We start from the raw sequence: 72,089 nt of genomic DNA, 5'->3' as shown, positions 1-72,089 counted from the left end.
CGAATACTTTTAATGCGTTTAACGCGCAACTTTCATCGAATAAACATATTCCTCTGGGGCGCGTTCTCTCTCGCGTCATTACCTACGGAAACGAAATTTTTCGATTCTTGCACCGCGCTGGGGGAACATGGCCTTTGAGCGTAGCGCTGCTAATTATTGGCCATTATTAATTAATACAGATCAGCCAGCGTTTGCTTCACATCAAAATACATCGTGGAAGAATATTACTTCCGCTTCTATTGAGATACTATTAGAGACCGTCGATCCTGGACAAATTTTCGTGACTATCAATGGGGCCCCGGAATAATTGCAGATAACATTACCGATAATTTATAAAAATTTACAATTATTAACATAAATATTTCGATAATTTATTTCTAAATTCGTGATTTTTTTATTGTATAAATGGTGTATAAATAAGTACGCATACTTTTAATGCTATAATATCTTATATATTGCAAAAAAATTACAATTTTTTCTTTGGAGTTATTATTTCTATTGATAATCAAATTCGGATGATAACATTAAAATCACAGTTTTAAATAAAAATTGAGTATCATTAAATTTGAAACATAATACATATCTATAAAACTAATAAATCATGAAATTAGTATCGTATTATTTCTTACCCTTAGGCTCGGTTGCGCCAACGTTACTTTGAGTTTAAACTTTCTTTGTCTGTGTTTTAAAGCGAAAGAGAGACAGAGATAGAGAGAGATTTAAGCCTAGCTTGTTTAAAATCAAAGTAACGTTGGTGCAATCGGGCCTTAATCACTTAAATTTTAACAGTCACGCGAACTTCCATAAGCGCCGACCGTCTTTAATAGTATCTCGTCGGTGTTTCTATCACAATCAAATATTCACGTACCAGAAATCATCTAAAAATTGCTCGCTTATTTTTGTTCATGATGACAAACAACGATCATTGCGACAAGCAGCCTGTTTCGCCCCATATAGCACAGAAGATTGCACCATATTGCTGCAATGTTGCAATATTGCAAATTGCAATGTAATATTTCAGAGATATTACAGAAATGTAAATTAACAATATGCCTGCAAGATGTCAGTAATATGCCTGCAAGATGTCAATAATATGCCTGTAATATTCCAGAAACATTGTTGACTATAATTCTTTAATTTTTATTATTATAATAATATAAAAATATAATAATTTTTTACAATATTTATGTAATACATTCTTTTAGTTTAACAGCCGTGATATAATAATTAATATCATCTATTTTTATATTCAATTTTATTTCAAATAAAAATTTATTAATATATTATTTGACGGTCATAATTATATTTGCTAAATTTTACGTTTATTTCAAAAGATGTCATATTGCTGGTATTATATTGAAGTTGCCAATACATGTACTTAATGTGTATTGACGCAGCTTTAAAATGTAGTACATGTCATTAGACTAAAGTGTAAACAATTACTATTTTTATCGCATTAATATCCATACTCTTTATCACTCAAATCAAAATCATTACTTCTAAATCATTTAAATCACTTTTCAACATGCTTATCAATGGAGCATGTTCTTTGCAAGCTTCTATAAGCAAATGACTTTTAGCTGCTTTTCTTTAGAAAAAAATAATGAATTAAAACTTCTCGCAAATGGCGTCGATTTTGAACACAATCAACACATTATCGGCTAAGACGAAGTAATTAAGCTACTGAAAACAATTTATCGAAACATTAATTATGTGATCGATGATGTATTTACGCCAGTGCTTCCAGATCAATAACAAAAGTTAGTTGAGAGTCGAGTGGAAGAGATACGCACGCAGAAATAAACTAGCGTCCGAACTTTATCGATAAATTTTATACCGTTATTTTTTAATCGATTTCAATTGATTCAGAATAGCTACAAATTAAAAAGAATCACTGCGAATAACTTAATCTATGATTACTCAGATAGCATAATTGATCCATTTGAACTCAAAAAGAATTCATTTTCTTGACGTCTTCATGGATTAGCGTAATTTATTCGAAATGTACTTAAAAAGAATTCCTTTCCGACAATTAACGAAGGACATCATAAAAGCCCAAGCAGCAAAATATGACGAAATAATCTCTATTTGACCTTCTATTAGGTCGAAAAGTTTTCTTGACCAAGCCTTATTTACCACGAATCGACATTGAATGACGATAAGTGGAGAAAAAAGTTGAAGTCGATCGAAATCAGATAATGCAGGCACTTCGCCATGTAAATCATAGTCAGATTTGATCAAATAAACCTAGCAGAAGATCTGTAATATCATGATAATTTTGACCTAATTCTGACTAACTTGTGCCCTTTCTTTTTTTAGCAATTCAGCTCGTCGAGATGTCTAGAGATGGCAGCGCTGCACATTTCTATATTAATTCTACTTAGATGGGTAACCATGCTACAATCATGACATGCTTGATAAGGTTCCAAGCCATAGAAATTCGAAATAAAATATTAACAGAGTCCCATTTCCGTTGGTTCTGAAGTTGAATATCGTGTGATATGATGACAAATATAAGTTTGAAAGAAAATTTTCTGTACAGATTTGTATTTTATTAAAACCAATTCCTTCGAAAATAAATAATTAAAACAATTATTAATTAATTGTTAATTATTTAACATTAATATATTCTACACTAAGTGCAATAAAAATATTTTTAGTAAAAGACAATAGGCTCAAATAATTTATAAAATTAACAATAAAACAAGGACTACGATCCAAGCTAGATCTTAATGCTGGATTAAATATAATACAAAAACATAAGTTTATTAAAACAAACATTTTGATCCTTATTGAGTCATTCTCAATGTTAAAATTAATACAATTTGAAATCAATGACTCATTTGAAAAAATAAACTTATATACATATGATGATTTAGTAAATGTATAATAATAAAATATAAATTCAACATCGTGTATGTACAATTTCGTTAGATAGATTTCGTTATGAACATTATTTAATATATAAACGTGAAATAGATGATGAATATTCGAATAATGTAGATACGTTACAGCGTATGGTAGTCATCAAATGGCTATCTTATAAAATGACATTAAAAACGTAGTCGCAACGGTTCTGAATTGCATTCTCAAACTGACAAATGAACCAACTCTAATATTGTCTTACACAAATTGACAAACAATTAAACAATAATAGTAATAAGGCTCGATAAATTTAAAAAACAGAAAGACAAAGGGCTACGAGCTTAACAATAAGATTGATCGTTATCAAATTAAAATTTGAAGTCGTTAATAAATAAATGTCAGTTAGTTAAAATATAAAACTTTAATTTGCCGGTAACAAACAAAACCAAACCAAACATTTCGATCCCTGTTGGATCATTATCAATGTAAATAAGAATAAATATTACATAGATAAAAGGAAACATTATTATACATAAATAAGATATATAAAAATTGAAATTCGCTCTTGATCGCAGTATTAATTAACAATATCGTTCAATACAAAATAAATGTTGTGATCAAAAGAATGTTGTGATCAATAACCATGTATTCCTTTCGATTGTGTATGTAGATTATTGACAAACATACTTGTTTCTGTTAAAAAGTACAAATATAATGAAAAATTGTAATAGGAATAAGTAATCAAATCTAATAAGAGAAATACAAACTAAGAAGCAGGGAATGAAAATAAAAGTAAAAAAGTAAAAAAATAATCTAATGAGAAATGTACAGAGTTATTAATACGAATTAAAATTGTGTCATGTACGTAGTATGTACGTCATAAATTATATATATTAAATTTAGAACAGCTAAATCAAATGAGAATAAATACCTTCTATTATGTGTCAATGTAATATAAACGTCGTCTATTCTTAGGCAATGCGATGAGATTGAAAATATAATTATTTCTCTAAGATGCTCAGAGACAATATAAAATACACTTATCAAGACAAGAAGGTTGAAGGTTGATAAATCAGAAAGGAAGGGGAACATAAGAGGGAGAAAATAAAATAGAGGGAAGAGAAAATGGAAAGAGGAGAAAAGAAAGAATGTAAAAAGAGAAAGAATATAGTTAAGAAGGAGAAAAAGATTGAATAATCTGTGAATAAGTTTCAGGTAACCAGTGGCATAGCAAGGGGAGTGCGGTTCGCTCCGGGTGCGGTCTTGACAAGGGCGCCAATCAGTATTACAAATTCTGAATTGATGGTACGCGATCAACAGGTCACTTGTCAAGTCCTCAGGCTGATTGATGGCGCTGATCGCGTACTGCCCATAAACTAACAACAGAGAGAGAAGCTAGAGTTCTAGATAATAGAGAGGCGAAGTGAGAAAATGGTCTGATTGGTTAGCTAAATCACGTGTTTAGCGCCATTTTCTTTTACACTACGATAGAGTTAGGTTGCGGTCAAAGTTTCACTATAAATGTTTTGAAGCGCGTTGACATCGCGTTGACTGTACTAAAGATTTTAGTTTTCAAGAGGAGCCTAATCTTACTTCGACGTTTTGACATATATATAATACAAATAATACTACATATATGTATTCTGATTGGTCTTAATTGGTGTTCCACGATGAAAGAAAGTGGCGGCGATAATCGATAATTTCGATTATCGACCGCATTTGACGCTTCTCTATTATTTAGAACTCTAAGAGAGGCTAGTATTATATTTATCGTACGACAAAGCATTTCAAGCCTATTGATTGGCTGCAGGAAAGAGAAGTTGTCAGATCTCTTTATCCCATGATCAATCAATGAACTTAAAATAGTCACGTTCAGGGGGTCAATTGTGGATCTTGAAATGAGGTGAAAATTACAAAAGTGAGCAAATTCACTAGTTATTGACCAATTAAGTTATGAATATTCTAGTAAATTTGCTCACTTTTGTAATTTTCATCTCATTTCGAGGTACACAATCGATCCCCAGCAGACTCAACTGTTGCGGAGCGGATCAGTGAGCGCTTGCTGCTATTGGATAATCTAAAAGAATACACAAAGAATACAATAGCAGCGAGCGCTCATGTTATACGCTCCGCAACAGTTGAGTTTGCTGAACGCGACCAATAAGTCTATGATGCTGCCAACGGTTTCATATTTGCAACACTGGTGCCAATTCAATAATAATACAAGCAAACATTTAGAATAGAAGATTTTTTTTGTTATGAAAGACAAAAAGGACAACAAATTATCTTGAACGAAAAATAAAAGAGAAGAAATTAAATCAATCAAATTGAAATCGTTAGCTGATATTCTGTATCATCATCAGTGTATTAGTGTTTAATGTTTTCTTGTCATTATTATCATTAAAAGGTTAAGGTAAGTATTTAAAACATTGATTCTTATTTATAAAAAAACAAAATATGTAATAAAATCAAGAATATCATTTTTCAAACGAATGTACAAGTATCGGCGTAAATGCCTTTATACATAAAGTTGCACCATTATTTCTTCAATAATAATATCATAACAATAAAGATGCAACTTTACAAAAGTATTTTTGCATACTGTTGAATTATTTTGCAATAAATAGTTTGAGTTAATGAAAATTATCAAAATTCTCTTTTGAATTATCTTTTGTCCAATTTTTTCAAGATAAATATATAAATTACAATTAAAATGAGTAAGAAACCTTCAGGCGTTGAATATAGAAAATGAAAATCAGACAGGATAAAGAAAACCAAAAGCAGGCTGGCTCTTTTTTAAAGTAAGTTTTGAAACAAGAGCCGATCTCTTTGAATGCCAATGAACGTATAAGTAATATAGATGATATTTGTACAATAACTGTTGAACAATCTGAATGTAATGAAAATAGAACAGTAATTGGAAATCAGGAGACTGAAATGCCGATAATAAATAAAATATTAGAAAATCATTACAAAAGTCATCAGGATTGTCAAGTTGCTGTACAAAAGAATGAACTAAATCCTTTTAGTTTAAATGACATAAGCTCGTGGCTAATACCTTTAGAGGCTGCATTAGTTACAGAACTGATTTCAAGAGGTCTAATTCAAAATAAGGAAGGACCTTTTGCTATAAAGATGAGAAATGGTGCAGGGATTAAAGGCCAGAAAAGGACAATGTCTACTGCGTGGTTCTATCGACAACTCGATAATGGAGAAAAAGTGCTTAGAACATGGATGATATACTCTGCGATTAATGAATCTTTATATTGTTTTTGCTGCCGGTTATTTGCTTCGATTTGAAACATGTATAAAACGCTTTTGTAAGAGGTGGCTTTCAACAATGGTGGAAACTCTATCCAAAGGTAAAGCAGCACGAAAATAATTCTATCCATGTTGCATCTTTTGAAAAATGAAAAGAAATGGAAATGAGGATTCGGAACAGACAAACTATTGATAGATCACTTCAAGATCAAATTAAGAAAGAAGATTTAGATTAAAGTTCTTGAACGAATCTTGGATGCAATCATGTTTCTAGCCAAGCAGAATTTACCTTTTCGTGGTCATCGAGAAAACGTCGATAACGTTAATTATAACAGTGGTAAATTCCTAGAACTAATAAAACTTATAGGAAAATGAAAATCCTGTCATGAAAGAACATCAGGTACGTATTCGTTCAATTCACCGAACACATTTGCCAATTTCCTATTTGTCATCACATATTCAGAATGAATTATTACTCTCCTTGCACGTTGTGTGAAAGATAAAATTTTAAGCGAAATAAGAAAGTGAAATGCTGATTGATGTTGAGATAATATGTGAGCAAATGGAAAATCCGTATTACAAAGCGCATACGACGAAAGAAAAAAATGGTAGGAAAGAAAGAAGACGATGCTGGCTTGTTACCGCAACAAGAGATACGCCGAGATATGTTAGAATCTATTGATCGTTTGAATTAGGAAATTACACAGCATTTCGAGCAACTCAATTTGTTAAACGAACGCTTTGGATTTTTGAGCTTGAAAGTATTTCTCGATGTATGTAACGATGAATACATAAAGCAAAAAATTAATGAGCTACGTATCATCTACAATAATACATAATTGATTCTGATGATCTCAAATCTGAAAGGCTGCGACAGCTTGTGAGCAGTTATCGTTCTGTCCAAAAGACAGACATATCAATAGATGAGTGGTCAGCAGAAACCTTCTTGGATAGTTCGATGGTTTTACAGAAATGTTATTCAATTTGACAGTGATTTTACAAATTTTTTTTTTTACCATAAGCGTGAATGTTGTCACTTGCGAAGCTTTTCAAAATTAAAGCTTATTAAAATCTATCTTCGTTCAACAATGAGTAAGGTGCGATTAAATAGATTTGCGTTGCTTTCTATTAAACGAGACCTAATAAAAGATATGGAGTTTACAAATGTTATCAAAGAATTTGCACCAAAGTTCGAAAGATTCGAATTTAAAATTTTGTTATTTTATTTTTAAATTTCGTTATTTTTTCATCGTTTATTAAAACAATTTTACTGTTTACTCCATTTTTTAGAAAGAGATTCTAATTTTTATCTACTTAAATGTTTATCTATAAAATCACTTCTATATTACGTAATTATTATTATATAAAGTGTTGTATTAAATGATTAATTTAATACAATTTAAATCATTTATAAATAATAAAATTTTATTGAAATTGTCTTATTAGTTTTTAAATTAAAAAAATAATAGTTTAACTAAAAAAATCACGGAACAAAAGGAACCGCTCCGGGTGCTGCCATCCCTTGTTACGCCACTGCAGGTAACAATTCAGTATCATTCTTTTTAATAAGATTTTGTTTCTGTCTTTTGATATAAATCATTTCAGACACTAATCTACATCACACAATTTTAATTCGTATTAATAACTCTAATGTATATTTCTCATAATATTACTTTTTTACTTTTGTTTTCATTCCTTGCTTCTTAGTTTATATTTCTCTTATTAGATTTAATTACTTGTTCCTATTACAATTTTACATTATATTTACTTTTTAACAGAAACAAGTATGTTTGTCTATAATCTACATACACAATCCAGAAGAATACATGGTTATCGATCACAACATTCTTATAACATTTATTTTGTATTGAACGATATTGTTAATTAATATTGTGATCGAGAGCGAATTTCAATTTTTATATATCTTATCTATGTAATATTTCCACTGTTATTCTTATTTACATCGATAATGATCCAACAGGGATCGAAATGTTTGGTTTTGTTTTGTTTGTTACCGGCAAATTAAAGTTTTATATTTTAACTAAATGACATGTTTATTTATTAACAGCTTCAAATTTTAATTTCATAACGATTAATCTTAAGTTCGTAGTCTTTCTGTTTTTTACAAACAATTGTATAAATAATAATTTACAAAAATAAATACAAGTCGCAAACTGTCAAAATTTCTCAACTCATATACCAAATTTCCATTATGATGATACGGTTATACAAATAAAATAAAAAGTGTGTGTCTAATGAGAAAACGGTAATAAAAAATACATGAATAAAATTAAAACTTGTATACAGGGTTGGTCATATTCGATGGAAAGATCTGGCAACACTGTAACTTTTGACAGAGATGTTAGATCGAGTAACGACGTTTCCCATGATTGAAAAAAAAACATCTTTCCGTCGAATATGGCCAACCCTGTATATAAAATGTCTTAAGATAAAAATTTATAAAAAGATTAAAATATAGGAACAAACGGTTAAAAATACAAATCGAACAATCAAAAGTAAAAAAAATATAATAAATAAGTACCTGTTAACTGATAGTGCAATATCTAAGAGTAACATTTAAATACGGAAAAATTGAGATATCTTAAGATCCAGAACTCATCTCATTAGTAAAGACAAATCTAATCTGATATCTTATGATAGTTAGAGATAAGAGAGTGAGAATAAGTAATAGCGAAAGAATAAAAGGAGAAGGTATCTAAGAGATATTAAAAAGGAGATAGCGACTGAAATATAGGAAGATAGAAACTGTTGGATAGAGATTCGGTAACGGTTTGTCTGTTTAAATCTTTTAACCTATTTTTTAATATGCATCATTTCAGATATTATTCGCTTATTATACGATGATTCAATATCTAATATTTTTACATCTTTCCAATCAAAATTATATTGAACTTAATGCGATGGTTTGAAATGACGAAAAAGATCTTGTTTTTTTGTTAATATCAGAAGAGTGCTCCTGCACTCTTGTATGTAACCATCTTTTCGTTTGGCCAATGTAACTCGCATCGCAATCCAGACATGAAATTTTATACATTATATCCTGATGTGATAAAGAATCCAAAACATCTTTACCCTCTAATGAATTTATTCAAAATATTAGGAACCATAAAGATTGATTTTAAGTTTATAGCTATTGGAAGAAAACTTTCAGAAATTGATCTTATGTAAGCAACTGTAAAATATTTGTCCTTAATATTCAATTTTTTAGTGAGAGGTAGGATTATTAATTATAATTATGTGAAAATGAAATTTTAATCTCATCGTAATAGAAAAAATGAAAGGAAGTGAGTAATCATTAACTAATAAAATGTGAACAGACTCAATTAAGTTTTTCTGATGGTAACGTGAATGAGACAAAAGAATTATTCTATCTATCATATCATACACTATTCTTTTTTTGTCACTTAGCTAAAGGTCTCTGGAATACTTTTCTTAATGATTTTATAAAGAAAAAGCGACAGATTGTATACAAAGGATTGTTAATCGAAGAAACAATCAATCTTAATGGATTATTTACTTTATGAACCTTCGGAAGCTCGTAAACTCTAGAAATCGTACTGTCAGTAGTTAAAAGTGAATGATAAGTGTGATCCTCGATATATTTATTTTTCTTCCATCTGGAAAGACGAATGCATAAATCATTAATCTGTTTTTTAATAGAATTTCTTTATCACTTGATACGTATTAATATCTGAAAATATCAAATCCATTTCTCGATTGTAAATCTCTCTATCCATGATCATCGTAACATTTCCTTTATCTGCTTTAGTGAAAATTAAATTAGGATATTTTCTGATAAACGCTTTGGTAACCTTGACCTAGTTAAAAAGTAATCTATCATTAGAATTAAACAAAAAATTATTATTGGAAAGTTTGTGTAAAATACAATAGGAATAGACTGGTTTCTAAACATAATTGACAATGTTATTCGGACAGCCTACAACATTGTTCTCAATATGCTTAATAAATTCTATTACAGTCCTATCTTTGTCATTAGATGTTAATGGTAAAGCGAACCGTTCCCCTACTATAGCAAACATTTTACTTTATGGGGAATCTCTGTATCACTTGAGTTGATGAACCATTTCTCAAATTTATCTAAAAGTGATTCACTAAATTCATTAGTTGATACACAAACATCGATAATCTCATCAGATACTTGAACAATCTCATTAGATAACGACACTATTCTAAACCTTGTATGTTCAGAAGAAGACTAAATAATTTGCGAATCATCCGTCGAAACCAAATAAGAATAGATAATTGGTTGAATTCGTGATTTAGTGATCTCATTCTTTTTATATACTAATAATCAATTAATTTTGTTCAATACTCTTTTTCTCTCATTCGACCAGAATAGACTAATTTTTCTTTTTTAAAAACCAAAAAAAGGAATTTTCTACATCCAAAGGTAACATGAATACAATGATTTAAAAAATTTCTTTTTTTATAAAATCTAAATGTGCATACGCATCTCTGAGTTCCAATCTCAAGACAGCCCTTACATTTTTACGCTGGATCATTGTCAGTCTTTTGCAAGAATTATCATTATATTATATAAAAATATATTGTCAAAAATTTTGCAAGAATTATCATTATATAAAAAAATATTGCTTAAACAGTGCATTTAAATGTGAAGGAACCAGATCATAATTTAGGCATTTCTTAATAAATAATATTCTAATTTTAATCGAAACATTTAATCTTAATAAATTATTGGGAGTACAAATTAGTTCGGTCCGTTTTCTAAAAGATTGCTCCGGCTGTTGTGAATGGTTCATAGAGACAGCTGATTTTGGCGTTTTCAGAGAGGTTAGACATCTGCTAATAATATTCAGTTTATATTACTTTGAATTTCATACAAAAACCTTGATTTTTACTGTGTTTGAAATGTCGAATTTTGTGTTAACCAAGCAGCATTTGTGGGAGGTTCTAATTTTCTGCTTTAATTGGAAGAAAAGTGCCCATCGAATGCTTGTCGAAGTTTATGGTGACACTGCTCCAACTGATAAATCATGTAGGAAATGATTTCGACGTTTCAAGGATGGAGATTTCAGCGTTGAAGACAAGCCTCGCCCTGGACAGCCAAAAAAATTCGAAGACAAAGAATTAGAGGCATTACTCGAAGAAGATCAGAGTCAAACGTAAGAGGAGCTTGCAGAATCATTGGGAGTAACTCAACAAGCCGTTTCTGCACGATTGAGAGCCATGAGAATAATTCAAAAACAAGGAAATTGGGTGCCTTATGAATTGAAACCGAGAGACGTTGAAAGGCGATTTTTCACTTGCGAACAGCTGATTCAAAGACAACAAAGAAAAGGTTTTTTGCATCGGATTGTGACTGGAGATGAGAAGTGGATATTCTACGACAAACCCAAGAAGAAAAAATACTACGCTAAGCCCGGTCAATCGTTGGCATTGACCTCAACATCAACACCAAAGCCGAACATTCATGGTTCGAAGATCATGCTTTGTATCTGGTGGGACCAAAAGAGTGTTGTTTACTATGAGCTGCTGAAACCTGGCGATTCTATTACGGGCGATCGGTATCGGCTACAATTGATTCGTTTGAGCCGTGCATGGCGAGAAAAACGGCCGGAATACGAGCAAAGACATGATAAAGTTATTTTTCTTCATGACAACGCTCGGCCTCATGTCGCAAAAGTAAAAAAATATTTGGAAACGCTCAAATGGGATATTTTACCGCACCCGCCGTATTCTCCGGACATTGCTCCTTCTGATTACTGGTTCCGAAGGATGCAGCACGGTGACTTCTTTCGCAGAAATCGCGATTCATTTTGTTTTGAAACAAATGTATTTTTGAAAAACGGACAACAAAAAAACGGACCGAACTAATTTGTACTCCCAAAAAACTTTCAACAAAAAACTTTTAACAAAAATTGAAAAAAATATCTATTTCGCGTTATTTTTGACGTAGATGTGCTTCCAGATAAAGATATTTTTATCTAGCATCTATGTTAAAAATAGCGTGAAATAGATGTTTTTTTAATTTTAAATGATTCCGAAAAATACAATATAATTTATTTTATAATGCATAATTTTGAAAAGCATTTGAATATATCATGGCGAACAGAACAGTTCTTGTAATGATGGCTGACTTAACATTTTCGTCTAAATTTTGATTTGTAGGTCAAATTTCGTTATTATGTAGATCAAATGCTTAACTTTAAGACAAATTTCCTTAATCAAGGCATTTTTACTTCCAAATCATTGATTTTGAGAGCGTCTTATTGATCAATAAGGCATTTTGACTAACAAGTTCAGTTTCCCTATTTATAAGTTAGATTGACTTTAAAGTCGAGATCTCTGAATCGATACATATTAAAATCGATACATAATCAAAATGTCAGGGATCACGCAACAGTACTTAGGGCCTCTTTTATTAATTTCTGGTTAAATTAATCGGCGATTAACTCGCAGAAGTACCAACAGCAGTTTAATATTAGAATGTTTAGTATTAGAACGTCTCCTCTCTTTTCCTTTTCTGTGTTTAGTTCTCACAGTGGCAATCGTGGTGATTGAGTTAACCATTGATTAACATCAGAATTGATGAAAGAGGCCCTTAACGCAGAAAGAAATATGCATTTTTCCCGATCTCTTTCTAGACTCCTTTGATCAGTATTGAATAGAAAATAGCTAATGTGATGAACAAAGATCTTATGAAATTTGCGCAGTAAATAGAAACACAATAATAATAGATGGCAACGTTCAATAAGGACCAAGACCAATAATTAATTTTCAGGGCAATTTTGGGCATTTGAACCTAATCTTAAACCAATTTTCCTAATAGATCATTTTCCATGATAACATTAACTTTGTAGTTAGCTTCCAGCATGACCGCGAGGATTATTTCGTGCTTTAAATATTTCCTATTAGTCAAATCGAACACAAAGGACTTAAATAAGGCAAAAATTAGGTAATTCTGATTCAATTAGTCACATCACCTATGAGGTTGAAATTAGTACAACCAGGTCATATTTCCTTCACATGAGATTTTAATTTTGATTTATAAATTAAATTGATTTTGGAGGCGCATATTTGATAAAAAATGGTCATTTATAAGCTAATATGTAACTTTAGAGTCATTGAACTTTGAAGACATTTTATAGGTTTAAACTTCGACTTATAGATAAGACTTTAAACGATATTTGACTTTTAAGACATTTTTTTATGTCAAAAATTGATAATTTTCACTTAATTAGAGCGATTTGACTTTGATTTGGTCAAGATTTGTCTTACTTTGCTGCTTGGGAATACTTCTTACATAATTAAAATGAAGTTAATTTAAAGAAATCTTTTTTTCTGTTCATTATGGGTTCGAGAAAAATTCACTTTTAACTTAGTTACGATACACTTGTACAAAATTATTCTCAATACAAGTTATGATCTATCGTCACTAAAATTGTATTGTGCTTGAGTGATTGCTGCGAACATAATAGAAATTAGTTTTTGTAATAACGTTTTGTACATATACATACAAAATATATATTGGGTGGATCCATATATTCGTTCGGTTTTTGTTAGTAGTGCAAAAACGGAGAATCATATCATTGATTAAAATTCATTTTTTGTATGAAAAAAACTTGTTTCATTTTACCTTCAAAAACCGAACGAATATATGGATCCACCCAATATATATATATATATATATATATATATATATATATATATATATGAATACATATACATAATCATACGTGTCTAAATGTAAAAGTAAAATTTAATTTGAGTAAAAAATAAAGTATTAGACTTATTCTTAAAAATTAAGAAATATAAATTAATAAAAATATGTGCTTCGAAAAAATATGACAATACCTACAACACGAGTAACTATTTTCCGACTTGCAGTTGACTTTTTCCAGTCGACTATGAAAAGTCGACTATCAGTCAGCTGTTGCTAATTGACTTAGACCCAATTTCACAACTCATAGTTAACTCTTATCCGAGGTTTAACTTATTTTTCATTTCTTTCCAATTCATTAGAAAGAGATGAGGAAAGTTAAACCTCAGTTAAGAATTAACCATGAATTGTGAAACTGGGCCTTAGGTTGGTTTTCTTTTAGGAAACACAAATTGACAGTTTAACTCGAACACAGTTTGTCACATTTAAATGGAATGCGATATGTGCAATGAGTGTGTGTGCAAACTTTTAATATCTAACCTTTTAAAAGATTTTAGTCAAAGATGATCAAAGAACAGAACAAAATTAGATAGAAACTGATTTATGTATGCATTCTAATATCATTAAATTCGTCAAAATCGAATTTGATACATTCTAATTCTCTTCCCTAGCAGAGGTGAAGTGTGTCGATTGAGTTTGAACAAAATTGTAAATGAAAAGCGACGTGTGTTGATTTGTGTCGAATGTGTCGATTGTGTCTTTTAAAAGAAATTATCCTTAATGTCGACTTTCAACAGTCTCCTTATAGTAAGCAGAAGTCGACTATTTGCTGACTATTAGTTGATTTCTGAAAGTCGATTGAAAGTCAACTAAGTACAGTCGAGTATTACTCAACTATTTAATCAACTATAAATCAACCGGCACATCGCCTGGCGCTTGCCCCGGCGCAATTTCCGTAAAGGCCATGCGGCGGAGCATTAGCCCCTATTCAAAATTAGTCCCGCGTTACTAGATATAGATAGGGCTCCGCGGAACCATCCAGCATCTTGTCTAACTTAAGTTAGAACGAACTCCGAAAAGGATCTTTACTCATGATATAAAGACAAGGATATGCGCAGGATATAATCACGTGACAGTCGAACGACCAATCAAAATTGGCTGTGTTCGGCAGAAAAAGCAGCTTTGCAACTGTTGTAAGTAGAATAATAGTGGAGATTCTAACCCACGGATACAGCAACCAGCAGATGGCTCTAGTGTCACGCGGGTGGGGAGGGCGAAGTAACAGATGCTGGGTTCGAGGAAGGGGGAAGCGCGTTATCAGGGTTCGTATTAAAGGGGGAAGGGAGTTTCGTTCTTTCCTCTCTCTCTAACTTATTGTCCTCTCTCTCCTATCCATTATAGGATGCAGTTCTCTCTCTTCCACTCGTTACAGTCCTATACTTGTTATTTGTGCTCTTTCTTTCTCCTGTTACGCTCTTTTTTCTTTTCTTTTTTTGTACACGATTTTATTAAATAGATATTTGTTTTTTTTACGATTTTTTAACAATTTTTATATAACTTAGAAACTAATAATAATAATAATTTTATGAATTTTTAATAATATAACCCAATAACACCAATGATAATAATTTTTAGTAATGTAATACAAAAATGATCAAGCGCTTTCTTATCGACTAATTCAATACTTATTGAATCGTACTACTACGAATAAGCTATTATTAATTAATTGTTAGTTAAAACTAAAACTATTAAGTATTCATTTTTAACTAAGGGAGGTATTAGTTTTAACTAAACTACAAGGAAAGAGGGAAAAAATCGATATATTTAAAAAATTTCATGTTTTATTTTAAATTTAATATATTCCTTTTTGGCATTGCGACTATCAGTTGTATATTTTAAATACATTTTGTAACGACAAATTTTTTAATAGCTACGCATTCCATTGAATCCTCGGCGTATTCAGTGAGCCAATTGACTCATATCATAAGAATACACTCTTACGATATCGAATCTTTTTTATCTAAGGGATCAACGCTAATGATAATAAAGTCTGTCTGTTCCCATTATCTTTTTTCAAAGATGAGTTTTAAGCAATGTATTCAATCTAGAAATTTACTTATCTTAAAAATATGCAAGTTAATTTTTAACTAACTCCTACTGAAGGTAGGAATTGCATTTTTGTGAACATTCTTTTTCCATTATCGAATTTTTTACTTTTGTATCCCTCTAAGTGATTCATAGTATAGTCTAATGACTTCTACTGTATATAAAAATGGAAAGATCTGTATACACACTGTCAGTAGTAAAGCTGAAAGGTTTGAGGGAATACGTACATGAATTTTCAATTTTTCTAAATTTTTTTCTTCAAGTTTTATTCAAGATGGAATACGAAAATGTAGTAGAAGTAGAAGCAAACATGAAGCTCAAGAAGAATTAAAAATTGATTTAGAAGATTTAGAAGAATTTATAATTGATGAAGAAGAATCAGAATCAGAATCAGTATCAGATTATGGTATCGCGGACTCATGTTATGAAAGCGACAGTGACAGTCATGAAGTAACAAGTTGTTCGATAACGTGAATTGAAATCAATATTTTGGATGGAACAAATAGGATGTTTGTCATATACTTTTATATATTTCAAATCATTCTTCAGATCGTGACAAGTTTTGCTCATCGTGCACCAATAATACATGATTTATTTTTACATCTTCACACTGTTCGCCAACATGTTATTAGTCAATATATACATATTGACGGTATGTATTGTAAGAAATGCCGAGATCCGCTGTATGAAATATTACTATGCAATCTATGCCCTATTTGCACAATGTAAAATGCAATGATTTAATATGATTTTATGCATGATTTTATGATTTTATGATTTAATGCAACTATGCAAAAATTATACTTTTTAGTGACTGTGTGAAAATTATATTTTAATGACTATGAAAAACAGTACATTTTAATATGGATCAAATGGAGCGTGGTCTCATAGTGCAAGCCGCTCAGTTGAATACGCGAGAAGAGTTTCTTGCGTGGGAACAGCGTTGCGATAATTTCATCGAATCGCTGGAGGAACAGAGTCGTACTAAACATCCGCGATTATTAAACAATTTGATCGCTCGTTTCGCGAGACTCGAAAATTTGAAAGATACTGTGCGCGTTTTGTGCAAGTGCCGGATACAGCGCGGAACTTTGATGGCGCAAGATTGATACGGTGTTCGAAAGCCGTATATTGTTCGGTGCTAATAAACTCTGGATACATCGAGTCTCGCCAGTTTCTTGAAGACGCGAGAGAGATAGCTGAAACATGTAGTAACACAAAGTGTTTAAATATTATCATGCAGAGACATGATAATATTAAGATAAATACAGTGTTTAATAGTGAATTTGTGCAAATAACAGAGTGAGCATGAGAAACTATGAACGCTTCCGTTCGTTTCCGGTTTGCAAGAATAGTATCACGTGTGATCGAATCTATCCTAACATCGCTGGAGGAATTCCAGGGACGCAATAGCGGGTGGACGTTGTCTCGTATCCTGAATTTAATTATAAACATAAATTTAACTATAAACAAGTACAATCCGTTGCATGCGGGATGTTGCATCGAACTCGAGAAATTAAAATGAAGAGAGTGGTGCGATCCATGCAATGCATGTTTTGCCTGGTCAATGGTTGCCGCTCTACATCAGCTAAAAAGCATACGGAGCGAGAGTGATCATATCCGTATTATTCTACAGTGCTAAATCTCACAGGCATCCAGTTTCCAATGACGTTAAGTCAAATTAAAAGATTTGAAAGTCTCAACGACATCTCTATCAATGTTTATCTCATTCAGAAGCAAAAAAAAATTCTTCCATTACGGCTCACCGACCGAAAGAGGGGCAAACAAATCAATCTCTTGTACGTATAGGATCCATGCAACGATAATACAGGGCATTTTTGCATGGATAAAGGATCTGTCCCGCCTTGTGAGATCACAAATTACGGCAAGAAAAAATAAAATATAAATATTTCTGCGATAGGTATTCGGATATATTTTAAAAAGAAAAAAATTATAAACATTTTCAGCAACATTTTTTTTTAAATAATAATAAAAATTTATTATTTTCCAGTCTGCATTATTTTCAAGCACGAAATTGGAGATCCACGCAATAGACTGTGGAAAATTTAACAACTACGCGATCCGACTGCCCAGTGAAGACAAGTGGTTGAGTTTCAGCAACCACCGCAGGAAGGAACGCGTCCCGTTCTACGCCGATTTAAAATGCACCCTACAGAAGATGAAAATGGACATGAAAACATCTAGCTATACTTATCAGCAACATCGAGTATTTAGCTTAGCATACTATGCTCCATTGCTCGACAACTCGTTGTGTATGTATCGTTTTCGTCGCGATAACAATTGCATCGCATGGTTCGCCGAGAAACTTAAAAATTTAGCGCATAATGTAAATACTATTCTGTCTGCTAATATTCTCATGACAATTTTTACGCGAGATAATTGGCAAAAATTTAACAGTGCCATGAATTGTCACGTGTGCGAAAAATCATTCGCGCCGGATGACACGCGGGTACGCGATCATTGCACTTGCGATATCGAGGCCCCGCGCATTTATATTGAAATTTAAATTATAAAGATTCATATTGTTTCAACTATTCCGATAGTTTTTCATAATTTATTAGGCTACGGCGCACACTTTATTATCAAGGACATAGCTATCTCATATAAAGGACATGCAGAACTACTTCCCATAACTAAAGAAAAATATATTTCATTTACAAAATATGTCGATAGCACCAAAAATGATCATCAAATGATGATCAAAAAAACTTGTATAAAATTACGATTTATCGATTTATTTAAATTTCTCAATAGTTTAGAAAAATTAGCGTTGTATCTCGATAAAGATAAATTAAAAATTACGCGGTCAGAATTTTTTAAACTCAGCACGAAGGATTTCGATCTTCTCACACGTAAAGTTATATTTCCGTACGAGTACGACGATTGCGTCGAAAAATTGAAGGATACATGTTTACTTCCGTGCGAATCGTTTTATAGTTCGTTAACGGACGACACTGTATCCGAGAATGATTACGCGCATGCCATGAACGTATGACAGCGATTCTCTATTCGAACTCTTGGTGAATATAATAATCTGTATTTAAAAACAGATGTATTGTTGTTGGCCAATATATTTGAGAATTTTCGGAATAGTTGCATCACTAATTATGAACTCGATCCCGCGTATTATTATACACTACCGTTTTACGTAGGCGCGATGTTGAAATATACTCGCGTCAATTTCTTACCGACGTTGACATGGTTCTATTCATCGAATACGTGGCGGTCTGAGTCAAACAGGCCAATAACTACATGCAGTTGTATGATCCATCGAAACTATCGACATACCTGATGTACTATGACGTCAACAACCTGTACGATTGGGCAATGTGTCAATCATTGCCATATGTCGATTTTCGCTGGATCGATGACGTAGACAATTTTGATGTTATGAATGTCGCGTTAGATTCACCGACAGGTTACGTTCTCGAGGTTGATTTGGAGTATCTGCAACAAGTCCATGATGCGCACTTCGATCTATCGTTTTGTCCAACGCACGAGAAACCACCCGGTAAGCGAGAGGAGAAACTCCTCCCGACATTGTATGATAAAAAGTGTTACGTCATACATCATTGCAATCTGCAGCAATGTACTCATCACGGTCTCCGCATTACAAAGATCGTATACTGCAATTCGTGAAATTTCCATGATTTCGTGAGTATATTGAACTCAATACAAATTTTAGAACTTTAGGAAAGAATGAGTTCGAGAAAAACTTATTCAAATTAATGTACAACGCGGTTTTTTCGACATGACTATAGAGAATGTGCGTAACCATGTTAATGTGCGACTCGTAATGCGTTGGGATAGAAGATACGATGTAGAGGAAACCAAACTTTCACAGTAGAAGTGTTTTTTTCCGAGAACCTGGTCGCGATAGAAATGCGAGGTAAAGTTCGACAAATCGATATATGTGGGTATATGCATCCTCGATATATCTAAAACGTGTTTATACGAATTTCATTACGAGTACATGTTACTACTCTTTCATGAAAAATGTATACCGACATGGACTTATTTATTACATCGAATGCGACGATGTCTACGCTGTTATGAAACGCGATATCAATAGATTCGATAAGAGCAATTACATGATCGACAATACTTACAACATTCCGTTAGTAAATAAAAAAGTTCCCGGTTTAATGAAAGATGAAAACAATGGTGCAATCATGACCGAATTCGTCGGGTTTAGAGCGAAAATGTACGTCTTGCACGTCGATGGCAAAAAAGATACCTAGAAGATAAAGAGCATCAAGAGCAACGTTGTAGCGAGATCCATAACTAATTCAATGATATACGCAGTGCTCAATGACACAATTGAAATGACGCGCAGGCAATCGCATAAGATCGAAATTGCATGAAGTATACACCATATCCTAATCGAAAATCGTTCTGAATCCATACGATGATAAGCGGTGTTTCAGATTTTACCGACATGCTGCCATTATAAAATATAATGATGACATTATAAATTATAATGGTGACATTATAAAATATTATTATAAAAAAAATTCATTTCTTTTTTCGTATTTATGCACTTTTTCTTAATAAAAATACATTTGTATATGATGATAATATATTTAATATATATATTATATATAGTATGTATGGTATGTATGTACGTATGTATATACATATGTACGTATGTATGTATGTATGTATGTACGTGTGCATCTGAAGTGATTGAACGCAATTCTGTTTATGCGCACACGAGTAAGATCATCCACCTCATCGGCAATCTCGATGAGGCAATGGAATAACTTTTTGATTGACATGTAATTGAGTGAGATCAATTATAATATCACTCTGTTGAACCGAGAAAGAGGAGGAGGAGGAAGAGGAGGCAGTCTCTTCTTTGCAGTACTTTATCATCCATGTTATACAATAGCTGCATAGTAAAAAAATTATCACTTCACTTAATCACAGAAAATGTGCAAAAGTATTCTACCGTTAACGCTAAATGGTGAGCCCTGACTGGGATTTATAGGCGGCAGTTGTATATAAAACAATTTAGATTATAAGTGCCGTCACAAGATAATTCATGTTCCAAATGTCGAGTTGTAGTACTATGAGGACCAGATGGTTTTCATGGGCATACATCATCGTTTATGAACAAATGAGGAATACGATAACTTTAATGATGAAGATCATCATAAAGGACCAAGTCCATTAAGTTGTTTACCAATGGATATGGTTTCGCAAGTATCCGTTGAGTATGTATTTGATTTGCATAGGTGTTGCCAAAAAGAACATTAATTGCACTGGAAAAAAAATGAAATTATCTGGTTAAAATCAAAATTTTATTTCAGGCTGAAACACATTGCACGATATTTCCCACGAGAATTTGTGAAAAAAGCAAGAGCCTAGAGCGCTTAATGATTGGAAAGATTATAAAGCAACTGAAAAAGGTGTCAATTTATTTTGTACACTGCACCAATAGCCGTACAAGGTTTGGAAAAACAAGGTTACAAGCATTTTTTGCTTATTTACGCGACGATACGTGCTTTGTGTCACTCATCAAACGTCGCAAACATTGTTGCTTTTTACAAAATTTGCTCGTGACAAATTTGTAGAAAAATGTTCGCAATTTCATAAACTTTCCTATCGTATAACGTTCATGCATTATAGTAGTATAATAGTGGCGGTTTTAACCCAGGTCCTCTGAGGGGGGCGCGGGGATACTCATAGGTGCGGGGGAGTAGGCGCGGGGAGTACTGGTAGACGCGGGGAAGGGAGGGGAGGCGCGGGAAGTTCCGGCGCTATTGGTGTTTACTGATATGATGAGTCCCAGCGCTATTAGTGTTTACTGATATGATGATACGTATCGCCATGTTGTAGTGTCACGTATTATTAGGACCGCCGCCGCCACAAACCCCGTGTCCATCCTAAAGTGCGTTTCGGGTCATCACCGCAGACCTCGCGTCTATCCCAAAAAATGCGTTTTTATTTCATTAAAATAGAAATAGATATTTATTTAAATACAGGCGAAATAAAATTTTATTCCTAGCAAATAAGTTATCTATTTTATTGATACAAGCGAGAAGGCGAAAGGTATTTAAATATGGATAACCAAGCCTGCGGACTCAACCTCTTCGTAACCGAGGGAGACGGATCCGTAAATAGACTGTGGACCCGTGAAAAACGAACAGCGATTTTATCTCTTTGTCTTTTTTCTGCAATTTTCAAAATTTCTTCTAAAGATAACGAAAATGATTTTCTAAAAGAAAATGAAGCTAGTTCTAAAGGAGTTATTAATCTCCTCCGCTCAGGAATAGTTGCACTAACACAATACTCGAAAATAAATAATTTATCATAAGTGCCGTCACGAAAAGTTATCGCTATAGCGCGTCGAGATATAGGATGAATGGATGGATGGATGGATAGACGGATGGGAAGTAAAGAAAGTACATATATATATAATGATATGAACAAAAAAAAATTTTTTATTCACATATTATTACATCATTTCTTTTTTTTTACGTATTAAAAACTAAAGCCAATAGCTCACAATCGACGAGCTGATGTTTGTTAAAAATATCACTATCGCGTATAGCGTTTTTGGACGCGATGTTGGAGAATCGCGTATACTTGACATCAACCGTATCGACGAGTCGGGTTAATCGTTCGAACGTTACATCGATACATTCGTCAAACTCAAACATACGTTGTAGCGTCGTTTCGGTCATCATCATGCGTACGGACGAAGAACTGAAACGTACGAGCATAGCATCGTTCAGCATGCAAACGCTGACAGTTAGCGGTCCAACATTTATAAAATTGTCCTTGTATTCGTTTCGCAGCATCTTGTAAACATTTCATCGCTGCTCGTAGAGACCCTTCCACGTTTCGAGAGACAGCAACAGTTCATGTCCGCGATGATCTCTCAGGGCGATCTCCACGTAACTCGGTGGACCAACGTTGATTCCAATTTCCAAAAATTTGTAGCCCGTAGTCGTCAGATCGTAACGTCTGCCCAATAAACGCATTTTGCGATGTTCTATGCTGTGTATATACATAATGTTAAAAACTTCTTTCTTTTGTATATAGAATGTTAAAACTTACATGTTATTGCAGTTCTTCTTCGTTTCGTACGATGTGTTGCTGTCTTCAGCGAAGTACATTTCTTTTTTCAACCGTTCGTACAAGCGAGTATCGCAAGACTAATTGCACCCGCGTAAATTGCGATATATATAAAACTTCTAGAATCGAAGAGGGGGTAACTCTCCCCTCTTTTTCTAAGAATTGCGAACCTGTCGCAACACGTTTTATCGAGTCTTTCTATGTTTTTTATTTTTATTTTTGTTCGCGAGTTTATCAATGCTTATACTTTATGATTAATATTATATTTCGATGGCATCGATGACGTTGGTGATGAGCACGTTGGCGATTTTGACGCCTTTTCTCCAGGATATTTTCAATATCTCACTTTTTCCTTCGAAGGCGGTTGACTTGGCGGACTTGGCGACAATGGACAGTACCCCTTTCGCTCGATTGATTTTCGACGTATATATTCTTTTATTCGATCCATGTCTTAACGCTCGTAACTGAAGCTTACGATTGAATGAAAAAAGTCTAATATACTGCCTATGTACATTATATATGTACTGTCAGATGTACTGTCAGATCGGACATGTCGCGACACGTTTAACAGAAGCGTTGACGTTTTTGATACATACATACATATATGTTCATACATATACGTTCATACATATACGTTCATACATATACGTTCATTCATACGAGTACATGTATTACAAGGAAGAAAAAAAAAGAAATACGTAATAAATACGTTAACGTATTTTTATTTAAAAAATTCTTTTGCAACCACCAGTTATATATTTTCAATACATTTTGTAACGCGCAATTCTGAACATGTTGTCCACATCGCATAGTATTAGCAACATCCAGCTTGGTTAAAGATTCCAGGTCTTCGTAAACTACATTTAAGGTCTCGATGCACATGCGTTCTCGCTCATCGTCCAAAAGCAAGTTCCACAGCCACGTTCGTTTTTCGCGTCCCTTAACGTACACGATAGCATCATCTTCAAATACAGCTGCTGTGATCAGACGTTTCGCCTCGTTGTACGGGACCATCCTGTCCTCCCATCGCAATCCATGGTGATAAGCAGTCAACCTGGAAGCGCAAGACCTATCGGATCTTATCAAAAATTTCCATGGCACGGAACTCGTAAAAATGTAATGTGTGAGAACGTTCCCCTGTTTCAGCACCGCCACTTCCTTCACGATAAATTTCTTGTTAACAATGAATCCTTGCAGATCCACGAACGTTGGCACGAGCATGTTGTCGAGAAGACTGCGGTCGATTGCGACGTATCGTAGATCTTATATCGTGTTAGAGATGCATCTTAGGTGATTTTGCGCACAATATTGGTCAATGGATTATACTGAACCACGCGATCGTGTATGATGAGACAATAGGCTGTTGTATTTGCGGGTACATCCTCTTTACATTCAAAGTCTAATCGCACGTCCACGATGCCACTCTTGACTGATTCGTTCTGTCGAGAGCAATCGATTATCACGAATGGGCCATTACGTAAAAAAGTTGTAAAGGTGAGACTCGGCTCGAGATACCCGTATCCGTAGTAGCCCTTGCAGAAACGCGCGTACAAGTCGTACAGAATCGCACATCTGTTTTTGTCAAAATCCAGATTCAAGTCATCGTACGGATAACATTCCGAATTCAGGTAAAGTTTCGCATTGCTTAATTTGCAGTCGTCGAATCGACTTACATCCTCGGACATGACATTTTTTTGACCTGTTTGCATAACGAAAATAACGTAGCGCGGCTTCTCGAGTTGAGTAGCCGTCTTGATGGCCCACGAATGCTTGGTTGTGATCTGCAAGAGTGGAAATTCGTACAGATCCCACGAGCGAAAAGCCATGCTCAGATATCGTCCGCTCTCCAAAGCGCGCAGCATCGACAGCTTATTTATCTCGCTCAATAACACGTGCGGCATTCGCCACTGTACTTTGAATAATTCGAGCATTGGATCTATCGCCGGATCTCCCGTCAGACAATTGTTGTCGTTGCGCGCTTGTATTAAAATCAACTCGTGACGAGCGTTGATCACCACGCGTTTGTAATCTTCGTAAAATCCCAGCAGTACGTAGAGCGGTACACAGAAATTAAAATATCCGGCTGCAGTAGTCTGCGCATCCCAGCCGGCATTCCATAGAATCACGCTTCTGTCGGATGACAGTTACATAGTTTTTGAGCGTGCTAGTTATACCCACATTTCTATTACGGTCAATCTCCACACCATTGAGTTCATATCGAATCTCATCGAAAATGAACGCGACGCAATTATTTCCTAATGTCACATGAGCACCCTGGACCACTTTGTTCTTCGTCAATTTTCTCTCGACATATAGAAAGCTTTCGTACGGCAGTGTGTACAGATCTTGTTGCTATATGGGTATTCTTATTTCGTCGCTGTATCCAAACGTGCTGTTGGCGAACGGGCTGTACGTGTGAGTCTCAATCTTGACGATGCGATCGTCGAAGATCGGCTCGTCTTTAATGTTTAAGATATCAGTCATCTCAAATGTTGCGCACCGCGAATCCCAAAGACTTTAAAAATGTAACGTTTGACGCGCTGAGTTTCTTCTTTTTCTTCCTGATGCAGTAGGATGAGCGAGTGTTGTAGAGCTGTGGCGTCACCGACCTTGTAAAGGATGCGTTATCTCTCTGCGTACGCTCCATTCCGTTCAGCACGAGCATCTCACGCTCACGTTATTACTGTCGCCGTGCAATCTAACGGTAATTTCTTCTCCTCGAAAATCGAGCAATCGTCCGTTCTGATCGACGATGCGTATCGTTAGATCTGTAATGCTCCGTGCGATGATCGGCAGGTCAATGATTTGCGTCGGCCTCTCCGATATCTTATATCCTGGCGCCACGCTCGGTGAAAATTCATGTATCGTGTGCGCGCTTTTACCGTTGCTGTATGCACCTGCGGTCATGTTACACTCTACACGGATAACGTTTACATTCATTATATTGATCAACACGTCCGATTCGTGCCACCTTCACGGCTGCAATATACGCTTCGACGAGAATCCCAGCAGCGATCCAATGCTGTTGGACTTGTCAAAGTTTATTCTGTACGCACATCTAATCTCACATTTCATCGTGTTGTAGTTTGCGCGAAGCGTAATCGCGTATTCTCCACTCTCATCATTATCATCATCATCATCATCATCATCATCATCAGTGTTATTGTTATTGTCACCACGCACTACATCAACGGTTTCAAATGCGTCGCGGTGCGGACATTCTCGTAAAATCGCGCGTTTCAGAAATTCATTTATATCTCGCACTTCGTACGAACCTTCGGGAATTGTAATTTCCGTGTCGTCTTTGACAAAATAAAATTTGTTGTTCGATTCGTTCACGTTCGGTATCGTGTGATAAGTCTCAAAAATCGCCAAACCGAGCTCGTAATCTCCGTCACTCAAATCTATAGCGGGGAAGTAATTTGCCGCGAGGACGGTGCTCTTTCCGCTCAGCGTAAGCGTCAACGACATGACGGAAAAAAGCGTTCGACTAATACTAAGATTTCACAGCGCCTCGTCGAGCTTTTTAAATTCACGCTCGTCTACCGTTTGTAAAAACCGCAGACACATCTGTCCGCAGAAACTTTGATTGTACGTCTGATAGGACGTGCGATTGTACTCTATCGTCGTAGCACCGTTCTCGAAATATCGCACCAGTTCCTTAGGCGGTCGAAGATTGCCGAAACTGTCAAAATACACGACGCGATTGTTCCTCTTCGCGTACGCTACCCAGTGAATACCAGGCCCCGTCGCATCCAGATTCACGATATCGCTTTCGTTTCGGCGCACACCGCTCGTCGGTAACGTGTTACGCATGAAAACGCTTCTAAAGTATGGTACACGCATACGTCTCGCGAGCTCGTTCAATTGTACATTAGTAGTTGCGTCAGACGGCATTTTTATCGTCTTTTTGACGTTTTTTTTTTCTTTGCAGCTACTACGCCCTGTCCATGTTATATGGACCGAGATACACTCCGCGTCCATATTTGTACGGAGCGAGATACAGTCCGCGACCTGTTCCATCGCGCGATCGTGACGTTGCAGCTCTTCGAGCTGACGTCGCGCGCGGTTTTGCTATCGTTTACCGCTTTCGCCACGCTGGCTGCTCCGCCAATCAAGGACCCGAGTGCGCCTAACATTGATAGAAACGGTAACGCACCGCCTCATTTCGCCGTCGGAAGTCCGCTTTTTCATCACCTTTTTCATCGTCGTCTTCTTCTTGGGTTTCATGCCCATGCCGATCTTGGTCTTGGCTTTCATCGTTGCCCAGACGGCAGCTGCGGCGGCTCTCTCGCCCAGAGCCGAATCTCTCGCGACGACGCGTCCTAGCGCTTTATCGGCGAGTACCTTGTCCGCCGTGTATCCATCGGTGAGATCGTTGCTTCGAGAATACGCAATGTCGTGTTCTCGACACGCCGCGTCCAGCGGATTTATGCCCGCGTCACCTCTGGTTAATCGTTTCATAAGTCGAGTGCCCGGACCGCAAAACTGGTAACCCGGAATATGTAATTCGAAAGGAAGCGCGTTTATCGCTCGATTTAGCAACCTGCCGTGCGACGCCGACATTCGCTACAATCCTTTATCTTCGGTGTGGGGCCGTCGATGTGCGTCCGCTGCCACGGCTGATTGTAGTGTTCGTCGCAGCGACGATAACCTCCGTTCGAACCTCCGAATCTGCCTTCACGTGTTCCGGAAGCTTGTCCCAGACGTGTTCGATGTATTCACCGTACACGCGTAAGAGTACGACCTTCGGTATATATTGTAACTGCTCGGCGCTCAAATCTCGAATATCGGAAGGATGACACAGCGCGAGATACATTTTGCTACTGCGCGATTCGCGGATTCGCACGCCTTTAAATAATCGTTCGAGAGCGCGTAGTCTTTAGTGTGAGCATGAAATTCATGCTGTAACCGCTGACGATACGTGTCACAAACTGTGACGTAAAATCACAAATGATGGAGGCAGTGCGGAGAAGCGCAAGCACGGCGAAATGCTGCCGAGTATTATACGCGCGATCATTTGCGGCCCGTCGAATTGTGGTAAAACCAACGTTCTCATAAGTTTGCTCGAGAGTCCAAATGGCATTTCGAGAACGTGTACGTCTACTCGAAATCACTGCAACAGCCAAAGTATCGATATCTCGAAAATTTATTTACATCTATCGATGAAATCGGCCACTTTATGTTTTCCAACAATAGCGACATCGTTCCACCGAAAGAGGCGTGCCCAAATTCTATTTTTATCTTTGATGACGTGGCATGCGACAAGGATGCGGTGAGAGAATACTTTTCGATGGGTCGCCACGCGAACGTTGACTGCTTCTATCTTTGTCAGACGTACGCGAGGATACCTAAACATCTGATACGCGACAACGCGAACCTGCTGATCCTGATTCAAACAGGATTGTACCAACTTGAAACACGTTTACAATGATCACGTGAACACCGACATGTCCTACGACGAAGTTTGCACGTTGTGCCGCGACTGTTGGCAAAAAAATATGGATTTTTAGTAATAAACAAGGATAGTGCGCTTAAAGACGGGAGTCAAAGGGATTTACGATTTTCCCCCAAAACTGCCCTGACTGGGGCGTTGTTGATCCCTTTCCCCCCAAAACCCCGGCTAAAATTTTTTCAGCTTTAAAAAAACGCGAGAGAGGATGGGGAAACGACGATTCTATCCGCAAAAAAAACTCCCCGCTCTAAAAACCGGGGAGAATCGGGGAAAAACCCTGCCCCCGGACAGACATTTTAACCTTTTAAAAAAAACCCCTGCGAAAAACTTTTACAGCTCCAAAAAACGCAAAAAAAAACAGCGCGCGACGATGGCGCAGCGTTTTCCTCCAAGCGCGAGGGGAAAAGAAGAGGAAAGGAGGGAAAAAGGGGTAGAAAAAGTGAGACTTTTTAGCGTTCCGCGTTTCCCGGGAAAAAAAGGATTTTTCGATCGAAAAGATGGGGGTCCCCCCCCATCACCCCCCCCCCGCTTACGATGACTACCCCCGAAGAAACCCGTTGGATTTTTTTTAAAAACGTGGACGACCCTAAAAAAAATTTTAAATCAGTTGCAAACGGGGGAAGATGGGGGGCTTGCAAGCCGGGGCCTTGGGGGCCCCGGGGGGTCAAAAGTACGTCGGGCCCCTTCCTGGGGAGGGGGGAGATAAAAAGAGTGGTTATTTTTTTGGGACGTTTTTTAACCTAAAAAATGGGTTGGGGTTTTTTTGGCAAAAAATTTCGGGGGGTTGATTCTAAAATAAATTTTCGGGGGCGTACGTACCCGGTTCCCCCGGCCCCTTTACTTTTAATTTTTAAAAGAAACCCCCCCGACGATCCCCTTTTCCCCCGGGAAAAACGAAAAAACCATTCCAACCTGCTGCTGGTGAAAAATCCCAAAAAACACAACAATTCCCGGGCCGTTTTTTGCCCCAAAAGGGGGTTTCCCAAAAATACTTAATCGCGCCGTTGGGGGTCGTCCCCCCCAAAGAAACAGAAGAAAATGGGGAAAGGGATTCCCTCCGCAATGAATTAAATGACAAACATCGTTACGTGCACTGGGACATCCCCCAAGGGGCTGGGATCCCCCAAACGTTGCTAAAACCTTCGCACCGGCGGGAAAAAACGCAAAACGCAACGAATGCTTCGATTATCGGATTTCGCGAAGCCGCTTTTAAAATAAATTACATCGCGTATCGACAAACCCCGGTCATCGAGGCCCCCAGCAAAAAAAAAAAATACTTTTGCCTTTTTTGTTTTCCCCCGTCGAATATAAAAGAAACCAGCGAAAAGGGGAAAAATTAGCTCCGAAAAAACGCCGACTTTTTTGGTTTTTTTTGCACGCTTCTGGCGAAAAAATTTTCCCCCAAGGGGGCCCCCTAGTTGGGGGTTTTCCGTTTTTTGGCAGGCTGATATCGGGGGAATGCGTTACCAGTTTAAACCGGGCCACCACATACCCCGTCACGTTGTTGGGCAGTACCGGGGCCTCCGCAAAAAGGGGGTTTTGAAGCGAACGGCTGTCATTGTTGAAAAAATTCGACCTTTGGAAGATGTCCTAAAAATTTGCAAACGGATGTGGGGAAGGAGTTTTACAACGTCGATGTGCAGAAAACACAACGTTAATCACTATTCCACGTATTCGACGTTGAAAGCGTCGATAGTCGAGCGGTTCAATCGTACGCTCAAAAGCGACATGTGGAAGATGTTTACACTCAACGGCAATTACAAGTGGATCGACGAGCTGCCGCGTCTCGTATCAGATTACAACGCGCGCAAGCATCGCACTATCGGCATGCGACCCGCCAACGTAACTCCCGCGATCGCCGAAAGACTCTTGGACACGGTGTACAACGTGATAAAAATCGCTGGTCCAGCAAAATTCAAAGTGGGCGATTCGGTATGCGTGAGCAAGTCAAAACGATTTTTGAGAAGGGTTACACGCTAAATTGGACCACCGAGGTATTTACGATCGTTAAGGTACAGCATACCAATCCCGTAACCTATCTACTCGAAGACTATCGCGGAAAATCCGTCGCTGGTGCGTTCTACGAGCACGAGTTGCATCACGCTACTCATCCGGACGTGTATCTCGTGGAGAAAGTACGCGCAGGAAGGGAGACAAGGTGTACGTCAAGTGGCTGGGATTCGATGGATCGCACAATTCATGGATACACAAAAACAATGTCATTTGATAAAATTTTTTTTACATATAAAAAATATATCAATATAAATATATAAAATATATCAATATAAACGTTTTTTATTACTTCCCATTCATCATCATCATCATCTTTGTTTTGGAATATACAAAAAAAAAACGTGAGATACATAAAGTAAGTAAAGTAAATTAGAATACTAGTACATAATACGTATATAAATGTTAAAAACATGTGATATGTATTATATGAAAGTACAATAATCGTAATACATAAAAAAAAAATACTTGTATAAATGTAAAAAAAAAAGTGTAAAATACAATAGTAATACATAATAGCATAATACATATAATATATACAATACATATATTGTATTACCAACCGGGGCGGCGGGCGCAGGGGGTGGTGTCCCCCCAGCGCCCGAATAAAGTCGAAGGTGCCAAGCACCGCCCGGGGTCACGTCGTCTCTCAGACGATGCCATAAAAATCCCCGGGCGGGAATAGAAGTCGGCAATAAGCCGATTGGCCTGAGGGACTCCAAGAAGTATGCTGCACGCGTTCCTGGGAATCCCTCATGCAAGGCCAGGTAAGGACACTCGGAGGGGTTTTAGTGGGTGCAAGCCCCACATAACCCCGGGCTCTCCCCCGAGACTCGGGGTATGCGTCAGGCATTTCCCCTCCGTTATCAAAAAAAAAAAAAAAAAAAAATTGTATTACAAAGGTATCCGCCAATGTCCCCATGGTAACGTCTCCGTCGAGTCCGGTACGACGTATCGTTTGTCGTCGTATGGACTCAGAGCGATCTTCGATTCGGATATCCTGTACACCTCGTGTAATTTAGATCGTATACACGTTTGACGGCAAGTCATTTCAATCTCTTCGTTCAAACACCGCGTATAATCGTCGAACGTTATCGTTCACGCTACGATGTTATTCTTTACGCCTTTCGCCTTTTTAATGTCCTTCTTGTCATCCACTCTCATCGCGTACATCTTCGCTCTAAGTCCAACAAATTCGGTCATTAATACACCGTTGTTCTCATCCTTCATCAGGCCGAGTACTTTTTTGTTCGCGAGAGGCATATCGTACGCGTTGTCTGCCGGATAATCGCTCGTGTCGAATCTAGCGATATCACGTTTCATAGTCTCGTAAACATTGTCGCATTCTATACAGTAAATGAGACTATCCGTATCGGTGTACATGATCTTGCATTTGTCGCGATACATCGGTGACATGTACTCGTGATGAAATTCGTACAAACAGACTTTTGATATGTCAAGTATGCACATACCCACGTAAATCGGCTTGTTGAATTTCACCTCGAGTTTGCGCATTTGGACGGCAATCAAATTTTCCGCAAAGACGCTGCGGCTGTGAAAATTCGGTTTCGCGATCATTACCTCCGCGCCGTACCGTCCGTCCCATTTTGTTATTAATTTTACATCAACGTGGTTGCGCACATTCTCCATGGTCTTACCGAATACTGCGTTGTTCATTAGCTTATACAAATTTTTTTCGAAATCGTTTTTCGCGAACGTTCTACATTGTGTATTGAGTTCAATGTAATCGCAGAGCCATGGAGATTGAGCGAATTGTAGCATTCGATGGATCTTTATTACGCGAAGACGGTGACGAGTACATTGCTGCAGGTTGCAATAATGGATGACGTAACGCTGCTTATCGTACAACGTCGCTAGAAGTTTATCTTCGCGCTTGCCAGGCGGTTTATCGCGCGTTGGACAGAAAGGTAGGTCAGTGTGTGTAGGTCGGTCGTGTAGATGCTGCGGATATTCGAGATCGACCTCGAGAATATAACTGGTAGGTGAATCCGGAGCGATCGCGCTCACGTCAAAGTTCGCAGCGTCTTTGACCCACCGAAATTCGGCATATGGCAATGGTTGACACATCGCCCATCCGTACAGATTATTCACATCGTAGTACATCAAGTACGACGACGGTTTCGATGGATCGAACGAATACATGTACTTGTTATTAGCCTGCGCGTATATGCCGGAGCATTGACTGAGGCCGCCGCGTATGAACATAACCATATCAATGTCGGTGAGCAACTCAAATCTTATGCGTGTATATTTCAGCATGGCGTCCCACATGAAACCTGGCAATGTATAATAATGCGCGGGATCGAGACAGTAACTCGCGATGCAGCTATTGCGGAAATTTTCGAAAATGTCTGCTAATAACAAGATATCAGTTTTCAAGTACAGATCACTGTACTCGCCGAGCGTTCGAATGGAGAATCGCTTCCAGATGTTCGCGGTGTGAGCATAATCGTTCTTGGATACTGTATCGCCTGTCAACGAACTGAAAAATAATTCGCGCGGTGGTAAGCGCGTGTCCTGCAATTTTTCGACGCAATCAATGTACTCGTATGGAAAGACACCTTTTCGTGTGAGTAATTCAAATCCTTCATCTGATAATGTTAGAAATTCGGAACGTACAATTTTTAATTTATTTTTGTCGAGATACGACGCCAATTTATCAAGACTTGCATTTAAAAATTTGAAAGAATCAATGAATCTTAATTTTATGCAATTTTTCTGAAAATTCTTTTCATTTGTGTCTTTGGTGCTATCGACATGTTTAGTGAATGAAATATATTTTTCTTTAGTTATCGGTAGTATATCTACATGTCCACCGTATGCGGTAGCAATTTCCTTAATTATAAAATGCGCGTCGTAGCCTGATAAATTGTGAAATACGACTGGAATATAAAACGAATTTTTAAAATTTAAATTACAATTCGAATGCGCTGGACCACCGGTGAGATGACAATGATCGCGAACCCGCATGTCGTCCGGCGCGAACGATTTCTCGCAGATATGACAACGCGTCGCGCTACGGTATGCCTCCTATTGCTGTTTAGATAACGTTTCCATGGGCACTTTGGTGGATACGATATTTTTCACGCGATGCGCCAAATCGTTGAGTTGTCGCGTGAACCACGCTATATAGTCTTCATCGCGACGGAAGTGATACGACGATAACGCGTCATCGTACGCACATCGCACGTAGTAACCTATACTAAACGCGTCATGCTGTTGATACGCGTACGACGATGCATCTTCCTTGTCGGATTTCTTGCGTAAGATGCATTCCAGATCGGCGTAGATGATGAACGGTACTCGTTCTCGATTGTTATAGTTGTCGAATTCGAGCCACTTGTCGTCCTCGCTCGGCAGTTGGATGGTGCAGTTGTTGATCTTCTGGCAGTCCACTTCATGCAACTGCAATTTTTCGCACGAACTGAAGTAATGAAGGCACCTACAAATAATAAAGAAATTTTTCTATTTCTTTTTTACTGTTTTTTTATTATACTTACCGATCACAAAAATATTTCCTGCTCTCGTTCCTAGTAATTTGTGATCTTACAAGGCGGGATAGATTTTTTATCCACGCAAAGTGTCTAATGTTGTCGTTGCGTGAATGTTGTAGGTACAGGAGATTGACATGCTTCTCCTTCTTGTCATTAGTGAGCTGCAGAGGAAAGACCTGTCTATTTTCGATGCTGTAGCCGTTGATCGATACCGCGTTCAACCGTTCGAATTTCGGAATGTCTTTTAATGTCATTGGAAATTCGATACCCGCAAGATTTAATACTGCGATGTAATGCGGATATGATGATTCCCGATTTACATGTCTTTCTGCGGGGTACAGAGCGACCACCGACCACGCGAAACATGCATTGTCCGTCGAATAAACACTGACCACCGCTCGTTTCGTCGCTATTTCTCGTGGCACTCAATGTGACATCCCGCGTGCATTGGATTATGCTTATTCACATTTACTATCAAATTGAGGATTCGCGACAATGCCCATCCGCTGTCGCGTTCCTGGAATTCTTCGAGCGATGCTAGGATAGGCTCGACGACGTGTCGCTCGTACCACTCGCGCATATCGGTGCAACGATATACCTCGCTGTTCTTTGTAATTATGCTCTTCTTAGCACGTTTATCCTTCGTCGCAAACTCGCCATTGAACGCGGTGTTCACTTTTACACTGCCGTGTGTTTCTACAGCGTCTCGCACTCGCTCGAGCACTACATCGCCAGCGTCTTCTAAAAACCGCCGCGGCTCGATATGATTAGAGTTTATCACTGCACCTGTCAATAACGGCTCTCAAACGCGGCATCGATCTCTCGCCAGACAAGAGATCGTTCGTTGCCACTCGCGTATTCGCCACTCGCGTACTCGCCACCAATGTGCACGAAACGTCTCCAATTCCAACTTTGCACCCGCGAGTCGCGCGATCCTCGCCACCGCGGATTGTCTGTATCCAATGGTGAGGCGCGGACGCTTGGCACGACAAAGTTCTTCGAGCTGCTTGATGTATTCGTCGCATTGTTGCAGCCATGAGAAACACTCCGTCAGAGTAGCGATCTGGTTGCACTGTTCCAGCAGTTCGCGTTCCACTCGCTCGTGGTTTTCCATGTTTTTTTTGTTTTTTTTTAATGTGTGCAAAGTGGACATATGCTGCACGAGAATATAATGTACAAAGGTAATTTGCAATTTGTGCACGATCTGCCGTCTAGCCTACCGAAAGAACCGGTCTCATGCACCCTGACGTGATACATTCCTCCATCGTTAATGTCAGCTATACGAATCATGCATGATGTGCATACGGTTAAAGAACCACCCGTTGTATAATAATTGTGGATTACACAATGCTTAGTACGAGCATTCAATGTACGAATTTCTGGAGATGACACGAATTTTTCTACGCGATCCATTTCATACTCGCTCATATCACTAGCACATCCACTATTGTCGGATAGTATTTCTTCGTCGGACGACTCTTGGTTCATTATATTCTCAAAGTCTACTTCCACTTCATCAAACACTTCGTCTCTAATATTCGCGAACTGTTCCTCATCCACATTTCTAATATATTCTGCTACGTCGATTCTCTCCTCAATATTACCGATATTCTCGAACTCTACATCGTCCATTATGTCCTCAAATTCTATTTCCAATGCTTCAAATAACTTGTCTGCATTTACATCATCCATGTCCTCAACGTTTGTATGATATCAGCCATACTTTTCGCATTACACTTATTGCGATTCGGTAATTTTTAAAAACGTCAATTGAGATGCCGCGCGCTTATGACTCATTATATATTCTATTTGCGACTTCTTTGTCCCTTTGTTTACCCTCCCTATTGGGTTGCAGCATCGGCGACGTGTCACCGATCTCTTCTTACAAAAAATGTCGTTATCAGTTTCTCTCTCTTAACGCATCGCGACGTGTCACCCGATCTCACGGTTCTTCCTAGATAAATATCATTATCAACGTTTCTGACTTTCTTGAAAGAAAGAACTGTAAGAATGCAATATGATTTCATCATCTATCCCTCATTGAAGGCGCTTTGTGTAGCAGCCGATACATCGATGATGTGCCATCGATCTTCTAGACAAAAGTTCACGTTATAGTGGACGCATTTTTTAGGGTGAATGTTGGGATGGATGTTGGGGTGATGGCGCAACGCATTTTTTTTTTTCGACAGTTCGAAACGCACTTTAGGATGGACGCGGGGTCCACGCGGCGGCGGTGGTGGCACTGATGCCTGCGGCGATGGGGGGGGGTGTTGGGTGGCGGCGGTCTCAATAATACGTGACACCACACATGGCGTATCATCATATCAGTAAACACTGATAACGCTGGGACTCATCATATCAGTAAATACCGATAGCGCCGGGACTTCCCGCGCCTACCCTCCCTTCCCCGCGCCTATCAGTACTCCCCGCGCCTACTCCCCCGCGCCTATGAGTATCCCCCGCGCTCCGCGTCCCCCTCAAAGGACCTGGGTTAGAACCGCCACTGTATTAACTACTCATTATTGCATTTAACAAAAGATGTTGAACGCTTAGATCCTCTTTTTCAGCTTTTCCTTATGAGAATAATATGATGTTGTTCAGAAAACTATAGAAAACTCCACCGACCTCTGCAACAGTTTTTTTTTAGACTATCTGAAAAAGAAAAACGAGAGAAACTGGAGTCTTCAATTGATCAAAGTATTTCATATGATCAAAGTATTTGGAAAACACAATGAAGATATCCTGTATTTTTCGGATTGCATGGTTTCTAATACAAGAAATTAAAGACTACAAATATATTTTTAAATGCCGATTCTTTAAATAATAGATGCTGTTTTCTTAACGATTTGTGCATTATATATATTAGGTGTTGGAATTAATTCGTAGCGTTTTACAAGTGATGGGAAGTACTTTCATTAATGTATTTTTTAATGCTCATGTGAAATAAATAACATTCTTTCATTAAAAAACGCTACGAATTAATTCCAACACCTAATAATATTTTCGAAATGGGTAATGTTTATTATTTAGTGGTAAAAAAATTTCAAATTGTTGAAGATTTTTATAATATCGGCATCCCCTCTTCATTAGATGGTATTTTTAAATGTTCCGTACTATGTAACAATTTTAGTATTGAATTTATTAATAAAGTGAAGACCAAATATTACTTGATGCCATGCTGGTCAGATAATAATAAAGGTTCAGATTCAAGTATTATTGAAGATGATGAACTTTATTACAAGGAAATATATTATTTCGAGTCTTTTATAAAATCAGAATACGTTATAGATGCGTTATAGATGCGAACAGTCAAAATAGTCAAATTATAAATTTGTAGATTATATAAAAGTAATTGTACACAAAACATATAACACAAAAAACACAAAAAATAAATAACAGAGCTGTCATCAGCAGATGTTATGCGTAATAATTATTTTTGGAATAATAATATTATATTATTAACCCTCGAACATGAGTCATTTGTGTCCATGCTCTTACTTCCTCCAACCGTAGTTCCTACTCACTCAAACGCGCTCGTTAGAGAGAATAGGAGCTGCGGTTGGAGCAAGTTGGAGCATGCGACGCGAACAAATCTTTTCTAATATTCTTATTTTTCATATAACTATGCACTTGACTATGTCATCTCAACTTTTTTTTCTAACATTTACATATCAGAATAATTTAGTAGAGACTTTAAAGAATATATGTGAATTTTTACAGAATTTTTCGAGCTCTTTAAAATCGAATCGAACACAAATAACCCATGCCGTCCAAAAGTGCGGAAAATAAGTGTGGCGTTCGAGGGTTAAATTGATTATCAATCCAATATGATGATATGCATTCTTTTGTCTCAAATATCCTTTGCTGAAACCCAAACATTGATTCCAAACATTGATACAGACTATCATATTTCGTGTATTTTAGAATTGATAATATTGTTAGCAAAATGAAGACCAAAAATACACAACTTGGCATTCAAAAGTCATCATACGACGACAAGTATATAATACTGCTTTAAGAAAGATTGTATATCGACAACAATCAAAATGATAAATATATATTTATAGTAATAAACGATTTATAATACTTTTCAGGCTTTCAAGGGTATTTCCTCCAAAAATGATACATTTGTAACAAATATTGTAATAAAGAAATTTAATTTCAAAAAAGTTTCAATCTTATAATTTTTGCTAATTTTCGTTCATTTTTTTTTGCCACAACTTTGCATAGCCTTAAAAGAGAAACAAATAAATAAAAAGAAATATATTTTTTAATTTTATTTAAATGCGAAATGAACCTATAGGAATGAAAAATATAACAAATTCAAAGTTGTATTCTATTTTACACTTCTTCACTTTTAATTGAAGAGCAGATTTTCAAAATATGTTTTGTTCAAAATTTGTAATTTTCATAAAATGAGAAAGAAAGAAACTACACATAAGAAAATTATGCATTTTACAGAAAATAACAATATGCCAATCAATAGGATGTAAAATGTTAAACAAAATTGCAAAACAATTGCTAAAAATGTTAACATATGCATTTTATTTGTCTCTCGTTAAAAACATAATGCACTTCGAAATGTCTATGTTTTCAACATATAAATTAACAATAAAAAAATGCTTTCTGAATTTCAGAGTAATTTATAGTATGAATCTTTCAACACTGAACACTACTCTACCTCTAACTAAAAAAAATGAAATTTTGGACAAAACGCATTTTGAAAGTCTGTTCCTCAATTGTATTTTGTTATCTTATAGTTGTTTGCAATTTGTCCTAAGCAAAGTATAGATATTGAAAAATGTAAATAGATAATTTTACGAATTTATTTTTATAATACAATTTATAACATTATAGAGTGAGGCAATAACTTTGTCTACTTAAAATATTTCCACTATTTTTAGAGATATGAAATAATTTATTTACGGAAGTTATATAGTATCAAGAAATACATATATGCTGCTAATAATTTTTCTATAAGAGAGATGCTTCGGAAATTTCAAGGCCACATTCATTTTTTTTTATATGATTTTTTAATGTAATATGATTCCTCTAGTGATTCTACGTATTACCCAGTTGGAAATGATCGTTAAATCGACATCCAAATCATCAATTCAATGTTAAATCGACATCGATTCAATGAATCCTTTTTCGCTAGATAAGGCAGAAATATATTGAAAAATCAATAGTTTATGTTATGCTTTAGGATATTTTACACTTTACTCTGACACATATTGAAATGAAATATTAAATATCTCATATATTATTGATTTTTCGGTTCTACATTAATATTTTTATGAATAACCATATTATGTAGAGAAAGCATATCACGTAAAAAAATCATATAGTTCCATTAAAAAACATTGAGGTGAAATCTCTTAAGCATCTCCACTCATAGAAAAATTATTAGTAGCATATTGCTCCTCTTGTAATACAACTTGCTATTCCGTAAATAAATTATTTCATATCTCTAAAAATAGCGAATATATTCTAGGTGAACAGTTACTGCCGCATTCTGTATATATGCTTTTACATGTTTAGTATAAAGTGAGTAACTATTCTTGCAATTGTTTAAAATGATAAAAAATTTTTATTTATAGATCTGGACATCCGTACGACCTAAAAAATTTGTAACTACTTCATCATCAAATGAAGATAAAATAAATCGGAATTATCAGAGTACTCTTAATCAGATTGTCGATATTGAAAATGATATCATCGGAATAAGAACTGAATTAGACATTAACAAAGAAAACGAAGATATTAACAGAATTGAATCTGTCTCTCCTTTCACGGTTAATAATTCTGAAGTTAGTATATCCAGTCAGTATATCCAATAGAACTTACATAGTCTGAAAACTGTTAATGGAGTTTCTGGACAATGTTCAGTACTTCAAAAACATATAACAAAACATATAACAAAAGACATATCCCCAGGTCACGTCTATATATATATATATATATATATATATATATATATATATATATATATATATACATACAGGGTTGGCCATATTCGACGGAAAGATCTGGCAACACTGTAACTTTTGACAGAGATGTTAGATCGAGTAACGACGTTTCCCATGATTGAAAAAAAAAACATCTTTCCGTCGAATATGGCCAACCCTGTATATATATATCAATAACGTCTTCACATGCAACTCAAGCAGCATGTGGATTTTGTCCTTATATTCCGATATTTTGTCCTTATAATCAACAAATTCCTGATGTTCAGACAATTAATCAACAAGTTTCTTATGTTCCGACAAATAATCAGCAAATGTTTAATATTTCTATAACTAATCAACAAGTTCCTTGTATTCCGGCGAGTGAACAAGAGGATTTCTACTCAAATTGCGTCTAAGAATAGAGTTGAGTAAGTTAACTTTTTTTTACTTAATTAAAGTGATAAAATTAATGGTTATATAAAATCAACTTATTGTTAATTACATTAAAAATTATAAAGTTAAAATTAATTTACAAGAGAATACAATCAATAATCACCCTTCAATTTTAGTAAGTTATAGATATGTTAAAATATAGACAAAAATAGGAGCAACGTTTTTTTACACCATCTTCGCCTATCTTGTATGTATTGCCAGAGTTTCATAATTTTTTAAATTTCCGAGTTGGGAACTTTTTCTTTACAACTTGATTTTTTAATTATATTATTTAATTTGTAACTTTTTTAACTAGTTACTATACAACCTAATCTACTACACAGAAGCATTCAAACCAATATAGTTACGAAAATAGTCACGAGATAAAGAAACATGGTACGTACTCACCGCATATATACACATATGAAACATGCAAATAATATATAGGTCCGTATTCAGAATGCGCTTTTATCTCTGAAATTCTATAATATACGTAACGTAACATCCTTCCATTCTTTACATGACGCAGTCGATAGGAGCAGAAAGAGGCGTGAAACCCAGCAAGAGGTGAAGGCGTCAGGACGGACTAAATTTCGGAAGAATAAGGCAAGTTAATCTACATTGGAAAGCGTGCGAATACGTAGAATCAGGCTGCCTGACCAGCTTGACGGTAATGAACAAGATGGGAGATGCAAGAGCCCAGTCAGAAATGATAATAAAATCGACATTAATTCGACGTCGATTCGACGTCGATTTGATGCTTTCGATGTCGATTCCATTATCATTTTTGACTGGGAGGAATAAGTTCTGTGAGGATGTCGAAAAACTGGCAGAGAAGGTGTGGAGAAACCGATTTGAAAATTATCTAAAAGCGTCAGAAGTATTGAAAAAGCCACAAGAAACGCAGTGTGCACAACTTTTGCATTACATAGGGAAAGAAGGGTTCAAAATATATAAAATCTTCACCCTGGCAGAGGATTAGAGGAATAAGCCCGTATTATTGAAGAAATTTGAGACACATTTTCTATCAAAAGAAAATCTTTTATATGAAAGATACATCTTCTTCACGATGACAGAGAAGGCGGGATAGTCCTTGGAACAATTCGCCAGTCAGAAATAGTTCGAAAAGAAAAATATTAAAAATGTATCAAACTTTCATTGCACTCTCTACATATGTAATTTTTATCACTCGAAACTTGCATCGAAATTTCATTTCCGAGTGATAAAAATTATGTATATAGAGAGTGCAATGAGAGTTTGATACATTTTTAATATTTTTGGTATAAATTTGTGATACGTAATATTTTTGGTAAATTTGTGATAGGTAATCTTATATTTTAAACATTTTCATTCAAAGATTCATTCGAATTGACATTTTTTCTATTTCATTTCGACAATTGCAATATCGCTCTAATTATAAAAGCTTTCTCAAAATTTTTCAAAATTTATAAATAATTTTATAACTTTTTAGAAAATTGTGAAATTTTTTTATACGAATCGGAATATTTTTTACAACTGTCGATAAAGTCTACATCTTTTCTTCTAGTAATTCTTTGTATCTTATTTTATTGTTCAACTCCTGCTGAATTACATTTTATTTATATTGGATCCATATATTCGTTCGGTTTTTGTTAGTAGTGCAAAAACGGAGAATCATATCATTAATTAAAATTCATTCTTTGTATGAAAAAAACTTATTTCATTTTACCTTCAAAAACCGAACGAATATATGGATCCCAACACTTTGTAGTTTAGTTAATACAATCTTATTACGTCACTTGTATATTGAGGAATTTCAAGGAATAATGTCTCTTTTTTTTTGTTTGCGTAGAAGGAAAAAATCTTCGCAGCGCCTTCTCCCGAGGGGAACCCGGAAGTGACACCCATCGGGGGGGGAGGGAGAAGACGCCCAGCAGCCCGCACCATTGGGTGTGCCGGATTCGACCGCCCCGTGATCTCGAGGATACACCGGAACGGCCGCCTACCGACTAAAAAACTCCCCCTTGTCCTAGCATTACCTCCATGCATATATGTGAATGCCCCGGAACCACCGACAGGCATTAGGGCACCCACGATGCCAACAGGATGGCTTCCACCGCTCGCACGGGAACATCCTTTAATAATAACTAAACTATATATACATTATTTACAAATTATTTACAATTTATCGTGACCGCTACGAGGAGTCAGAGTCTCGCGAGAGAGAGAAGGAGGTACGGGCAGATGTATCACCCGGGCCCTCCGATCTCTCTCACGATCCCTTTCTGCCTCCTCCTTAATTCTCAGTAACGTGCGAAAGCCGTCCACGCTTCGGAGGAGCCCACGATCATCCAATCGTACTGTCGGTCCAGATCCAGATCTAGTCCGAGAGGCACAAACAAGTTCCCTCTCTCCCACGAGGGACAATGAAGTAGGGTATGCACGGCGGGGTATATCAACCGCCGCGCCGCAATGACGGCAAATCGAGGTTTCCGACTTTTGTATTTCGAATAAATATGCCTCGAAATACCCATGTCCCACAATGACCTGGGTCATTCTATATATGAGGCCACACATGAGTACTCGCCATCCATCTATTTAGAATATTCACTAGAGTCCCCCGAACAGCAGCTCCAGGCGCGAGGAAGCTCTTCAAGCCGCCTTTTCCATCTAGTATAAAAAGGAGGGTATAAAAAATCCGACATTTCATATGCACTAACCTAATACAATATACTTTTTGTTTCCTGTTTCTTATTGTTTGTCTCTTGCCATTTTGGTCAATAAGACAAGAGACAATATGGACGGACTGTTAGACTTATATATAGTGTAAATATTAGGTTAGTGCATATGAAATGTCGGATTTTTAAGTGAATATATAAAACTGCATATTTTTTTTCAAAAGCTGTTTATTTAATCAAAATATGTTCCATTTGTTTCAATACACTTTTCCCAACGAGATTTTAAAGCATAGATGCCTGTCTTAAAGAAATTCTGATCTTTAGAATCAATAAACTCTGATATGGAATTTTTCAGTCTTCATTTTCTGTTTTCATTTTCATACTGTTTAACCCGTAAAAACTGTTCTAAATGTTTAAAAAAATGAAAGTCGGTTGGCGAAAGATTCGGTGAATAAGCTGGGTGCTGCAAAATTTCATATTTTAATTCATTTAATTTCGCAATTGTTTTGTACGACGTATGCGGCCGAGCGATGTCGTGGAAAAGTATTGGGCCATGCCGATTAACAAGTGATGGGCGTATAATTTTCAATTTTTCATGCATTTCATCAATGTACTGGCAGTACTTTTCGACTGTAATTGTCTCCCCAGTTCGAAGCAATGAGTAATGAATTATATTCCAGTCACATTCCACCAAGCTGTTATTAAAATTTTTTGTGGATGAAGTGATGGCCTTGGAGTATGAGCACAAGCCTCATTCTTATTAAGCACACCTTTTCCTATTGTCGTAAAGAACTCGTAAAGAATTTTTCATCACAAGTAATAATCCGATCGAAAAATGGCTCTCGATGAAATCGGGTTAGTAATGATGAGCATACGTTCAATCGATCCAGCTTATTTTGCTCAGTTAGTTCGTGCGATACCCATTTATCCATTTTTTTCCTTGCCAATTTCAGAAAGGTGTTAAAGGGCGCAATATCGTTGTATGGTCAACTTTCATTCTGGTAATAAGTTCCTTTGTAGATACAGTTGGATTCGTTTCCACCAATGCTTTCAGAGCATCATTTTTCACAGACGTTTTGAGTCTTCCACGCGGTTCATTTTGTAGGGAAAAATCATCAGACCGAAATTCTTCAAACCAACGCTGCACTTTTCGATCGTTAACAGTATTCTCCCCAAATGTTTGGTTTATATTGCGTGCAGCTTTTGCAGCATTATTATCAAGTTTATACTCATATAAAAAAATTACATGAATATCGGTTGAATTCATATCCTTACGAAATTCAAAACAAATAACAAAATGGAACACTTTTGAGAAAATCTTCTTTGTTGAAACGTGACTCTGACAATGGACAATACGACTATAAACGAGGTTATGTCAAAAACAAAAGCATAACGAAAATAGGAAGACAAACGTTCATATGTAAAGAAAATCCGACATTTCATATGCACCAACCTAATAGAATTAGCCTTACTATTTCTTACATCTTGTTTTCTTGTTTCTCATCCGGTTTTTGTTTTATGTCACTCGAGATAAAAATTAACGAACTTTGAAAGAAACAAGAAATACGTAGCAAGAAATATAATTGTCAATAAAACTGTTGCAAAGGAGAAAAAAGCAAAAGGTAAAAAAACGATTCGATTATTTGAAACGAAAACTTAATGTAAAAGAATATTCCATTAAATCATTATTTCAAATGAAAAATTAATATAAAATGAACATTTAATAAACGTTAAATAAACGTTAAAAAAATCTTATTTTGAAAACGAATTATAAAACGTAGAATTTATAAACGAATAAACGTTTAAAAAATATTTAATAAATATTAAATAAATATTATCATGAAAACGAATCGTGAAATGTAAAATTAATGAAAATAAATGTTTAAAAAACATTTTCTCTTCATTATACATAACATAATAGTCCAACATGAAAAAAATGTTTAGAATATGTTTCTTCAAGCCATCTTAAATAAACAATTGATGTAAAAAGCACATTTAATAAACGTTAAATAAGCATTTATAAAATATTTCTTCAAAATACTGTTTCAAATGAGTAATTAATGTAAAATAAACATTTAATCAACGTTAAATAAACGTTTAAAAAATGTTACTTCCAAACGTTATTTTAAACAAAAAATTAGCGTAAAATTTACATTTAATAAATATTAAATAAAATATGTTTTTCAAACATCATTTCAAATGAATAATTGATGTAAAATGAATCTTTAATTAACGTTAAATAAATATTTAAAAAATATTTCTTCAGAACATCATTGTAAACAAAAAATTAGTGTAAAATTAACATTTAATAAACGTTAAATAAATATTTAATAAATGTTTCTTCAAAATATTACGTCAAACGGAAAATTAATGTGAAACAAACATTTATTTAACATTAAATAAACGTTTAACAAACATTTATTTAACATTAAATAAACGTTTAACAAACATTTCTTTGAAACATTATTTTAAACAACATTATGTAAAATTAACATTTAATAAACGTTAAATAAACGTTTAAAAAATGTTATTTTGAAAATGAATCATAAAACGTAAAATTAATTACACATAAATGTTTAAAAAACATTAAATAAACGTTAAATAAATGTTATTTTGAAAACGAATCGTGAAATGTGAAACTAATGAATAATTAATGTTTAAAAAACGTTTAGAAAATATTTTCTCCTCATTGGGTAAATGAACACGAAATCAAGGAAAAATATCATCGACTCTAACTAGAATTCTGAGCTAATTCTAGCTAATTTCTAGCTAATTCTAGCTCGAATCGATATCGAAATGATCTCGATTTTTAAATTAATGAAATTTAAATATTGATCTATCATACAAGTTTCCAATATCATTTGGAAGTATAAAAATACTACTAATGTCACTGCTACTCTGCAGTAATATTACTGATACGAAATAGTGCCAAAGCTGAGCCCGTAATGTTATTACTGTAGTAGTATATGACGACATATGATGTAACATGGAACTACTTTCATTAATTGTAATATTTGGTACAAAAAATTTATTAGAGTAAAAAATACACACATACACACACACACACACACACACACACACACACACATACATCTCATTAGAGCAATTATTACTTCAGCTAATAAAAATAATATTTTACAGTATTATTAAAAATAAGTTATTATCATAGGTGTCATATCATATTTGTACATTACTACTATATTTAACATTAATTATATTTTTTTTATGTGTTCCGCCTTTTTCACAACTTTGAATAGATATGTTACAACTATACATCCATTAGCATTATAGGTATTCATGGTTCTTCAAAGGAGCAGTTCCCGTACGATCACAGAAATGAAGTATGATAAGTGGAGGTTTGGATTCGGATGGGTGACTGCGCAGAAGTGCATCATAAAATTAGTTCTCGAATTCATAAAATAAATTTGTTTTTATTATAATTTTGTCATGTATCCTTTGAAATATGATGCAATAAGATTTATTTTCACAATAACATTTTAATGAAACTTTAATGAAATTTTCTCCACCACTATTAGTAACACTACTACTTGTCGAATTTACTTATTGCATTAGTGACAGTAGTATATTTTTATGTTAATTAGATCAATTCAAGATTTTATTTTCAACTCAAAAATTAATCGAAATTGGAGCCAAAAATCCATCGAAATCAATAGAAATTTCGAAAACTTTCAACTTTTATTTTCGACATCGAAACGACGTCTTTTCGAAAAATTATTTCTGACTGGGTCGTGGTCGAACTGATAGAACAGGCACAGAAATGCTGGGAAGATCTGCAGAACAGCTTAATCAAATGTTTGATCACCTGCGAAGTCCAGAGTGTAGACATGAGAGAGAAATTGCTGCAGACTCGTTGACGATGGAGGAAGCTGTACAACAATATAAGATCATGGAGAAGACGAAAATTCAGAGCAAGGAAATGGAAGGAACTGGTGATATGGCGACGACGGTAAATACGATAAAATTAAAAAAGAGGTTGGGGTAGAAACAGGGGGGAGGTAAGAGTGTTTACAAAGCTAAGGAGAAGGTAATTACTAATTGTGCAAAATGTGGTAAACATCACAAATTAAATAACTGTCCGCGCGTTTGATAAATACTGTGGATGTAGTAGATGTGCAGATATAGTAAAAAAAATCGCCGTAGTATATAATTTTGCCGTAGTATGTAAAAATGATAATAAAAAGAAAGTAAATAAAATAGAACAAGACGAAGGGAAGGTAAACACTCTTACAACCTATGATAAAGAAGAATATTTGTTTATAGGAGCGATAGAGAATAAAAACATGACAGAAAATGTATTGTTAACAGAGTTAAAAACAATGTGAAAATGAAATTTAAGGTTGTCATAAGTGTGATGTGTGCTATCCATAGGACACTTGAAGTCATTAAAATTAAATAATATTAAAATTAGACCGACTAGTGTAATGCTTAAGTCGTACACGGGGAATAAGCTACAGTTTATAAGCATATATACGATGAGTGTCATAAAAGGCGATAGAGTTAGCAAAGTAGATTTTTATATTGTAGAAACTGACACGCAGGTAATACTGGGCTTGTCTAAAATTAAATATTATTAAAAAAATTGACAGCATAAGTAACAATAATACATATAATGATAGTAGTAAAGGAACATAAGGAGATATTTTTAGGGATAGAATGTATATCAGGATCTTATCATATTAAATTAAAAGAAAATGCGTAGCCAATAATACATTCGACACGCAGAGTAGCTCTTTCGCTGTTGTCAAGACTGAAAGAATGTTTAAAAAAATTAGAAGAAGATAAGATAATTGAGAAGATGAATAAAGCAACAGATTGAGTAAGTGTTCTAGTTATAACTCGCAAACCGAATGGCAATCTGAGATTTGCTTGGATACGAAAGATTTAAATAATAACATCAAGCGTGAATACTGTTTAATTCCAGCGCTTGAAGAAATCACTGCCAAATTGGCAGGAGTTAATTTTTAGCACTTTAGATGCTAGCGGATTCTATCAAATACTACTAGACAAAGTAAGTTCAGATTTGTGCACATTTGAAACACCGTACGGACGTTACAAATTTCTTAAATTGCCATACGGTATAAAGTCGGCGCCAGAGGTTTTTCAAGAAAGACTTATGCAAACTTTTGAAAATTGTAAAGGATGCGAGATATACATAGATAACATAATCATCTATGGAAAGGATAAAACGGAACATTACGAGAGGTTAAGAAAAATGCTGGAAATGGCAAAGGAAAATAAAGTTAAATTTAACTTAAGTAAATGCCAGTTTGGCAAAAACAGTATTAAGTATATGGGACATGTCATAAGTGAAAATGATATTACACCAGACGAAAGTAAAATTGTAGCTATTAAGGAATTGCAAACTCCAAAGAATAAGGAGAGCATACAGTGAGCGTTGGGAATGCTAACATATGTGAACAAATTCATACCAAAATTTTTATGTGAAACTATATCATTGAGAAACCTTTTAAAGAAAGATGTAATTTTTACATGGGGCTCAGAATAACAAGCTATTAGAGTTTTTGAAAAATAATTTAATAATTAAGCTCGTGTTATAATTCTTTGATACTAACAAGGATACAATAGTTTCAGTAGATAGTTCTAAAGCAAACGTAGGGGCTGTTTTATTATAAAACAATTTACCATGTGCGTATGCCTCCAAGACATTAACAAAAACTCAACAGAGATATGCGTAGATAGAAAAAGAATGACAGCTTCGAATTAAATAAATTTTATGAATATGTTTATGGAAATAAAGTAGTTGTAGAAACAGATTATCAACCGCTGATCTCTATATACAAAAAAATCGCTGAGTAAGTGTCCTAAGCTACAATGGATGCTACTACAAATAGAAAAATACGATATAGAGTTAAGATATAAACCAGGCAAACAACTAATAATTGCAGACACGCTGTCTTGTGCATATAGTAATAGTCAACCACACGATGATTTTGATAGCGAGATACAAACACAAGTATGTTTAGTAATGTCAGAACAAAATGTCACTAAAGAAAAATTGCAAGAAATCACTAACGAAACGAAAGGACAAAGAGTTATTGGACTTAAAAGAAATTATCCTGAATGATTGCCGAAAAATCACAGGAAACTATTAGGTGTTGGAATTAATTCGTAGCGTTTTTTAATGAAAGAATGTTATTTATTTCACATGAGCATTAAAAAATACATTAATGAAAGTACTTCCCATCACTTGTAAAACGCTACGAATTAATTCCAACACCTAATAAAAGACACTGTAAAACCGTATGCTATAAAAATGAGTTAACAGTAAATGAAGGTCTTATTTTTAAAGACAATAGTTTAGTAATATCATGTAAATTAAGAAAAGAAATGTTAAGCAAAATATATTATAATCATTTAAGTGTAAAAAAGTACTTGTCTCTCACTAAAGAATCAATATTTTGGTCCACGATGAGCAATGAAATAAGATGATAGAATCATGTCATTTATGTAAAGTATGTAAAATCACAAACCGCAGAGGAATTAATACTACATGAAATAAAAATGCTGCCATGAAGTAAAGTAAGCTGTGATTTATTCGAACTGCAAGGAGAAAAATACTCGTTATTGATTATTATTCTAAATATATTTAAATAGAGAATTTGGAAGGCGACACAAGCAGTAGTGACATAGTTAATATTCTTAAGGAAATGTTTGCGAGACATGGGATACTTCTAACAGTAATAAGTGATGAGGGATCACAATTTTCGGCATAGGTGTTTTACAATAGGTGTTTTACAAAAAGTTTTTTACAAGAAAGCGGCAGTTCATGTCCGTACCTTATCTATGTATGCACAGTCAAACGGGATGGCTGAACAAGCCATACAAACAGCTAAAAAAATATTTAAAAAAGTACTGGAGGATAGAAAGGACATTTATTTAATATTATTATATTATAGAAATATGCCTATATTAGAGAATTTTTCACCCTCGCAAATATTAATGAGTAGGAAACTACGTACTATAATTCCTGGCAATAGTTATGAGTTGCTACCTAAAGTAATAAATAATGAGAGATATAATGAATTGATAAGCAAAGGAAATCAAAAACAATACTACAAAAAGGGGAAAGTTAGATCATTACCAGAGATTAAAAGCGTTATTTTGCAACTTTTCCATCCGGAGGATGGATCATAATATAACTGCAGCTGTTTATACAATTAGATTCAGGTACTATAATGATTTTCGCAATAATTAATGAGATATTAGTTACTAAAAATTGCCGAAAATTGGTCTTCAATAATTTTTTACTCAAATACTATTAATTTTACAGAAAAACTGCAATAGACAAAAATTGTTTATTTTCTTCTCATAGAGTTAATATTGATTGTGTTTCTCACATATGCGATTTAAAATAAAGATTCTTAATATTGTTTAACCATTTATGTTCAATCGCTGCATGAGTAAGGCTGATTTCCGAAACCCATTGAAGAAAAGTGTTGCAAGCGTTTACATAATAAAATTGTGTAAAATAATAACCTTGTATATTTACAGAATTACTAATAATAAATTATACATATTACGTCCATAAATTATACATAAATGGTCCAATATTATACCTCCAAAGCCACCTTCATTTCCATTCAAATCAGTGCAAGAAGTAAATGATTTTAATAATATTAGGGGTACAAATAAGTTCGTGCGGTTTTGAAAGAGATGGCGTAACTACTGTTTCATTCCACCGTTCCGTATTTCTAAGTATGCGTTGGATAGCTGTCATTAGTAGGTATTAAGTTCAGTATGTGTCATTTGTTCGAATTGTAAACAACAATATTTTTACTTCGTCAAATATGTCGAACTTTGTACCAAATAAAGTGTTTTTGCGGGGAGTTTTACTGCATTACTTCAATATGAAGAAAAGTGCTGCCGAAAGTCATCGTATTTTAGTGGAAGTTTATGGTGACCATGCTCTATCTGAGCGAACGTGTCAGAAGTAGTTTGCACGGTTTAAGAGTGGTGACTTTGACTTGGAAGACCAAGAGCGTGCCGGATGTCCAAGAAAGTTTGAAGACGCAGTGTGCGAGAGCGCACCGCGCGGACAGATTCGAGTGAGAAAACGGCACAAGGTTGATATGATGCACGACAGTGAAGAGAACTCCGTTTCATTTAATTTAACAAAAGAATTTCTTTAATGTATTCAGTTACAAAGTCAAAAGATATAATTAATTAAAGATCAGATTAACAGAATATTAAATGCGGTCACCTTTTCCAAATTGAGCTTGGAATCGCGGTGATGGAAAATCTCGGCGATTTCCCTCGAAGCTTCTCGAAAGATTCGGTTTATAGCGATTTCACTAAACGGTTAGCACGGCGATTTTACGAAGCGCGACTATGACTCTAAGAACTCTAAGAACTTTTTGGAAGTAAGAAGGAGGACGGCGAGATCGAAGCATTTATTGCTTTCGATCTGAGCTTTCCCTTTTGGGAAAAATCCAATAAAATTTTTCCACAATCGTGATTATTACGTGGCATTAGGTGTACAAAATTGATTGGCGCTTTGGATTCGTTTCTAGCGACGTTCAACGTAACAGTCATGCGCGGCAGAAAATCCGTGCGTGGGATTGGTGACAGCGCGTGACGTATTCGTCGGAGCGCGGCGCTCGCGTGCGCGAATTGAATTGTTCTAGAACCTTCGATTGTCCGTTGCCGGTAACGACAACTTGTTTGCGTGTAACGAATTGTTTTTAAAAGGAACAAAGAACGACGAATTTGATGATTTTAACGAAGATTAAAATCATGTTTGAGATGAAATCACGAGCTCAATTTGTGCATGCGTTCAATGACAATTAATGTCGGTCGACTGACAGAATTCTTGCTTTTCTTTCGAAGTACCGATCTCGAACACGCAGAATTAGAGGCATTACTCGATGAAGATCCATGTCAAACGCAAGAAGAGCTTGCATTATCATTGGAAGTGACTCTGATTACATTGTAACCGGTTTTTCAACAATAAAGCCCCAAATTTCGAGAAAAAACCGCACGAACTTATTTGTACCCCTACATCGCAGGAACAGTACGATAATGTCGTAAGTTTTTCAAAAACTTTGATAAATAATGAAATAATATAAATAATAATTGGGTGAATATTGAATTAATCTGTAAATAATTTTATTGCGAAAAATACTATCTCAGCCGAGGATCAAACGTGAATCTCTAGCATCCCATGTAGTGATGAGTATTCAATCATATCTCTTGGGAAATTTCAATCAATTTAGTCATTGATTTGCTTTGAAACATTTAGAATATTATTCAAAGATGTATATACACTCTTAAAGTCTTGATAGAACTTGATGGTCCTGATAGGACTTGAAAGTCTTGATAAATCTTAAAAGTCTTGATAGATTTTGAAAGCCTTGATAGATCTTGATAAGCCTTGATATAATTCGATTTCTTTAATTAAAAAAAAATTTACACAAACTAACATAAATAAATTAACACAAACTAACATAAATAAATTATAAATAAAATTTATACTGTCATGGTAAATTCCTCTACCTCGAGAATTTAAACTCAAAAAGAGTGAAGAAAAAGAAAAAAGAAAAATGAACAAAAATAAGGAAATGATAGAAATATCAGAATAGAGAATATGAAAAACTAATTTATCAAAAAACTTTAAAATTATAATTAATTATCCCGAAAATAAGGACGCTCACCCTAATCACAAATCACAAACTATATCGCAAACATTACTATGAATTATTCAAAAATCGATTCTTAATATTTTGGCCAGTTAGTATCAGAAACAGTGAGTCACTTTTAGTTTTAGCTAGTATTATTCAAGGTTACAAATGGAAAAATTTAACATTAAAATACTAATCAATTCTATGAAAATAAAAGTTGGAAAGTAATAAAAAATCACGCCAGAAAGACTCATTACTGCATACGAACGATACTGACTGACTAGACGTGACAACAACTCTAGCCTTTATAGCTTATCTATGATCGGGAGGTAGGCCTTGAGAAGCCACTTCGTATCTATCTGCAAGTTGAATCCGTGCGTCTATCTTCTGATGAATATCATCTCCGAAATCAATCTCTTCCTGTAGTGAGGATCCTCGTCCAGTATTGTAACGTTGTCCCAATCGAAATCATGGCCCTCTTAACCGATACTCTATTATGAGTAGAGGTGTTCCATCAGATGATTCTTATGCTCCGTGATTCTTTACCTCAGCTGTCTATACGTCTGTTCTTGCATCGCAACTCTTACACGAGATCTTATAAACAACGTTCGACTTCTTGTCACATGGTAAAGGGTCCTTATGCACCCTATGAGTGAATTCTCGCAATTTATTAGTACTATAAAACGATACCCTCATACGCTCGCTATTCAATCTGCTTAACTTCTCAGTAATACCATGAACGAAAGAAATAGTGAATCACGAAGGCTGCACTGTTTCATGGTATTATCATTAACAACACTCTTCTTATTACTAGTCATAATAATTTTCTTCAAGCGATTGTTAATATTCTCAAATATAAAGTTCAATGGATAATCATTCTCTAACAATATTTTAATAATGAAATACAAATTATCAAGATGAAATTTAGGATTTGAAAGCGAAACTATCCTATCAACTAATCCCATGATTGTATCTATTTTTTGAGAAATCGGATGCTGTGACCAAAAATTTAAATATCTACCCGAAAAAGTCGGCTGTGATACCAATTGAACTCTATTAACTCTTTATCTCTAATCACTATAACATCCAAAAAATTCAATCTATCATCCCCTACCTCCATAGTAAACTGAAACCTAGAATGCTGAGAATCAAAAATATCAAGAATGGAACTAACTGAAGACGCAGGTGCTGCCAATAATATGTCATCAACAAACCTACAGTAAAAGGGCAACGGAAACCGAATCAAAGACAAATCTCTAACCCCAGCTTTCGCATAATTAGATCTGCGACGGGAGATAATGGAGAACCCATAGGAGTCCCGTAATTCTGCCTATATATAACATTATCGAAAATAAAAAAAGTAGAAATAGAATCTAAAACAAACTAAACCGCTTTGATGAATTCCTCTTCCGATAAACAACAATCTCTAGAAATAAATGGTCTTTAATACAGTCCATCGCATAGTCAATGGGGACATTAGTAAAGAGGTTCACAACATCCAGTGACATTAATTGAAATTCATCACTCAAACGTCTCTCTCTACCATCAAGTTCCTTAACAAGTTTAAAACTATTTTCGATATGACTATCTGCCTTAGGAATTGTTTTTATAATAATATTATGAAGAAACACTGCTAACAAATACAAAGGGCTATTTATCAAAAAATTATTATACGAAAGAGGCAGTCCTGCTTATGTATATCTTCGGAAGAGCTTAGGCTCTTGGAAGTATCCTATCATTACGAGGGCAAGTCAATAAGTTCTTAGAAAATCTGTCAGAGGGCACTTGCAGTGTCATGTCACATTACTTTTTGACAAATAGCATCTTTCAGCTGTCAAATTTTGAGCGGAATTCATCGCGTGATTTCATTTCTGTAGACGATTAAAGCGAACAACCTTTGTATTTTTTGCAAAATGGAAAAAAACGAATTTCGCAATGATCAAACATCTACATATGAAAGGTTTAATGCCGAAAGAAATCAAAGCCGAGTTGGATAATGTTCATAGCACATCTGCACTATCGTTTGCGATTGCATACTTATTGCGATTGTATAATTGGGTGAATGAATTTAAACGTAGTCGTACATCCATATGTGATGCACTTCGGTCGAGACGTCCAATTGAGACTGCTATGCCAGAAATCATCGATAAAGTCCATGATATTGTTTTGATGAGTGAAAGTGCGCTTGTTGAGGCCACAGGTATATTACATGGTGGTGGATTTCAATTTTGTACGAATAATTGGGTATGAAAAAGCTATCGGCAAGATGAGTGCTGCGTTTGCTTACTGTGGACCATAAGCGCAATCGTGTGACAATTTCAAAACAATGTTTGGAGATGTTTCAATCCAGATGAATTTCTCGATTCATTACTGTGGATAAAACATGGATCCATTACTTCACACCCGAGATGAAGGAACAGTCAAAACAATGGACTTCACCGAGTGAACCAGCTCCGAAGAAGGCAAAGACCGTCGACCGGTGAGACCGGAAAGGTGATGGCCACAGTTTTTAGGGATGCACGCGATATAATTCATATCGATTATCTTCCGTCGAAGCAAACAATCAATGGCGATTACTACGCAGCCTTATTGGACTGTTTTCAACAACATTTTGAAGAAAAAACGTCCCCATTTGGCGAAGAAAAAAGTACTCTTTTATCAAGACAATGCACGGGTTCACACGTGCCCGGCCACTGATGGCCAAATTCAACGAATTCCGCTACGAATTGCTTCCCTATCCAGCATATTCGCCAGATTTATCTCCTGTGACTATTTCCTGTTTCCAAACCTGAAGAAATAGTTCGGAGGAAAGAAATTCTCCACCAGAGAGCAGCTCATCGCCGAAACAGAGATTATTACTTATTTTGAAAGGTTGGACAAATCATATTATTCGGACAGCTTGAAAAAGTTCAAGTGGAGAATCGTTGGATCAAGTGTATCCAGCTGAAAGGAGACTATGTTGAGAAATAAAAATGAATAAAAAAAATATGTTTTATTATCTTCTTGATGCTTCCATGGGTGCTTTCTATATAACTAATTTGTGCTTCGCGGGTTTTCTCCATGTCTTGGTCCATTCTTGATGTGCCAACGTTTCGTGGGCCTTGCAGTCCACTTCATCAGGGCGAGGAGCAGCCTGATACTGAGCTGTTCCTCCAGGTCCTTCCTTTTTATGTTACGCTACTTGTTGAGATGGGAGTTTTTTGGTGGTGGAGGATGTTTTATTATGTTTTTCTAAAAACTTATTGACTTACTCTCGTACGACTTAACAAACTTTTATATGTGGAATTAACTATATACTTTTTTCTTTCCAACTAACTAATGCATAAAGCGCATAAGCCCGTTACCATCTTCCTTGTTAGATTCCTTTCAATTACCAAAGTATTTACATCTTGAAGCATCTTATTTACCCTAGAAATGTACACCTGTCTATCCAATGCTACTATCATTCTCCTTATCCGCACGAGTAAAAATAATCCTGTTTTTCATATCCTTTAAAAAGATCCTAGTGTCTTCCGCTAGCTGTGACAAACTCCATCTCCGTACAATGTACGGAACAAGAAGCTAAGTTATTTAGTACAGAAAATGAGTGGTTCGAGATCTGCTCATCAATAGGCAATTTGTAAATATTACTTTCAATACACTTAATAAGATCGATTGTTAAATCCAATCTATTGTTCAAAGGTAAGGTGAAGTTATCTCCCAAATATAAAAGTTATGTATATTAGGAGGTGTGGAAATGATTGATAGATTCACGAACCATTCCTTTGTGAGGTAAATGAAGGAGAAGGAATCAGTGGAAGAAGGGCTGAGAATCAATCTGTATTTCTCTAACTATCTCAACATTTTGAATAATTCAACAGTAATGTTTGCGATATAGTTTGTGATTTGTGATCAGGGTGAGCCTTATTTTCAGGATAATTAATAATAATCTTAAAGATTTGATAAATTAGTTTTTCATATTCTCTATTTCATATTCCAATACTTCCATCATTTTCTTATTTTCGTTTATTTTTCTTTTTTCTTTTTTGTGCGAGAGCGCACCGCGCGGAAAGATTCGAGTGAGAGAACGGCACAAGGTTGATATGATGCACGACAGTAAAGAGAACTCCGTTTCTTTTAATTTAACAAAAGAATTTTCTTTAATATAATCAGTTACAGAGTCAAAAAATATAATTAATTAAATATTAGATTAACAAAATATCAAATGTGGTCACCCTTTCCAAAATTGTATTTGGAATCGCGGTGATGGGAAATTTCGGCGATTTTCTCGGAAAGATTCGTTTTATCGCGATTCCACTAAGCGGTTAGCACGGCGATTTTACGAAGCGGTATAGTAGCGAGACTATGATTCTAAGAACTCGAAGAACTTTTAGAAGTAAGAACTCTAAGAAGTCTAAGAACTCTAAGCGGTGTAAACGGTATAAGCGGTGTAAACTATTTAAGCAATCTGCCGCCGCGGGCTGGCGAGATCGAAGCATTTATTGCTTTCGGTCCGGGCTTTCTTCTTGGGAGAAATCCAATTAAATTTTGCCACAATCGTAATTATCACGTGGCATTGGTTGTACAAAATTGATTGGCGCTTTCGATTCTTTCCTAGCGACGTTCAACGTAACAGTCATGCGCGACAGAAGATCCGTACGCGGGATTGGTGCGCGTGACGTATTCGTCGGAGCGCGGCGCTCGCGTGCGCGAATTGAATTGTTCTAGAACTTTCGATGGTCCGTTGCCGGTGCCTGTTTGCGTGAACCGAATTGTTTTGAAAAGACTAAAGAACAATGAATCCCTGACTTTGACGAGGCTTAATGTCAGGCTCGAGATGAAATCACGAGCTCACCTTGTGCGTGCGTTCAATAACAATTACTGTCGGTCGACCGAAGGAATTCTTACCTTTTTTTCGAATTACCGATCTCAAACATTTTCTTTTATTCTTTTTGGGTTTAATTCTGGCATTTAAATTCTCGAAGGGAGCTCACCATGACAGGATAATTTTTATTTATAATTTATTTATGTTAGTTTGTGTTGTCTCTGAGGAGGGCTCAAAAGTAAAAAAAAAATAACAGTTGATTTTGGCGTTTTCAGAGAGGTTAGACATCTGCTAATAATATTCAGTTTATATCGCTTTGAGTTTCATACAAAAATGAAATTTTTACTGTGTTTGAAATGTCGAATTTTGTGTTAACCAAGCAGCATTTGCGGAAGATTCTAATTTTCTGCTTTAATTGGAAGAAAAGTGCAGCTGAAGCCCATCGAATGCTTGTCGAAGTTTATGGTGATACTGCTCCAACTGATAAATTATGTAGGGAATGGTTTCGACGTTTCAAGGATGGAGATTTCAGCGTTGAAGACAAGCCTCGCTCTGGACAGCCAAAAAAATTCGAAGACAAAGAATTAGAGGCATTACTCGAAGAAGATCAGAGTCAAACGCAAGAGGAGCTTGCAGAATCATTGGGAGTAACTCAACAAGCCGTTTCTGCACGATTGAGAGCCATGGGAATAATTGAAAAACAAGGAAATTGGGTGCCTTATGAACTGAAACCGAGAGACGTTGAAAGGCGATTTTTCACTTGCGAACAGCTGATTCAAAGACAACAAAGAAAAGGTTTTTTGCATCGGATTGTAACTGGAGATGAGAAGCGGATATTCTACGACAACCCCAAGAAGAAAAAATACTACGCTAAGCCCGGTCAATCGTTGCCATCGACCTCAATATCAACACCAAAGCCGAACATTCATGTTTCGAAGATCATGCTCTGTATCTGGTGAGACCAAAAGGGTGTTGTTTACTATGAGCTGTTGAAACCTGGCGATTTCATTACGGGCGATCGGTATCGGCTACAATTGATTCGTTTGAGCTGTGCATTGCGAGAAAAACGGACGGAATACGAGCAAAGACATGATAAAGTTATTTTTCTTCATGACAACGCTCGGCCTCATGTCGCAAAAGTTGTAAAAAAATATTTGGAAACACTCAAATGAGATATTTTACCGCATCCGCCATATTCTTCGGACATTGCTCCTTCTGATTACTGGTTGTTCTGAAGAAAACATTTGGCAAGTCACCGGTTCACTTCTTTCGCAGAAATCGAAAATTGGCTCCAAAATTGAATCGCCTCCAAAGTCGAGTCATTTTTTCGAGATGGAATTCGAAAATTGCCTGAGAGATAGGAAAAAGTAGTAGCCAGCGATGGACAATACTTCAATTAATCGGTTCATTCATTTTGTTTTGAAATTTTGAACACAAAAAAACAGACCGAACTAATTTGTACTCCCAATAATATTTTTTACTCTCTACAAAGAAACTAAAATTACTTTTTAAAATTTTATTCTCTTTAAAATTTATTAAAATATTTAGAATTTTTCAAGACATTCAAGACTTTTCAAGATATTCAAAATCTTCAAGAGACTTTTAAGATTACAATTTCAAATCGTATTCGAATTAATCCGAATTTTTCATTGTATATTCGAACTAATTCAAAGCATCTTGATATCCATCACTAATTCCGTATGACTATCCTAAGCCTTTAAACCGTCGAGACCTTAGTAATATTTTTCTCAATGATCAATATATGGAAACGTCTAATTTCAGATGATATATATATAAAATAATAATAATAATTTTATATATATATATATATATATATATATATATATATATATAAATATTAAAAACAAAGAATTTTTAGGATTATACATGTGAAACATACAACAAGAAAGGAACGAAAGCTTTTAACGATCAAACTCGATCTTAAGTGCTTAAGTAATTCTATATGAATTTATATATTATACTACTTACATATAGTCATTTAAATTGCGTGCCGAATTAATTTTTCAATTTTGAAACGCAAATCGATTGAATTATAATATAATAGTAATATTATAAATTAAATTGCTTAGCAATTTACTAATTTAATAAGCAATTTACAAAGATCTCAATAATGCGAGGTAATATTTTACGCAATACAATTATTAATAAATTTTAATATGTTTTCCAGTATTATTAAGATCTTTATAAGATACCTATGAGCAATTAGTAAATTGCTAAGCAAATTAGTTTGTGTTATTACTGTAATTTAATCAGTTTACGTTTCAAAACCAAGAAATTAATTTAAAATATAATTTAAATGACTACGTAAGTTGTATGTAAATTTACATAGAATTATTTAAACATTTAAGAATCAATTTAACCGGTGAAGACTTTCTTCTCTTTTTTCTTATGTGTTCACATGTACGATCCAAGAAATTCTTTGTTTAATATTAAATTAATATTAGAAATAAAGTTAATTTAATTTTGTTACAGATCCATTATCTACATTTTTTAGGTAGCTTTACCTTGTATGATGGAATCAAATATTGCATGAAACGATGACAGATAAAACTATTCAAGATTATTCGAGATTAGCATCCGTAAAGTCGATTTTATGAAATTAATGTATGTACGGCATGTAGTTTAGAAACTCTACTCGTATATTATTTAAAATTGTTCTAGAAACTTCCATATGAACTTGACGATCATTTTTCTTTGTTAAAGTCAAGATTTTAATCAAAACCGCTAATCAATGTTGTACATACACAAAAAACCGATTGTTAAAAACGGCAATTACAATTCTGATTGATCACAGCGTACGCACGCTCACGTGACGCGAAATGCGTAATTTGCTCCAATCATAGTCGCTGATTTTACGAGCGCGCATGACAATAATAACGTGCCGTTTGGCCATCATCGTTAAAAATTGCCAATTGCGGCCCGAATCACAAGGTCACTTCCAAAATTCATATTTTTGGGAACTCTCATAGGCGATTGATGAAAAAAGCCTTTGTTTGATCAAGATCATCGATAAAAGACCGAATCGAGCGATGAAGCCCTTAGTCTCCGTAATCGAGATCAATCGCTTCTGAGACGCTCCGCCAAAAAAAAACCGCCGCGTTTGACTCATTACAGAGATCCGAAAAGGTGTTCACTTGTAAGAAAGAAACGTTAATTTCCATTCGCATTTATTTGTGCTGTATTGTATTAAACTCATCATCTTAAAAATTTATTACACATTTTTGTGAAATCATCAATCAACTCTGTGAATTGTTTAAATAAAAAATTGTGATCTGTTACGTGAACATTTGCGTTGATTGAATTTCCGCTCGAAAACGTTTTTCCCGCTCAAACTCTCTCTCTCTCTCTCTCTCTCTCTCTCTCTCTCTCTCTCTCTTTCTTTTACTCTTGAACAAACATTATTTGGCTTGGGAGGAATGAAATCTCTGGTTGTATGAAATAGCAATAATAAAAGTAATATATGGTTAGTTATTTATGCAATATATTTATATAAATATATTGCATGTTAAGAGTTGTACATTATTAAACGTATTTTTATGAAATTTTGCTGGAAGTTTATGACAAATTAATTATTTTTGATGATAAACACGCACACACGCACGTATATACACAGATAATTAAGAATAATAATCCTTAAAATTTTTTGCTTCCTTTTTTTCCTTTTCTATGGGCTTCTACAAACGAGCGACTTCGTAGTGCCATAATCGCCGACCTGTTCATACAGAGCTATTCTGAGTCGAATATGTTCATATGGGCCACATTTCTGTAGCGACACAGAATAACTCCGAATGAACGGGTCGACGCTTTTGATTTTGGCGCTATAAAATTGTTCGTTTATAGGAACCCTAAGATCAGGGTTGGTAAAAAACTGTTTTAAATGTGTTTTAAACAGTTTAAAACATGCTTAATTGATGTTTTTAATATGTTTTAAATATGTTTTTTTTTTATAATATTGTTCAAAGCATATTTGAAGTATTAAAAAGATATTTAAGAAAAAACAATATGTTTTATTCTTAAAAAAAAGAAACATTAATTTTTATCAACTCTGCTTAAGACTTTGTTTGATATATAGGATATAATGAACAATTTTTGTCACTTGCTATGTTTTTCTGTAAAGTTGATAGTATTTGAGTAAAAAATTATTGAAAACCAATATTCGGCAATTTTTAATAATTAATATCTCATTAACTATTGTGAAAATTATAAAATAGTAGAGGACTTTCTGTCTCAGTTTAGTTCGGTCTATCTGCCCACAAGCTTGCTGCAGAATTATCAAACATTCTGTATAATAATTTCTTTCTATATCTAAAATATGTACGATTTATTTTAATCAGAACAATTTTGAATTGAATCAATGTATAATCTATATAATTTATATATGCTGTATGTCTGAATATACATTTCCAAAAACCATTAAGGGATGAATTTTTTCATGAGGTTGCGGAAATAGTACGTTTTGGAAAGCAAAGAAATCGAAACATGACGAGAAGAATAAATATAAGGGAAAGAGGATGACGTCAGCGATTGCGATACCAGGCTGACGATCATTTACTTAGTGAACTATAGGACGCACGTAACGTGAATGAAGCAGATGATGGTGATCATTAAAAAATTGGATGAGTTCAAGACGGCAAAACGGCTAGACATGCTTGTCGAGCGATTGAATATGATTAGTTGGATAACTAACAATCAATCAGGGAATGGAATATACATTAGTATACATTAGTCATATCATTTGAAGGCGTCTTAAGGCTATATGAGTAATATTGTACATCAATTTTGTCAATATAAGTAATATTGAATGTCAATTCATTAAATACTGGCCTACATTCAATATATTAAACAATTACATAAATATATAAATATATAAATAAGGACTCTTAAAAACAATAATTAAAAATTCAGAACAAGGCTAATGAAAGTTTAACGCTGATGTAAGAACGAAGAGTTAGGAGATGCAAATAATACTCAAGTGTTGTCTTCATTTATTGTATCGAACGTTTCGGCTTTGAAGTCATCTTCAGCGAAATCGTAGAATATAATACATAGTTGTATTATATAAGTATAAAAAGTATAAATTACTTGCAGATTGATAGAAATGCAGTAATCAATACGCTCAACGAGAAACAAAGAAGTTCACAAATATTGAATCACAATTTTCATAAGATATAAATTAAAACAATATATTAGTTAATTGTATATGTCATGTAGGTATATAATGTGTATGATATTTGGAAAACTGCTAATAATTTTATCGCGAAAAATGTTACATCATCCGTGATTCGAAATTCGCACTCAGATCTCACTGCATAGAATCCCAGCTAAGGCAATATTTTCCTGTCATCTAATTAAATGAAATTTCTATTACCTAATCTGATTTATTTTTATGGATTTCAAATTATAATAAATAAACTGTTATTATGACATAATTGTTTACTCATTTATTAGAAAATAATATGCATTAAATATATGTAGTCTCTGTTTCAAAATTTATAATCAGAGAAAATGTATAATGCATGTAAAGAGTAAAGATTTTTAACGCTAGCAGTGAATTTTGCAACAGTTTTAATTATTTTATTAGGCGTTAACATATAATATTTTGATTGTTTCGAAACTATGCCTAAACATTATATTTAATAATTAGTAGAGAATGATATATAAACTTATTCTTGAAACGGTAACTCATGAGAAATATTATATTTTTCGCAAAATTTCAATATATATATTATGTAATTATTGTTGTATGTCAGATAAATATTTATGTTATATTATAGTTATTTAGAATAACTTGTTTAAAAATTACTGTGACAGTTTTATTGCCATTATGTGTAGAAATATTTCTGGACTAAAGTTGTTTCAAAAATGCTAATTTTACAATATTATTCTCTATTAATTATTAAATATATATATGTAGGTATTATTTCGAAATTAATATTATTTACGTGCATATTATGTGCTTAAATAGCACGTTTTGTTGACGTACACAGTGCGACAAATATGTTCCCGGATAGGGCCTGAAAATCATAATTGAAACAACAATATGCATATTTTTTGGTTTTATCAAAATATTCTCCTCTGGCTTCAATACACTTGTTACAGCGATTCAATAGTGATTCAAATGCATGTTCTAGCTCAGTTTGCAGAATTACCTCTAGTGCCTGTGTAGAAGCTGATTGGATGGTCGGAATGTCATCAAAAAAGCGTCCTTTCAATTTCAATTTCAATTTTGGGAATAATGAGAAGTCTCAGGGGGCCAAATCAGGTGAATACGGTGGATGGTTTAAGACAGAGACACGATTTCGAGCCAAACATTGACGGACAATCAATGAAGTGTGACTCGGTGCATTATCATGCAACAAAAGACCAATCTTCTGGATCACGATATTCGGGGCGAATGAATTCTGCCCATCAATCGCTTTAAAACTTCGAGATAATATGCACCAGTAATTGTTTGGCCAATTGGAACAAACTCTTTGCGGATAATACCTTTGCTATCAAAAAATGTGATGAGCATTGTCTTGATTTTTGATGGAACTTTTCATACTTTTTTTGCTTGTAGTAAATTTTTTGATTTCCATTCCGCACTTTGACGCTTAGTTTCTGAATATCATATTGAAAGCACCATGTTTCATCACCCGTAACAATTGATTTTAGGAAGTTTGGATTATTTTCTGCGGCTGCAACAATGTCTCTGGAATAATTGATTTTCGCTGATTTTTGATCGCTTCTTAATGTGTGTAGAACAAACTTCGCACAAACCTTCGTTTTATCCAAATCTTCATGTAATATGGTTCGAATCGTTTCTCTACTGATATTTAAAGCCTCCTCCATCATTTTTAGTGATGCATTGCGATCGTTTATAACAAAATCACATACTTTTTCGATCATTTCGGGTGTTCGAACCAAAATTGGCCGTCCTGATATTTTGTCATCTTCAAGGGTCTCTCTACCTTCCAAAAAACGCTTATGCCACTCAAAAACAGCTGTACGACCTAGACATTGACTGCCGTAAACTTGTTGCATCGATTGGAATGTTTCTGACTTCACTTTTACCAAGTTTTGCGTTAAATTTAATCACTGCTCTTTGTTCCATATTAAAATTTCTACCTCAACCAAAATCTTGTTTAACATGAACTGTCATATCTTCGTTATATGTCAATCAAAATGAATGAAACTTTGACAGATGATAGCAAAATGTTCAACCTTTAAAATGCATGTTTGAACGCACAGATATCGCCACTGGTTGCTGAGATGTGGTTCGTGTCCGGGAACATATTTGTCGCACTGTGTATTGCCAGCAAATACACATGTAACACTCATTATTTGGTACATGTTGCCATCATGTAATTATTGTAAACATGCTATTATTGCTGCGGATGATGTATCATGTGTTGTAAATGCTGATAATAACAAGTTGCCTTCAAGTTGATTTGTTGAGAATGCTATTATTCGCTAATGACAAATTGATAACATGAGTTGTCGTCGAGGACTTTCATCCTGACATGTTGCCATCAATGACAAGAATTCGAATTCCATTGATTTCAACGCGACACACTGCTGTCTCACCATGTCCTGAGTTTGTTGAAATTGGTTGCTGCAACGGTTTTCGGCAACATGCTAGCAAATACACTGCGTTTGGCTATCTGAGATTGTTCTGACAAAGCCATAGAAACGTTGGAATTTCCATATATAGAGACATATACGCGAGACTTGATTCTTGGAATACATGCGCATTGAAAAGGATATGTCTGATAGGAAGTCTCATATTTGTTCCAATAGAGCGGTAGAAATTTTGAAATTTCCATAGAACCATATACAAGAGATTCGATTCTTGAAATATGCGCATTGAAAACGGTACATCTGATCGGAAGTCTTATATTTGTTCCGATAGAGCGGTAGGAACTTCGGACTATTCGTCGGAATACCGCATACAATCATATACGCGAGTAGGGGTAATAGGTCGGTTCTAAGCAATGGGACTAGAGGGGAGCGCAGGTCGCGGAGGGTATTTATACGCGCGGAGGGAAGGCGCGGGGGAGAGGGCAGCGGGAAGGTCTCCGACATCACTGTTTACATAAACATAGGACCCCGGTCAATTGATTAGATAAATATGATTAGATAAATATTTCGCTATACGTTTCGTATTTTTTTCGTCACCCGCCGCCGCCGTCCACCTCAAAAATGCACCGGTAACAAAGGCTTGCATACACTTATCGCATATATTTACTATCTCTCTTCCTATTATGTTTCGTCTTCTTTCCCGCCGCGTTGTCGCTCCCGTTGTATGTTCTTCTCGCACGCAAATATATTTATTATTATCACGTTTTTTATTTAATGATTTAAATAGAGAAAACGCTTTATACGGTTATGACCGTTTGTCGCTCGTTGAGCGAGAAGATGCTAGTGCGTAATATGGATAGCGCTACAATAATAAGAAAAGAATAAATAATGTCATACCCAGATATATAATTTAAATATGCGTTTACTTTTATATATAACGTAATTTTACAATATATAGTTCTTATTATACAGTTCTTACAATATTTATAAGAAGGAACTTAATTTAATTTAATTTAATTTAATTAATTTTCAATTGAATTTTAAGCACCTGCTTCCGATTAGCAATAAAATATACATTTACTTTTCACACTGTTTACAATATTATCTATAGCATAAATTATTAACTCACACTTTATATTTGATTTTTTATTATAAATTTTGCGCAAAAAATCTACAGCACATTTATCGATGATACAATTTTTCACCTAAAGATGTTACAAAATATTTAAATTTTTCATTGATATGCGTATACTGACACAACTCAGAGTATATGTTCTCGACACAATGTTTGAGTCCGAACATGAAGAGCACGGTTGACGGCTTCATATACAGACATGTTTCGCGCAGTGTTGCCACTGTTTGACCACAATTTGATCACATTCACATCACGCATTTTGACGATTTCTATCACTAGATCTTGGCCCGATAATGATGAAAGTGCGATTGATTGATACACGAACCGCTCAATATCCATGCGTCTTTCGATGAAAGCCTGCCACATTGCACAAGGCAAGATTATGTTATTACCTTGATTGTCGCCAATTGCAATTTCCACAAAAAACACAGGTCCCAACAACGATTCCGACATCCAGATATATGTAAACTGTAGGAGTCAGTGTAAATTTTCTTCCCAATATATGAGATGTATGACGGGATTTATTACAAGAAGATGCTCTGCAGAAAAAAGTAATATATATATATAATATATATATATATATATATATATATGTATATATATACATATATATATATATACATATATATATACATATATATATAATTTATATATTTATATATATATGTGTGTGTGTGTGTATGTGTGTGTGTGTATAAAATATAGGAAAAAGGAAAACAGATAAACAAATTGTAGAGAAAAGGTATAAAATAAAAATTTACTGTTTACAAAACTCTTTATCTTGAATAGGAACGTAAAATCTCATGGAATAGTACATGCTTGAAAAGCATTGCAGTAGCGATTCGTCTGAACGACTGATGCAGTAACATTGCGAGCTCTTTCTAAGTTTCGCTCCCTCCATCACATTTCTTCAGGAATGTATATGGAATTGTTATATATATATATAACTTTTTTTATGACGAAAAAAATACGAAACGCATAGCGAAATATTTATCTAATCATATTTATCTAATCAATTGATCGGGGTTCTATGTTTATAAACAGCGATAGCGCCAGAATCTTTCCGCGCCTTCCCCCCCTCCCCCTTCCGCGCCAACGAGTATCCCTCTCGCCACCTTAGAGGACCAGGATTAGAACCCGCCTAATATATCTACTTGCGATTGATTGGCACGACCGCTCAATATCCGCGTGTGTTTCGATGAAAGCCTGCCACATCGCACGAGGCAAGATTATGTTATTACAATTGGCTTAGGTGTCGCCAATTGCAATTTCCATAAAATCTTCTTCCCAATATATGAGGTGTATGACGGTATTTATTACAAGAAGATGCTCGTAAGTGCAGCCGCAATATATATATATGTATATATACATAAATTTAAGAAAAAAGAAAAAAAAAGTTAAACAAATTGTAGAGAAAAGTATAAAAAAAAATTTATAAAATAAAAACTTACTGTTTATAAAACTCCTCATTTTGAATAGGAACATAAAATCTCATGGAATCGTATATGCTTGGAAATCGTTACAATAGCGGTCCGTCTGATGCAGTAACATTGCCCGAGTCTTTCTAAGTTTCGTCCCCTCCATCACATTTTTTCAGAAATGCATATGGAATTGTTCAACCAACGAGAGATTAAAAATTCGAGCGATGTTCGACAGTTTTTTTAGTGTAATAAAAGATTTTTTTATGGACATTCGACATGTTAATACGACATATTTCGTGATGACATCATGAATGTAATTTTGATACATTGCGACGTTGCCAAATAGTATGCATAATAATATAGAATTTAAAAATCGAGATGCATTTCGACGTTGCCAATTAGTGCACATAATGATATATGTCCCATCCGTTGTAGTCCTATACTCGCCATAGTATTCGTGCTCTCTCTTCTACCCATCGTGGTCCTATACTTTTCATAGTATTCGCACTCTTTCTTCTTTTTGTTATATTCTTTCCCACGTTCTCGTTCTTCTTGCTCACAATTTTATTAAATAAATGTGTTTATTTTACGATTTTTTAATAATATGACTTAGCAATGATTCTAATTTAGCAACTAATAATATTTTTAGTAATGTAATGTAATACAAGCTGAGCGTTCCTAATTATCAAACCATTATAAATTATAATTGAGTAGCTATCGAACACTTATTGTACTACTGAACAGAATTGTACTACTGAAGCTATCATATTATTAATTAACTTTAAATAATTATAAAAAAAGAAGATTCTTTCCCTCTCGCGATAAGGAGAAACAGGAATGTGCAGATTTCAAAATTACGTACAAGCAGATGATGTCATAGAAGGGAGCGAAAACAATATTTTAGGATTGTGGAGGAAACTCAGAAAGAAATAGAGGTTAGAATTATAATTTCTTATTATTCAATTTTTATTTTAATAATTTGATTAACTTATTTGAGGAAAAATTGCACTTTCTTATCATATATATAATTCTAAACCGCTGAATAGAGAGAGAAAGGAGAAGAGAGCAGGGAGAAAGGAGACTGAAAATAATTTTAAAAAATCAGTAATATGTTTAAGTATCATATTATACATTTTTTATAAAATATTAATTTATTTCTTACTTTAAATATAACACAGTGTATACAATTTCATCTGAAGCGCACATGACTAATTCACATTCCATGATTGAAGTTTCATCATAAACTTCACGTAATCTTCTAATGTATCACATTTATTGTTAATACAATTTTGGCGTATAATAGTCATAAATTGTTGAAATATATTCTCTCGCATGGGATTTTATTAAAAATATATGGTATTTATTTTACGATTTTTATGATGCGATTTTACAATAGAATGATACGAGCACAATTTTAATAATATTTTAATGGTACATATATAAGCAGAACGTGCTTTCTTATTATCATGTAATTTATTATCACGAAAATATGAAGAAGGAATGATGAAGAGATTAGGAAAAAGATAAATTTTCAAAGAAATATGTACATTTTTTAATATTGATTTATTTATCTAATATTTAATGCAGCATGTACAATATAATTTAAACCATAAACCACTAGTTCACATTCTATAATAGAATTTTTATCATAAATTTTGTGCAAAGTGTTTGCACAAAAGCATCGCGTTTACTAGTAATACAATTTTGTCTTAAAAATGATACAAAATATTTGAATTTTTCACTAACACCGTGCGTACATTCACTTAATTTATAGTGACGCATGCTCGACATATTGTTCGAGCTCAAATAAGAAAAGTATGATTGTTGCATGTATCATACAATGACAATTTTACGTTTTTTGAATCATATACTTTAACAAGTTCTACATTCAGATCTTGAATCGGTGATAATAATGATGGGACAGTTGACTGCATTAATCGCTCAATATCTGTACGTCTCTCGATGGACGCCTTTTACATAGCATGAGGCAGAGGATTATGCGGTTGCCTAGATTGTCGCTGATCGCAATTTCTACATGAGACGTAGGTCCCACAACGATTTCGATGTCCAAAAACTTATACACTCTCAATGTCAATACATATCTCCTCATCAATATATAAAGTATGTACCGAGGTTTCGAAGATGTATGAGAAGATGCGTTATAGAAAATAGAAAACATGTAAATAAACCTTAGAAAAATAAATAACGTATAAAATGTATAATCAAAATTTTATAAAAATTGAATAAACTTTCTGTTTTTTACACGCCTCATCCTGTTGAATTGGAACGTAATAATTCATAGTGTGAGATGTTTTCGAAGGTAGTATATACTCTGATATAATAAAAGCAATCTGCTCTATGTAGTAGGAGCGGTCCACAGAGTGACTGATGTAATAAGACTTATGTATCATAAGTTTTTTTTTTAAATAGTGATCCCCACTACAAATTTTCAAAAGTTTCGCATTCCATTAAATCTTCAGCGTATGTAGTGAGCCAACTGACTAAATCAGTAATGTCGTCATAAGTCTCACTAATTAAAGTTCACCATTTCACATTTTCCAGCAACATATCCAAGTTATCATTGAAAATTATTATTTTCGCATTAAGAGTTATTTCAATTTCGCCTTTATGTGTGTGTGTATATACTTTATTTTAATATACGTATAGATCTCATAATTACATTTTATGATATTGATGTAATATATGTTTCACAACGTCTATGTGTGGATGAGCTTCGCTGTACGTTCAGTAACACCATGAGCCGTACAATAATATGTAGAAAAATTTATGTAATCATCAAACTTCGAATCACACACATTGAAATGTTCATATATCTGCTATATCTTATGCTTGGTACACCATGTGTTACTGCGAGTAAGCACGTTTCGAAATCCAAATTCTTTATCCAAATTCTTTACTGTGAAACGCATCATCAACGAGCAATATTGTTTGTTGTTAATTTCACACAGAGTAACGTAAACGTACAATTCTTGTTTAACATATAAAGTATAATATTCTCGCAAGACGTTTTTTGATTCGATGACTGCGGCGGTATCTATTCGCTGAGCGGTTGATGTATTAGAGCTCTCTTTTGTTCATGCGTTTTCTGTTCCATTATTTTTATATACGAGGGCAAGTCAATAAGTTCTTAGAAAATCTGTCAGAGGGCAGTGTCATGTCACATTACTTTTTGACAAGTAGTATCTTTCAGCTGATTACTGTCAAATTTTGAGCGGAATTCATCGCGTGATTTCATTTCTGTAGACGATTAAAGAACAACCTTTGTATTTTTAAAATGGAAAAAAACGAGTTTCGTGCAGTGATCAATCTACATATGAAAGGTTTAATGCCGAAAGAAATCAAAGCCAAGGTGGATAATGTTCATAACACATATTGATGACACAGGCATATCACACAGCACAGTGATTTCAATTATGCGAATAATTAGGTATGAAAAAGCTAGCAGCAAGATGGATGCCGCGTTTACTCACTGTGGACCATAAGCGCGACCGTGTGACGATTTCAAAACAATGTTTGGAGATGTTTTGGAGATGTTTAATCCAGATAAATTTTTGCGTCGATTCATTACTATGGACGAAACATGGATCCATTACTTCACACCAGAGACGAAGGAACAGTCAAAACAATGGACTTCACCGAGTGAATCAGAAGAAGGCAAAGACCGTGAAGTCAGCCGGAAAAGTGATGGTCACAGTTTTTTGGGATGCACGCGGTATAATTCATATCAATTACCTTGAAGCAAACGATCAATGGCGATTATTGCGCAGCCTTATTGGACTGTTTCAACAATGTTTAAAGAAAAAACGTCCCCATTTGGCGAAGAAGAAAGTGCTCTTCCATCAAGACAATGCACGGGTTCACACATGCCCGGTACCGATGGCCAAATTTAACGAATTCCGCTACGAATTGCTTCCCCATCCAATATATTTGTCAGATTTAGTCCCTTGCAACTATTTCCTGATTCCAAATGATTCCTGAAGAAATTGGAGGAAAGAGATTCAGCACCAGAGAGCAGTTTATCGCCGAAATAGAAGTTTATTTTGAAGGATTGGACAAATCATATTATTCGGACGGCTTGAAAAAATTGGAGAATCGTTGGATCAAATGTATCGAGCTGAAAGGAAACTATGTTGAGAAATAAAAATGAATCGATCAAAAAAAAAGTGTTTTATTATGATTTTCTAAAAACTTATTAACTTGCTCTGGTATCATTTATTTTTTACTTTTTTATATTTTTATTCATTTATTTTTTCTTTCGGTGTATTCAATGTAGAATTTTACATATCTTTATAAATATAGTGTTAGTTTTTCAGAGTAATTATATTGAATAATATGTTTGCATACAGACGTATACCACCGGTATCTAAGTTATCCTAATTGCAAAAAATTTGTTACTTGTATATCTTTAATGTTAAAAACGTTTTGATATTTTTTTAAAGGTATAAAAGATCA

At 34.9% G+C, this 72,089-nt stretch overlaps 5 pseudogenes; 1 reads left to right on the top strand and 4 right to left on the bottom strand.

The window, feature by feature from the left end:
* Positions 1-22,384: 22,384 nt before the first annotated feature.
* LOC147909482 (uncharacterized) lies at positions 22,385-24,286 on the bottom strand (annotated as a pseudogene).
* A 172-nt stretch (positions 24,287-24,458) lies between these two features.
* On the bottom strand, positions 24,459-25,483 carry LOC147909481 (uncharacterized; annotated as a pseudogene).
* An 8,384-nt stretch (positions 25,484-33,867) lies between these two features.
* LOC147909480 (uncharacterized) lies at positions 33,868-35,093 on the bottom strand (annotated as a pseudogene).
* Positions 35,094-41,041: 5,948 nt separating this feature from the next.
* On the top strand, positions 41,042-47,532 carry LOC147909479 (uncharacterized; annotated as a pseudogene).
* Positions 47,533-65,857: 18,325 nt separating this feature from the next.
* On the bottom strand, positions 65,858-67,696 carry LOC147909478 (uncharacterized; annotated as a pseudogene).
* Between the last annotated feature and the right edge of the window lie 4,393 nt (positions 67,697-72,089).

This window comes from Acromyrmex echinatior, chromosome 6 (assembly GCF_024713525.1).
Source record: "Acromyrmex echinatior isolate Ae372 chromosome 6, ASM2471352v2, whole genome shotgun sequence".
NCBI classification, from domain to species: Eukaryota; Metazoa; Arthropoda; class Insecta; order Hymenoptera; family Formicidae; genus Acromyrmex; species Acromyrmex echinatior.
This window is presented reverse-complemented; position numbering and strand designations above follow the sequence as displayed.